The 67473-nt window shown below is 50.4% G+C and overlaps 7 protein-coding genes across 28 annotated transcripts in view; 4 read left to right on the forward strand and 3 right to left on the reverse strand.

Moving 5' to 3' along the window:
- The window catches only part of Pde6g (phosphodiesterase 6G), a 5751-nt gene extending 5698 nt beyond the window's left edge, over positions 1–53 (reverse strand). Inside the window, exon 1 of the mRNA XM_087574411.1 lies at positions 1–53. This exon is cut by the window's left edge and continues 64 nt beyond it. The gene's annotated coding sequence lies outside the window, so the exon portion shown is untranslated.
- Positions 54–2120: 2067 nt separating this feature from the next.
- On the reverse strand, positions 2121–3540 carry Oxld1 (oxidoreductase-like domain containing 1). 2 transcript variants are annotated; one of them, XM_087569277.1, is made up of 2 exons: positions 3339–3540; positions 2121–2704 (listed from the first exon to the last, which is right to left on the reverse strand). In XM_087569277.1, exons 1-2 carry the CDS (start codon positions 3513–3515, stop codon positions 2282–2284), a joined length of 600 nt encoding a protein of 199 aa, XP_087425403.1. In that variant the 5' UTR covers positions 3516–3540; the 3' UTR covers positions 2121–2281.
- Positions 3541–3571: 31 nt separating this feature from the next.
- Ccdc137 (coiled-coil domain containing 137) lies at positions 3572–10090 on the forward strand. Of its 7 annotated transcripts, NM_001143896.1 has the most exon segments (7): positions 3609–3773; positions 4108–4241; positions 5425–5647; positions 7102–7184; positions 7366–7445; positions 7624–7984; positions 8085–10090. In NM_001143896.1, coding segments are annotated over 6 exon segments (870 nt in total). In that variant the 5' UTR covers positions 3609–3639; the 3' UTR covers positions 7840–7984; positions 8085–10090.
- On the reverse strand, positions 10085–12518 carry Arl16 (ARF like GTPase 16). 2 transcript variants are annotated; one of them, XM_087574418.1, is made up of 5 exons: positions 12368–12474; positions 12188–12245; positions 11681–11794; positions 11007–11122; positions 10085–10838 (listed from the first exon to the last, which is right to left on the reverse strand). In XM_087574418.1, exons 1-5 carry the CDS (start codon positions 12427–12429, stop codon positions 10667–10669), a joined length of 522 nt encoding a protein of 173 aa, XP_087430544.1. In that variant the 5' UTR covers positions 12430–12474; the 3' UTR covers positions 10085–10666.
- A 140-nt stretch (positions 12519–12658) lies between these two features.
- Positions 12659–30480, forward strand: Hgs (hepatocyte growth factor-regulated tyrosine kinase substrate). Of its 7 annotated transcripts, none has more exons than XM_087573950.1 (22): positions 12659–13435; positions 13985–14069; positions 14538–14613; positions 14989–15081; positions 16515–16638; positions 18034–18086; positions 19477–19545; positions 20299–20423; positions 23799–23877; positions 23959–24057; positions 24180–24275; positions 24894–24932; positions 25014–25157; positions 25235–25294; positions 25646–25856; positions 26143–26315; positions 26388–26528; positions 26606–26780; positions 29039–29172; positions 29250–29369; positions 29520–29606; positions 29888–30480. In XM_087573950.1, exons 4-22 carry the CDS (start codon positions 14992–14994, stop codon positions 29996–29998), a joined length of 2130 nt encoding a protein of 709 aa, XP_087430076.1. In that variant the 5' UTR covers positions 12659–13435; positions 13985–14069; positions 14538–14613; positions 14989–14991; the 3' UTR covers positions 29999–30480.
- A 571-nt stretch (positions 30481–31051) lies between these two features.
- Mrpl12 (mitochondrial ribosomal protein L12) lies at positions 31052–35553 on the forward strand. The gene is given in 5 exon segments (NM_001029900.1): positions 31052–31350; positions 31834–32020; positions 32249–32335; positions 34467–34604; positions 34706–35553. Coding segments are annotated over 5 exon segments (828 nt in total). The 3' UTR covers positions 34823–35553.
- Positions 35554–38608: 3055 nt separating this feature from the next.
- On the forward strand, positions 38609–46187 carry Slc25a10 (solute carrier family 25 member 10). Of its 8 annotated transcripts, none has more exons than XM_087569600.1 (11): positions 38609–39075; positions 41332–41451; positions 41859–41973; positions 42059–42107; positions 42347–42388; positions 43336–43379; positions 43566–43636; positions 43970–44062; positions 44291–44368; positions 44877–44933; positions 45026–46187. In XM_087569600.1, the coding sequence occupies exons 2-11, from the start codon at positions 41368–41370 to the stop codon at positions 45125–45127; spliced, it is 735 nt and encodes a 244-aa protein (XP_087425726.1). In that variant the 5' UTR covers positions 38609–39075; positions 41332–41367; the 3' UTR covers positions 45128–46187.
- The last annotated feature ends 21286 nt before the right edge of the window (positions 46188–67473 follow it).

The raw sequence follows: 67473 nt of genomic DNA on the forward strand, positions 1-67473 counted from the left end.
CAGCTCAAAATCCTGTACACACCCATCCCTTAAAAATATTCATTACAACCTGTATCTATGTGCAGAGAAGAATCTTAACATCGGCTGCCATGTTCTCCCAGCTCCTTCTTTTTTTTTTTGGTTCTTTTTTCGGAGCTGGGGACCGAACCCAGGGCCTTGCGCTTCCTAGGCAAGCACTCTACCACTGAGATAAATCCCCAACCCCTGTCCCAGCTCCTTCTAAAACCTCTGTTCCCACCTCCCTTCCTTCTCATCCAATGACAGGCCTCATTTTATCTTGTCTGCCCTCACCTGCATAATTGTATCAACCTACAATGTAGTCCCAGGCTGGCCTCAAATCATAAGCTAAGGATGGTCTTGAACTCCTTGCCAACACAGCCAGCTCTGCAATATTCTTGTCTTAACCTTTGTCTTTTACACGGAAGTGGTATAGCAGGCATATTATACTGCTGGTGTCTTGGCCACCGTGGGGCGCTTTGCAGATGCTTGGTGATTAAATTGGGGATTAAATTGACAGAGGAAAGATAAGAAGCAGGCCCATAGTTGGAGAACTTGAGCTGGCCCACTACGAAGGGGTGGCCAGTGCCTATCCATTGGGGGTGGTGGTGCAGGAGCATCTCATCTCATACTGCACAGCCTTAAAGGCCTTTGCCATGATCATCGAATGTTGGAAATTTTGGCTTTTGTTTTGTCACTGGTGTTAACTTTTTTTCTGGAGAGGTTAGTCAACGTTTACCTCTAATTACCACTAATGGCAGAGAAATGGCTCCACCCGAGTACTGCTTGGCGAACTGATGAGCTTATTGGGGTGAATTATAGGAGTGTAGGTGATCAAAGGCAGCTGTATTACCGGAAAGCCAACCCCATCGAGAGTGGTGATTCAGCTGGGTGCGGTGGTGCATGCCTTTAGATCCCAGCACTTGGGAGGCAGGGGGTCTCTGAGTTGGAGGCCAGCCTGGTCTACAAAGTAAGTTCCAGGACAGCCAGGGCTACACAGGGAAACCCTGTCTCGGGGGTGGTGGGATGAGGGGTGGGAGGTGGGGGGAGTGACAATTCAAGCGGGTGGTGGAGGCGTGCCTTAATCCCAGCATAGGCAGAGGCAGGCTGATCTCTGAGTTCAAGGTCAGATTGTTCTACAAAGCAAGTTCTAGGACAGCCAGGGATGTTACACAGAAACCCTGGGGAGGTGGGCTGGGGGCAGTAGGGGGCTGGTGATGGGTCACAAAAGTTGTTTGTCTGGAGTTTTCTACGTAGCTTGCGGGTGGCTCAGCTAGTTTAGTCTCTGCATTCTAGCAATGACTTGATTGTCTTAGGGAAGGCTCTGTGTATCTTATAAGTTTTAGGAGCTTCCTGAGCCTAAGTTTTATTTACTTACCGAGTCTTTTGAATCTCTTTTTGGAGGAAATGTTTCAATCTATAGTATTAGGTTCACAAGAGTCTTAGACCTAATAGGTGTGGCCACCACTACTGCTTATCTGGGTCCGGCCTTGGCCGAGTACTTTGGATGGCATGCAACAACCGCCCAAGATACCAGCCTGAACTGTGCTCTGTCATCCACTAGCCGAGTGCCCCTACCTTCTGACCTCTATCCTGTTGTCACAGATCTGTGTGAAACACCAAACATGGAAAAAACCCTATTTATCAGCTCAAACTCAGGAGGAAGCTACTTTATAATTGTTGCTTCCCCTTTAAACAGGAGAGGTGGGCACAGATGTATTCAAGCTCAGTCCTTGCTAGTGCCTGCTCACTGGATTGTCCTGTAAGTTTGATGCCCCAGCTGCCTTGGTTATTCTAGCAGTACTCAGAATTCTGAGGGACGGCCCTCACCACCACACGGTAGAAAGGACAGAGCGGGAGATAGGGAACAGCTAGGTCCCTCCCGTGCGCTGGTTCTCATTTCCCACAAACAGATTGGAACCAGAGTTTACTCTCAGCAGGGCACCCAGGTACACTGCAGCCTGGAGCAGCTCCTGTCACAGGGCGTTCAGCGACATGGGTTCAGCTCAGCTTCACCCACAAGGAAAGCAGTGGCTATTCAGCAGGGATGCATAGCCAGCCTGGGCACGCTTTCTTTGACGAGATAACACAGGCGGAGAGACAACACAAACGCTCCTGCATGGTTGTCGTGGAGGATTCGTTTATTCTGAGGTGAAGTTGTTGCACAATAATTCCTATTCCTGGCAGACTTGTGGTGGGGTCTTCCATACTCGGGAACAAGAGTGACCTTGCTGCTTCTTAAGGGTAGCATTTGTCCGTGATAAGGAGCCCCAGGTAAACTGGTTCAGGCTCCGCTCTGCATGCGTAGCCGGATCTCCATTCTGAGGAAGGCCTTGAGGTTCTCATCAGTCACGTGCTCCTCTAGAAGGGCCAGGGCCTTCTCCCCACCATCCTGGTAGAGCCTCAGCAGAGCTTCCGCATAATCTACCCATACACAGTTAGGACAGCCACTCATACAGCAGTTTGTGGGAGGCTCAAGCTCAGGTGGCAGAGAGTCTGGAGGCCCTATGAGGTTCCCCCTGGGCAGGGAGGCCTTTGGCTCCCTGTCAACCTCTGTACCTACTTGGAAACCTTCTTCCCTGTGGTCCGTCCCCAACTTTCTGCGGCTATCAGTGGTTTGCACTGGAGCACGGTGTCTGTGAAGAACACTGTGTCTTCCTCGGGGAAGACTCTGGCAGCAGCCCCAGCTGGAGAAGTGGTGCTTGCCCTGCAAACATGGGGGATAATCTGCATGACTCTCCAGGAAGCTGTTCTCAGCTCTGGGAAGCGTTCGGCCTTCCTAGCATTGGAATGGTGGCTAAACCTTCCTTCTCAGCCTCACTTCCTGCAGAATCATAGACAAGGTTTTATAGTTGACTTCTGCATACTGCTTCCTCTAAGTATTTGGGCATCTGGATAGAGGCAGACAAAGGAAGACAGAGGAAGTGGGCATACTGGTTGATATGAGAAGAAACTTGTTAAGGGCTTGCGCGGTTCAGTGCCTGCACTCCCAAAGTTTGCAATGAGGAACAACTCCAGATCAGACAACCAGACAGACGACAAATCCTGGACAGGGTAAGGGGAAGGCCCTCGAGCCGGTTGACCCTCATCAGTCAGCCATATCTAAGCACTTCTCTGACCATGCCTACTACGTACATCATCCTTAGCCCACTGTCATCTTTCCATCCTTCCCTCATTTCACAAGAGATGCTTAAGGAACCCCATTTTTCGCCTCTCACATCTCAAAGGCCCTCGGGTTCTCTTCCCTGATATTCACCCATGACCCTGGTCACAGTTTACTTGTCCACTAATAACTCGTCTGGGGCCCAGACCTGAAGAAAGCTCTCAGTGAGCACGCTGACCATGACTCCTCCAAGCGCTGGCCGGTCTTCCAGACCGGGGATACCCCGGCTGCGCGAAAGTCTTGGCGTAACCCAGCTGGGGCACTGAGGGCCGCCTAGGCCGCGAGCCTTCCTCCAGCACCAGAGTGCAGCTCCCACCCGACCTCCCCGGGACAGGTTCCGCAGCAGCGAGCCCATAGCTGGTGCGGATGCCGGAGCCAATGAGCTTGGGACGCAGTGCAGGAAGCGGAAGTGATGCCCCCAGGCCCGGGGCTTGCAAGAGGGCGGAAATAGTTTCTTGCAGGACGCTCCTCCGGTAATAATGGTGAAGCCTGGGCGTGTAGCGCGGCCTACTGCGCGGTCTGCCGGTCTTGGAGGCTCGGGACAACCGCAGGCGCGACGGCAGCAGCAGTCGCAGGGACAGCAGCGCTCGGCCTCACGGCCGGGACAGCGCAGGTGGGTGCCATCCCCGGGAGAGGACCCAGTTGGGAGCTTTTCTGCGTACCTCAGCCCAGGCCCACGCTCAGCCATGTGTCGAATGAACGGAGGTGAGTGTCTCAAGTTTCTCGTGAGCCACGTTCCCGGTATGAGGTCTGTCAGCCTTCCTGGGCTCTGGAGCTCCTTTTGTCTCAGCGTGCTGTGAAAATCCAGTTCAGGGCAGCCTGGGTCGACGGTGAAGGGAGGACCGTGTGTTCATGGCCCCTGAACCGTTTCTTTACAGGCTTAATTCCTACTCCGTCTCAGGTTATGTTTTACAAGGAAAGATCACGTTCCTGGGTTTTCTTTCCAGCAAAGAAAAGAAGAAAGTGAATTGCAAGCCTAAAAACCAGGATGAGCAAGAAATCCCTTTCCGGCTCCGAGAGATTATGAGGAGCCGACAGGAGATGAAAAAGACACTAAGTAACAAGAAGAGAAAAAAGGAAGGTATGTACAGCCACCATAGCTTTGTCTGCCTCTATCCAGACGCCCAAATACTTAGAGGCGTTTGAGGCAGGAGAAATACACCAAGACCCGGTTCTGGGAGTGCAGGGTATGGGCAAGACAGCATAGGGGCAGATTTTTACAGCAGTGCTTTTATAATTTATATTATATAAATTTATATAAAAGTGCTTGGACTTTTGAGGTTTTATGTTCAATTCTGTATATGCAAGTGTTACTAGTGTAGAGGGAGGTACTTGCATTTGCTATTGGAAGCCACGAGAGGGCGTTGGATCCCGTGGAGCCCGAATTATAGGCCTTTCTGCTGGTGAGCCAAACTCAGGAGTACATTTTTTTTTTTTTTTAATTTATTTCCATTTTTGTGTGCATTGGTGTTTTGCCAGCATGCATGTCTGTGCGAAGGTGTCAGATCTTGAAGTTACAGACAGCTGTGAGCGGCCATGTGATTGCTGGGATTTGAACCCAAGTCCTTTGGAAGAACAGTCAGTGCTTTGAACTGCAGAGCCATCTCTCCAGTCCTTGGAGTACGTGGTCTCTCCTGCTGCACCGGTGTGCTTTTGTTTTTTGTTTTTTGGGGTTTTATTTTTGTTTTCGTTTTCTTTTTTTTTTTTAAACAACTTCTTTTTTTTTTTTAAGAGTTATTCATTTATTATATAAAAGTACACTGTAGCTGTCTTCAGATACACCAGAAGAGGGCATCAGATCTCTTTACAGATGGTTGTGAGCCATCATGCGGTTGCTGGGAATTGAGCTCAGGACCTCTGGAAGAGTAGTCGGGTGCTCTTAACTGCTGAGCCATCTCTCCAGCCCCCTTGTTTTTGTTTTCTTGATAGGGTGTTTCTAGGTAGCTCTGGCTGGCCTCAAAATCAGTTTATCTCCACCTCCTGATTGCTGGGATTATGGGTGTGTGCCACCTGTGCTTGGCGTTGCTCTGGTTTCTTTGTTCAACTGTGTGGTAGTGGACATCTTCGACAGGAGCCAGTAGGTCATGAGATCACATCTGGGGCTCCTCTGAACTAAGTATTTTAGCTTTCTCTCTGCTTATCGTTAAGCCTGGTCCTCCCCTCTCGTGGCTGTAGGAGGGGAATGGTTGTGGGCTGCTCACCTGTCACCAGCCACTTCCTCCTGAGCTTCTTCTACACCTACACTGTGTGTCCTTTTTCCTCAGCCCAGGTGGCTTTCAAGAAGACATTGGAAAAGGAAGCGAAAGGAGAGGAGCCAGACATCACTGTCCCCAAGTTCAAGCAGAGGAAGGGGGAGTCTGATGTGGCCTACATCCAGCGCATGGAGCAGGAGGCCCAGCACGTGCTGTTTCTTAGCAAGAACCAGGCCACTCGACAGCCAGAGGTGCAGGCAGCTCCCAAGAAGGAGAAGTCTGAGCGGAAGAAAGCGTGAGTTGAGCTTGGACGCCCCCCGGAGATGCTAGGCTGTGGGTTCTGGTGATTGTATTCTCCGGTGACATTGCTTTGTCAGTCAGACTTGTCTGTTCGTCTGACTGCTCAGGAGAATCTTGAGCTGAAGCCGTGATCAGAACAGCTTCTCACGTGGGAGGCTGGAGCCCGGTCAGTACTCCACAAAGACCCTGCTTCTGTTTTGTTTAGTTCATTCCTCTGGAGACAACACTAGAGGGTCTAGGAACTGGGCAGGAAGGGGCAGTTGTGGACAGAAGTCCTCAGAGCCACCGCTGTAGGAGTGGGGAGAGATAAGCTTGGTGTGTGCTACAGGAGAACCTGCTGGGTGCTACGACGTAATATCCTCCAGGGGATGACCCCGTGGAATGGCCCGTGTGGGGCTGCCACCTGCACTGTGGTGGGGTTGTCGCCAGTGTTCCTCTTGGTCTGAGAGGGATTTGAGTTGGTGCTGTTTGTGCAAGTTCTGTACCTTCTTGGCCTGGTGTCCTTGAGCGTACAGAGGAGACAATGTCACTGTCCTGATGCTCAGGTGTGCTCATCTATCACCCATGGGGATGGTGTTCCCACCATGAGCTTGGTCCCCCCCCCCCCCCACTTTGCTCAGTCACCTCCTCCTGCTCAGGACACCCCTGGCTTGTGTGCAGATAGAGAGGTAGTTTTGTCAAGAAGAAAAAAATGTGTATGTGTGTGTGCATTATATGTGTGTTTGTGTATATATATTCACGTGTGTGTATGTATATATGTACATATGTATACATACACACATTTATATGTAGAAAAAGAGAGAGAGAGAGGGAGAGCGCGCGCGCAGGAAAAAAAGGAGATAGAAATAGAAGGGGGTGGTTATTAATCACAACTTATAGGAAGAATCCGTCTGGGTTTTCACTGAAAGGCTAAGAGTGAGGCCCTGCTGTGAGTTCTGGCCAGACAGATCTCAAACAAACAAACAAAAAGAGATGACCACAAACGGTTACCTATTGTCCCTCTTCACTAGCACAGGAAGCATGCCTCTTCCCTATTCTTTCAAAGATGTGATGAGATTGCCTTCTGTTTCATTCTAATGCTATAGTCACAGCCCAGTCATAGTGGTCTCCCAGTGCTTACACTGAGGTGTGGTGTGTCACCTGTGAGGGCTCTGACCCAGTCTCACACCTGGTCCTCGGTGCAGGGCGTCCTATCCCAGGTGGATAGCCCAAGGTCCCTGCAGTGTGGTCACGCCCACTACAAGCCGCTTAGCCACATCCTTCTGATAACCCAAATACCAAGGCTTTTCGCGTCCCCTGGGGCTGAGAGATACTGAGGACCCCCGGGGAGCCTGTTGGATGCAGAGCTTCGGTTTGTATCCCAGCCCCACATTTTGGAATCCTGGAGGACAGACTGACCTCTGCTGTTCCTAAATGGACCGAGAAACCATGTGCTTTTTTTTCCCCCAGGTTCCAGAAGCGACGACTTGAAAAGGCCCAGAAGAAGAAGGAAGCACGAGCAGTGGACAGATTGGAGCAAGAGTTGCTAAAAGGTAGGTCTTCCCGTAGCAGGCACAGAAGCTGTAGTCCCCGCAGGGCCGGGCCTGGGCTTTGGACTCCCGGGCTCACCACCACTAGTAGGCCAGTGGATGAGTGAGTTCTGCAGCCTTCAAGAAAAGGAGGGTGGGCGAACAAGTCGGAAATGACATGGGCTTCGGTTCACTGTCTCTCCAGATACCGTAAAGTTTGGAGAAGTTGTGCTGCAGCCCCCGGAGCTGACAGTTCAGCCTAGAAGGAGCACAAGCAGAGATGCGGTACATGGGACTAGGGAATGCAGGGAGGTGGGGTCAGTGAGGTCTTCCCTTGCTGGGGAGCAAAAGTCTCCTGGCCCAGGACCTTTGTAGGGGGCTGTAGCTGCTGAGGCAGCCAGAACCCTCTGCCACCTTCTTTCCAGCTGAGATTGTGCTACAGCCTTCTCTCTCTCTTCCTCAGCCTGGGAAGAAATCACTAATGCTGAAGATGCTTTTGGGCCCTGGTGGTGTGTCCCCGGCTCCAGCCACCTCACTGGCCCGCCAGCGGATCCTGGGGGAAGAGCGGGAACGAGCTGTTCAGGCTTACAGAGCCCTGAAGAAGCTGCATCGACAGGAAGTGACACCTGCACAGCCACCAGGCAGCTCTTCCCAGAGGCAGCCTCAGGCTTGTCTATGAAGCAGAGACATAAGGGTCTAATCCTCTGGAAACTGGTCCGGGAGCTGTTAGACCTTGATGAGGGAGAGACAGCAGATCTTCCTTCCCGGGTAGGTCCTGAGAGTAAGCTTTCAGTTTGGAAGGGTGCTTTCTCCTTCCCCTGAAGATTGTCTTTTGGTTCTTTTTTTCGGAGCTGGGGACCGAACCCAGGGCCTTGCGCTTCCTAATCAAGCGCTCTACCACTGAGCTAAATCCCCAACCCGAAGATTGTCCTTTTAAAAATGACCACCTCTGTATCCCATCTCATGCAGGGCAAGTCCCCCACAACACTTGCCTGGGACACAGCTGGGAGAGCTGGTATTTTCCCTGAGCCTAGCTTCATTCTAAAACAAGTCTTGGCTGAGACAAGCCAGGACCACTGTAGAAAGGACTCAATCCCTTAATCCAGCTAATTACTGAAGCAGCTGGTGCAGGTCAGCCTCTTGTTTTAAGAAGCTCCTGTGGGCTCACTGCAACCGCTGGAAAGCAGGTTAGCAGGACATTGGAAGAGCAGAGATGCCAAGGACAAGGGGTAGGCTGGCAGCCAGCACCTTTTTTTAAAATTGGCCTGCAGGGGTCTGTACTCCTGACTAGAACTCCCAGTCCACGTTTGGTTTGACTAGAGATGGAGTGTCAGTACTGGCTGAGTGCCTTGAGGTATACACATGAAAACCAGGTTTCAGTGGTTGACAAAGCAGAGTATTTATACTAAGAGGGTACAAGACTTGGGAGTCCAAAGCCAGTCTTGACTTGAGGCAAATGTGAAGAAGGCCTGCCTGAACAGGCTGAGTGTCTTAGAAACCTTACCTAGATATCAAAAGAGCTAAGCTTGGACCCTGCTGGGGAAGCCCACAGTCCTTTACCAGACTTTGGAGCCTCCCTCTAACAAAGCTGGTGCAAATAGTGTGCTTTTAGTTTGTCTTTCAAATGTGTATTTTCCAGAGTGAAGTTTATTTTTTTATGCCCACTCCCCCAGCGAAGTTTATTAAAGTTATAAAGTTTTACTCTCTTTGAAGTCTGGGCCGTTGCTCTCCGACACACTTATTCACAGCACCAGTCAGCATGTGTCCCTGTAACGGGATGAGTGTGCAAACATACTCCCAACAGTACCAGGGGTCAGAAGAGAGTAGGGTGCATTGGCCACTTGATTTCCCACTGGGTATCAAGACTAGGGCCAGGAAGCCACTGTTACAAGAGGGTATGGACTTTTGAGTTCTTGAGAAGCAACACAGCCATCCATCTAAAGCACAACTGGCCAACTGTGAGCTGCACACACAGCTCTGGGTAATTATCCCTTACAGGGCCCACGCCCATATGTGCTATATAAGTACACCGTAGCTGTCTTCACCATTACAGATGGTTGTGAGCCACCATGTGATTGCTGGGAATTGAACTCGGGTCCTCAGGAAGAGCAGTCAGCACTCTTAACCATTGAGCCATCTCTCCAGCCCCAACATTTACTAAAGCAGCCCCACCCATGCTTTTGCTTAAGCCTTGTCTTGGACCTAGTGATGTGTGGAGCCACCTGTCTGGGCTTCTCCACTCTTCTCACTTCTGGTATGGAAGATGTAACAGCTCTTGTTCCTGCCCACTCCAAGGTCAGGTCTGGTCTCTGCTGCCATCTTGGACTCGACCCTCAGAACACTCTAAATACTGGTGGGCAGGCTGGAGCACCTCCACTGTTACCTCAGTGCCCAAGTGTGTACTGAAACATACACACTTGTAGGTACATATACACATCTCTGTGCGTGTAAAGGTCTTCATGGTGCAAAGGGTTTGCAGATTTGAGCCCAGATGGGGTAAAGATTGATACACTGGTCAAGCTATCCCAGTAGGCTACCACCCCGTGCCTTCTCTACTTGTCCACTTGTGGGAACTCGTATACCGCTGTGCATATGAGCATTAAAAGCTGATTGGACAAATGCATCAAGAACATTCTTGTTTCTGGTGAGCTCACAGACACGCTCCCCCACCACCAGAGTTTTGTATTTTTGAGACAGTGTCTCACTGTGTCAGCCAAAGATCCTCCTGCCTCTGCCTTCTGAGTGCTGGGATTAGAGAAAAGCTCTACCACACCTGCCCCCACTCACCCCCAACCCCCATCTTTTTGAGAGCTCAACTCCTGAGGTCAAAATGATCCTTCCACCCTTGTCTCTGAAGTCACTCAAGCCACAGTGCATGCCATCACATCCTGCCTATTTTTTGTTTCTCATTTGAGACACTAGTCTTTGTTTTTTTAAGGACTTATTTATTTTATGTATTATGTATAAGTACTCTATCTGCATGTACTCCTACAATCCAGAAGAGGGCATCAGATCTCAGTATAGTGAGCCACCACGTGGTTGCTGGGGGTTCCACTCAGGACCTCTGGAAGAGCAAACTGCTCTCAAATGCTGAGCCAGCCCAAGACACAATCCCCCCCCCCCCCCAAGCTAGGCAAGCGCTCTACCGCTGAGCTAAATCCCCAACCCCTCCAAGACACAATTCTTATTAACTTTATATTTTTTTTCTGGGCAACATGGTCAGGATATCAAAACTCAGCAGGGCAGAGCCTGCACTACAAAAATGACCTGGGCTCCGTGCCGTCCAGAACCCTCAGCAGGTCCAGTTTCTTGGTAGGCGTCCCAGCAGACATGACACCTGCAGTCTGTCCTCTCTGCCTTGGGTCCACTGTTCAGAAGTGAGATGACAGTGGTGTGTGAGTGTGCTTGTTCACAGGTCACTGTGCAGGCCTCCATCACTTACGGATACACTGGGTGGCCTGCTCCTATCAAACACCTCAGGTCAGCCATACTTCTCCATCTCCCAGTCAACTGCTGTGCCTGTGTTGATTCCGGAGCCAGAGCAACACTGTTGCCAAACCAGTGCCGTTCCTGGCACTTATCTCTACCGTGGTGATATTCTGCTTGGCACAAGCAATGATGTCTGGAAGCCTCATCAATGACTTTATTTCCTCCACGGTCATGTAACAGGGCAGGTCACTGTAGTGGAAGAAGCACTTCTTCAGAGTGGTGCCCACCACAAAGTTGCCCTACCCCCAGCACCCAGCAGTACCTCCCCCGTGCGGCCCCCATGTCTTGGCTGTACTCTAGTAAAACAACCCCTTGAGATACCTTGCCCGTCATCCTCCCTGGCCCTTAGACCCATACATTTTATTGAAGAGTATGAGGACGGAGGCTTTTGCCAGTTCTTCTGCAGAAAGAAGGCCCAAGAGCTGCATGCAGGATGCAGAGAGCTGGGTGGGGTTAGAGGCGTCCATCATGAACTAGGGAAAAGGAAAACATGCTACATTAGACAGTCTTGACCATTGCTCCACCTGGTCATTTCACAAGAGCGCTCTCAGACAACTTTTTAAATCGATTCAAATTTATGATGCTGGAGTTTGAAGCTAGGGCTTCAAGTGTAGCTACGCAAGCATTCTTCTGAGCTGCGTGTCCAGCCCCAGAGTGGCTTTTAAACAACAGGTTTTGGAAATAGCCATGGGAAAGTTATATGAGGACAACTGGGTGGTACTGGTGTCTTTCAGTACAACGAAATCAACTGTGCCCATGAGTTCTCCATCCCAGAATTTGGTGCCCCTTCCTCCTAGGGATAGAACTGACCAGAGGGATGTAAAAATGTTGGGCATATTCAGCTATCAAGGGATAGAACAAGCAGTGCCTTTAATAAGCTTCCTGGAGTCTGAGCCCTGCTCAGGTGATCAGACCAATACACAATGATCAAAGACTCCCAAACCGGATCCTGTACAAAGCAGGGTCCGATACTTGATAATTCAGGGAGACAAAACTGCCCCCCTCCCCATAAGCTTGAAGTATTAACCCACCAAGAGCGAATGGCAGTTTCCATAGTAACTGGACCAGATGGGGCTCATGCATCCCCCGAGCTCTCGGATGGTGATCTTCCTGTGGGCCACGATGTCCGTGAGGTTTGTGCCCACCTATGGAAAAAACCACGATGCACAGAGACAAGTTCACAATGGTGAACTTCTGGAATGCAGCTCCGCGACGTGAGGGAGCTAAACATCCACAGTCAGCACTACTCAAGCCCTTCCGAAAGGCAGCCCTCTGGGACTCCAGGCCAACGTCAACCATAGAGGTGAACCCCGGAGAGTGACAACGGAATGAGCCTCTTGGGATGGGGGAGCAAGATGCTCACGGGAAAGCGGACTCCCTCCCGTTCCCTGCACTCAGATGTCCAGTGGCGGGAGTTTCTCTACCTAGGGCAGCACCCAACCCACTGACCACAGGCACTGCAGCTTCCATTGGAGAGGCCTGGTGGAACAGGCAAAGGTAACTCATGTTGGTCAGACCTGAGATAGGCGGACACCTACCGTGGGCCGCGTCGGTGGAGGCTCTCCCAGGTCACCTTTGCCATCTCCCGAGCTCAGCTGTACGGGCGGTCAAGGGCTTGAGCGTGGCAGAGGGTGGAGTTCCTGTGATGAGCAACCCCGGTGTACCCCCTCCCCGCCCTGCCTGGGAGCCCCCTCCTGCCCACTCGGCGCGGAAGGATATTCTGAAGGCGTTTCACCAGCAGGGTCTTTCCGACTCCCGCAGCTCCTAGCAGGAGACACATCCCTTGCCTGGTCAAGGCGCTAGTACCTCGGAGCTACCACGTCGTGAGGCCCGCCTCCGCTTAGCTTTCATTGGATAGACCTCCGGTCAGGCTGTTCACTCCAATGGAATGAGCGGTCCAATGGACGCTCAGAGTCCGTGTGCCAGCGCACGGCTCGTCTCGGAGCAGGACTCGGGGCGTCGCGGAGATATTGCGCGTGCGCGAGCAGAAAAAGAAAGGCGGAAGCGGAAGTTGGGGGGCGCGTCAGCTCCGAAAGAGGGAGCGCCCGCGGCGTCGGTCCGGAGTGGGGTCGCCATGGGGCGAGGCAGCGGCACCTTCGAGCGTCTCCTAGGTAACGCGTCCGCCCGCTAGCTCGTAGTCAGCTCTCTCGCGCACCTGCCAGATGCTGCCTCCGTAGGTCTCAGGAGAGCGGGCCGGTCACCTATACCGGCCGTCGGCCTCTCGGGAGCAGTGCACTGTTCCCGGGCCTCGGGTGTGGCCGCCCAGGCTGTGCACTGAGTCCCGGGGTTCCAGTGAGGAATGCTCTTTGGGAGTCCGCGATGGACCTCTCATCCTCCGGGTCCGTCGGTCCTGAACCGATTGGGCCAAAGTCCTGAGTCATGAAGTGCATGACTCAGATCTTAGCTTCATGCGGGTCTCAGACCCCAATACCTGTTTGAAGGGTGGAATCGATACTGCCTTCCTTAAACCTTTTGAGCCGCTTGGGGAATGCTTCTTAGAACCCCAGTCTTGGGCTCTGGTAGTGCCTGGGGGGTTGAGAAGACATTTTTTTTCTCATTGTTGAAGGTGCTTGTTGATCCCGTTTGAGCTTCCTGGACAGTGTAAATTTTAGGAGGGAAAAATGGGTTTGATGTGCATGCACCATCCTCTCAGTAAAAGTGTGGTGTCCAGGAACAGGCCCCATCAGAGGCTGCTCGTTTGCTTCTTTCTGAACTAAGGTTTTCAAAGGGGATCTTAGATGAAAGGTTTTCCTTCCTCTCATATTCTGGGAGGTTCAGCATTTCAGGTATGACTCCACTAACTTGTTGAATCAGTCACGAAGGTGGTGTATCTTGGGATAGCTCACTTTCGTAAGAGAGAGAGGCGATCAGAGTGTGAAGAGGTGTGGGCTGGGGGTTAGTTTCACTCCCCTACACTTGACATGCCAAGGGAGCCCCATTACATTACCCCAGCTAAGAAGTAATGTCACGGACAGAACTTGTTAATGGTGGGGTGACCCTGTTGGGAAGCAGCAGTGTGTCATTTCAAAGTGCTCAGCAAGCCGTGACATAGGGCAACCACTGCCTCCTACTTTACCTTTAAAAAAGACGAAAGTGGTGCCCATCTCATGAGGTTCTGTGGGGACAGAGTGAATTCAGAGCTTGAGGTGACAGCTGATAGGGAACGAGCATAATTTCTACATTATTTGATTCTTGCATGGGAGGATGCCATTTACATGGTTATCAGTGCCCCTCAAGAGGATTGACTATTTTAAAACGAGGGAAATGGTCGACTTTTTGGGAGCCACCTGGGGAACATCCCAATGGACCCTTTGGATGGCATCTCTTTTCTTTAGACAAAGCCACCAGCCAGCTTCTATTGGAGACAGACTGGGAGTCCATTCTACAGATCTGCGACCTGATCCGTCAGGGGGACACACAGTAAGTGAGGAGGCCCACCCCTCTTGTAAGATTAAATTGACAACATGAGTTCTCTGTCCTGGCTGTTTTAATATTTTGGGACAATTAAAGCTGTACAGTTTGGAGAAAATCTTATTAATATTTCTTTGGAGGACCGAAGGACCAAAATAGTGGTTGGAAGGCTGGGCATATACTTCAGTTGGTAGAGAATTTGCCCAGCATGTATTAGACCTTGAATTTCATGCTCAACACAGTATAACCCAGGCATGACAGCACTGCCTGTAATCCCAGTGCTTCTTGGGAAGTGAAGACAGAAGGATAGGAAGTCCAAAGTCTTCCATTTGAGTCCAGCCTGGGCTACAAAAATCTGTGTCTCAATTTATAAAGATGTTGAAGAGCTTCCCTCACCTTCTTGAGGGTTCTCCCTCTTTTTCTCTTTCTGCTGCTACTACTCCCCCTTCTCCACCCCCCTCTTTTTTTCCTTTTCAGAGCAAAATATGCTGTAAACTCCATCAAGAAGAAGGTCAATGATAAGAACCCACATGTGGCTTTGTATGCTCTGGAGGTAACTAGAGCCTGTTGCCGTTGTTTCTCTCTTCAGACTCAAGGATCCTTACCCTTCCGGTGTCAGGCCTCCACATAGCAACCAGTGGAGTCCTCTAGCACTACGCAGAGTTGTGAGCTTGGCCACTGAGCCTGACCACTGTCATGGGAACAGGAGAGGGAGCAAAAGTGCTGCTCTTCTAGCTGTAGTCCATAACCCCCGAGGGATGGGATGCCAGTAACCTTTGACCATAGGATATTATCAGGGCCTGTAACCTGTCTTTGAGCTGCTGTTTGTGGTTTCTAACAACTTGGGTGGGCTCAAAGGCCTGTCTTCCAGCAGGAGGGGCCCTGTCCTGAACACGAGCTAGATCTTTCTCTCCCTTGGGGTTTTCAGGTGATGGAGTCTGTAGTAAAGAACTGTGGCCAGACAGTCCATGATGAAGTGGCCAACAAACAGACCATGGAAGAACTGAAGGAGCTGCTGAAGGTAGGTATCCTGAGAGTCATGAGAGAAGGTAGATTCAGGTATAGTACCAACTTTCTATGTGTTTGTGGGCCAGCTACAGCAGGAGGAGCAGTGGGTGTGGTAGAGGAGGTGAAGGTAAGAGTGAGTGGTCATTTATTGTGAGTCTGTCATAAATCCTGGGTGAGACACCTCCAGGCTCGTATGTTGTTTCTGCAGGATGAGAAAGACACTTCTTTTGGGACTGGGGAAGGCTTCTAAGAAGTAGGGTATGTAGCTGAGCTTTTAAGGGCAGTAGGTTACATGCCTGTGGGCATAGATGGCTGTGGAGTATATGTGTGACCATGAGCTTGGGGAAGAGTAGCACATTCAGGGATGGGAGAGATCTGAGCAGAGGAGGTCCAAGTTTAGGTACGTCTGTGACAGAGTCAAGAGGCCAAAATGATTGAGCAAGGAGCTGCTCCAGGGAGAGTGGAATTCACACCCCTCAGCAGAGGAGGAAAGACTCTCTGGATCCATGTGAGATTGTCCCCAGGACCATGTAAAGGATTGCGATGTGGATGGTGATACAGCTGGATTCGGCAAAGCGATGCTGTTCCTCATTTCATGGGACCCAGCATCAGGGTCTGGTCTCACAGGAAGCCCCAACTCATGCTGCCCAGAACCTGTCTCAGGCTCTTCTCATTTGAATCCTGAGTCAGACCCTGGCCAGTTTGTTGCAAGGTCCTAACTGGAAAAGAGCAAAGTGTTGGGCACACTCCCTATTCTTGTTTTGACAGACTGTGTCCCTCTGTGCCGCAGATGCACCAGGCTGGTTTGCTCCTCTATTGGAGGGGAACCCTTAGAGGGAAACGCAAATCCCACCATAAGGCCCTTGTGTCCCTCCTTGAAGCTGCTTCGTCCCTTGTCATCCCAACATAATGTGTCAGGGCCTCCCTGAGAGAGTGCCAAGCTTGGAGCTTGGTTCACAGGGCGTGAACCCCTTGTGGAGAAATATCTAAAGAGGTTATCTCTCTACCGCTCTCAGACTATGGCTGGAGGGAGATCTGTAGTATCTGTATCCTCAGACCCAGGGCAGTGCCTCATGATCTTCAGTGTCTTCCTAGTGCCTTTGGAGAGTTTAGTTGTGGACCCCAGAGAACTGTGTTAACTGCCCAGGACCCCCTGGAGTGTGGAAGAAGGCCTGGTTGTAGATCAGGAACGTGAAGCAGTGTAGCCTCTGGCAGTCCCCTCATTTTTTTTCAGGATTAAAAATTGTGACCATGAGCAAACATAGACACCCAGGAAGGTCACTCCTGTGACTAGACTGGTGCCCGGCAGCCCTGGGAACTCTCCCCTGCCTCTGTGCTAATCGTCTCTGTTCAGCACAATTGGTCTTGCTCGATGGCTCTTCTGTCTGAGACCTCAGACATCCCGAGCCTCCTGTACCCCTCCCCACTTTCTTTCTTGCTCCACAGAGGCAAGTGGAAGTTAATGTTCGGAACAAGATCTTGTACCTGATCCAGGCCTGGGCACATGCCTTCCGGAATGAACCCAAGTACAAGGTGGTCCAGGACACATACCAGATCATGAAGGTAGAAGGTGAGTTAGAACAGCCCCAGCCCCAGGCTGAGAATGTGATCACTAGAAGCCTCAGGTTGTCTCTCTAACAGCAAAGCTAGGTAACCTCAGGGATCCAGGCCAGGAAGGGTCGGCTGGTCCTCCCTGAGTGACTGGCAGTGGGAGTGAGGAGGTGGAGTTCCCTAAACCTCGGAGGGAGGTCAGGCTCCTGCCTTCTACACGTCCACCCCATAGGGAGGCTGTAGACTAATTTCAGGCAGTAAACACTAATTGTAGAGGTAAGCACACTTGAGAGTGTTATGTTTCCTGGGGGCAGTGCAGGATGAGCAGACAAGGAAGACCATGCACGTCAGTAGGGTGGATCCCAGGAGTTCTGAACACAAGGAGCAACCCCAGGGCCTCGACACCGCTTTTATTTTGTTTTGTTTTAATGTGTGTGGATGATTTGCTGGCAGTACATGTTCATGGACCGTGTGCATGCCTAGTGACCTTGGAGGTCAGAAGAGAGTGTTGTTGGATCTTCCTGGGATGAGAATTACAGACACTTGTGAGCCACCATGTGTGCTAGAGATCAGCTGGGTTGGTTGGAAAGAGTAACTAGTGCTTGCCCACTGAGCTGTCTCTCCAGTGCTGCCTTGGCACCTTTAATCCAGTTCAGACCCCAGGGTCAGAGTACGCCGGACCTGCTTCAAGGCTAGAAGTGCGGCTCATGCCAGAGGAGAGCCATACCAGAATGCTGCTGCTGGCGGGTGTGTGTGTGTGTGTGTGTCACTGGCAGGTTTTAGGCTAGGCCAGGGAGGCAGAAGGCCTTTTCTTAGGTTCCTGTCTACATTTCTTGAGATGTAGCAGCTCTAGAGAGAGCTGGCGGGGTTTAAAGAGAGGGGATTGGGCTGGAGAGACGGCTCAGTGGTTAAGAGCACTGACTGCTCTTCTAGAGGTCCTGAGTTCAATCCCCAGCAACCACATGGTGGCTCACAACCATCTGTAGTGGGATCTGATGCCCTCTTCTGGTGTGTCTGAAGACAGCTACAGTATACTCACATAAAATAAATAAATAAATAAATAAATAAATAAATAAATAAATAAAAAAGAGAGAGGAGGGTTGGGGAGTTAGCTCAGTGGTAGAGCACTTGCCTAGGAAGCGCAAGGCCCTGGGTTTGGTCCCCAGCTCTGAAAAAAAGAACCAAAATAAATAAATAAATAAATAAATAAATAAAAAAAAATAAATAAAAATAAAAAAGAGAGAGGGAATCATGGATTAGGATGTTCTGGTAATACTTGGTTGAACTTGGGTCTCAGAGAATTCTGGGTATCTTTTCCTAATCCTGCTAGTTTTGTCTAATGAGGCAGATGTCAGGGGTTAGAAGTGGTGACTAGGGAGGCATCCGGTAGTGACTTTTCACCTTCTCTTCCCAGGACATGTCTTCCCTGAGTTTAAGGAGAGCGACGCCATGTTTGCTGCTGAAAGAGTGAGTCCTGGGTCAGCCAAGAGCTCAGGAGCTCTTGGGAGGGAGGAGGGAGGACCTGGGACTCTTTCTTGTTTGGGGTTTGGTAGGAAGGGCTCACGCCTTTAGTCCCAGCATTCCAGAAGAGGATGGTCATGAACTCCAGAACATCCTGTGTTAAGTGCATAATGAGACGTGGACTGAAAGAAAGAAGAGGTGAAACCTGGGGGATTTAGCTCATTGTAAAGCTCTTGCCTGCCATAGACACAGTACTCAGTAGAGCAAGCAAGCAAGCAAACAAACAAATGAACAACAACAACAAAACAAACAAACAAACCGAAAAAAGCAGCAGGTAACTCCAGGTCAAGTTGAAAAGGTGTTCATAGTGCCTGTGGGTTTAGCTACTTGGTTCATTTGCCTAAAATAAGTATGTTTGGGGGTAGGACACATATGTGGCTCTGGGCTTATCTCTAGCACATCGTTTTTTGTTTTGTTTTGTTTTGTTTTGTTTTAGTTCTTTTTTTTCGGAGCTGGGGACCGAACCCAGGGCCTTGCGCTTCCTAGGCAAGCGCTCTACCACTGAGCTAAATCCCCAACCCCTTGTTTGTTTTTTAAAACCAGGTGGTGGTGCATGCTTTTATCCTAGCCCCTTGCAGGCAGAGACAGGCAGATCTCTTTGTGTTCTGGGCCAACCTATCTAAAAGTGAAGTCCTGGACAGTCAGGGCTACACAGAAACACCCTGTCTTGGAAAAAAAAGAAAATAACAACCCCCCCCACAAGGGGGAGAAAAAGAAGTTATGGGGTGAATTTGTTTATTTGTTTTGGTTTTTTGGTTGGTTGATTGATTTTTATTTGTTTTATTGATACAAGGTTTCTCTGTGTAGCCCTGGCTGTCCTGGAACTTGCTCTATAGACCAGGCTCACAGAGATCCACCCGCCTCTGCCTCTGCCTCCCAAGTGCTGGGATTAAAGGCTTGTGCACACCCAGAGTAAATTTCTTTACACAGCTCTAAAACTAGGCTAGTGGCAGTGCTGCACACTTTTAATCCCAGGATCTCAGAGGCAGAGGCAGTTGGATCTCTGTGACCTTAAAGCCAGCCTGGTCTACACAGTGAGTCACAGGACAGTCAGTGCTACACAGCAAGGTGCTAAACCCTGTCTCAAAAACCCAAAAAATTGGCAAAGTATCAGGATTCTGTCTTCGACAAGAAGTCTGTTTGGAGGAGGTTCTTCTCCTTGGAGCAACTTAACCCTGGGCCATGTGGTTTAGGCCACTGCATAGGATGGTCTTGGCACAGGTACTCCAGTTACGTTAGGGCCTTCTCTGGGGACCTTTCCTATTTGGGACTTGGGGTAAGTTCTGTGTTTGAGCAGTTGGGAGGGAAGTCATGTGATCATGACTGTTGTCCCCAGGCCCCTGACTGGGTGGATGCTGAGGAATGCCATCGGTGCAGAGTACAGTTTGGAGTGGTGACCCGCAAGGTGAGTATCCCCCAGAGACTTGGGTGTTTGGTTCCATGTGCCCGCCATCTTCACAAAAAGTGGTGCTCCTTTTGTGTGATCCTGTCTTTCTGCTCTAACTTGGTCATTTTGGAAGTAAATCCAGCTCACAACTTTGTGGTGTTTGGGGTAGGAGCTTGGTTTTTGACCTCTATGATGGTCAGTATTCTCATTTGAAGTTTACCTAGTGGGCAAGGCCCAGCTTCACCTCGGGGATCTAAACATCCCAAGCATAGGCTGAGTTAAGGTCACTCTAGGATTGGGTAAAAACTTGTTTCTAAGGAGCTCAGTTTGTCCACCTTCAGCCCCTACAGCTTCCCATCTTAATTCCCTTCTGAGGGTTGTGAATGTGACCCCTGCAGGGTCTGAGCAGCACTAGGGCTCACCGTACGTTCAGGAGCCCTCATTTCTTCAGTCAGCACCTGCTTTCAGTTGCTTATTTCTTTCTTTTCTTTTTTTTTTTTTTTTGGAGCTGAGGACCGAACCCAGGGCCTTGCGCTTCCTAGGCAAGCACTCTACCACTGAGCTAAATCCCCAACCCCCAGTTGCTTATTTCTAATTCCTTTCTTTTCCTCCAAATGGTGGCTAAAATAGGGTTTCCTGCAGTCCCCCATCTCTCTGTTCTACTCCTCGTCCCCATCCCTGCCCTTGTTCATAGCACTGGCCTGGGCAGCTCTGACTGGCGGGTAGTCAGGGTGGTCATAGCTGATATCACTGTCCTGCTCTGTCTCACAGCATCACTGCCGAGCGTGTGGGCAGATCTTTTGTGGCAAGTGTTCCTCCAAGTACTCCACCATCCCCAAGTTCGGCATTGAGAAGGAAGTGCGCGTGTGTGAGCCCTGCTATGAGCAGCTGAACAAGTGAGTGTACACTCCATGGGTACTTTGTGATGCTTCAGGACTAGGCCAAAGGGGCTCCCAAAGCACTGTCAGAAAGGATAAAGGGCAAACCAGTGCAGCTAGACAGGCGGCTCCAGCACCCCAAACTCCGGGACAGGGTGGGCAGGGTGCTGTGGCCCATGCTCTAGGAAAGGGCAGACAGGATGGGCAGGGTTACATGGCCACACTCTAGAAAGGGTGGGCAGGGTGTGGCTGCACAGTAGCTGTGACTGCCCTGGGCCAATCACTGGCTTTGAATTGTTTTGTTTAGATAGGCTCTTGCTTGGGCTTCAATCTTCTGACTTAGCTTTTCAAATTCTGGGACTTGAGACCTTGTCCACACTTCCTGTAGTTTGGATTGGAATTGAAGTTTACAAGCTGAGTATGGTGGTACACACCTGTAATCCCAGCACTGCAGATGCAGAGGCAGGTGGATCTCTGAGTTCAAGACCAGCCTGATCTACAAAGCCAGGCCCAGAGAGCCAGGGCTATACAGAGAAACCCTATCTGCAAAAACCAAGTGTAGTGCAAAGCTGTGTGTTTACTTGTATATATGAGAACACATCTCCAAGCCCTTCTCTTGGATGTTTCAACTATGGTTTGTCTTCCTGTGTCCACATCACCAACTGTGGTTAAAGCATGGTTTTTCCTTAGAAAAGAGCATGTGTAAGTTGAAATCCTAATTCTGTGTTATACATGTGGCCCTCAGCCATACTTTGTGGAAAAATCTCTGATCTAGATATCAAACTCTAGAACAGCCCTGGCTGCCTGGGTCTCACTGCCTGTGATGTTTGTGTGTGCTCGGCCCAGGGAGCTGCACCATTAGGAGGTGTGTCACTGTGGGTGTAGGCTTTGGGACCCTCATCCTATTTGCCTGAAGCCAGTATTCTGCTAGCAGCCTTCAGATAAAGATGTAGAACTCTCAGCTCCTCCTGCACCATGCCTGCCTGGACACTTCCATGTTCCCACCTTGATGATAATGGACTGGACCTCTGAATCCAGCCCCAATTAAATGTTGTTCTTCTAAGAGTTGCCTAGGTCATGCTTTAAATGGGACTTAACGGACTAACCTCGTAGGAATTTGTTACTGAGAGTGGTTTGAATTATGAGGACCTAGACCAACAGGTTTCAGTGGAGAATTTCAATATGTGGCCTAGTGACTATTTTTATGGTATTTTGGTGAAGAATGTGGCTACTTTTTGCTCTTGTCTGAAGAGACTGCATGAGTCTAAGGTGAAGTGACTCAGATTAATTGCATTGACAAAGGAAGTCACAGAAACGCCCTTCATAGATTTTGTTCTCTGGTTAAGTCTCATGAAGAGCATTTTAAACAAGTATAGCAAACTGAAAAAGGATTCGGTCCCCAACTCCGAAAAAAAGAAAAAAGAAAAAATATATATATGGTTCGAGTATTAAGGGGCACCAGGAAGTGAAGTGAAGCTGAATCCTGTGCTCAAGGATGTTAACTTGAATTAAGGGAGTAGTGACTTTGGAGCAAGATCCTCCTAGCAAAATTTAGATCCAGGCATGGTAGTGTACACTTTAAATCCCAAGAAATTAAAGCCAAGCAGATCTCTGAGTTCAAGGCTAGACTGAGACAGAGCAAGTTCGAGGTGAAGAAAAGCTTAAATCCAGACAAAGTGGTACACACCTTTAATCCCAGGAGATAAGCAAGCAGATCTCTGAGTTCAAGGTCAATCTACAGAGCAAGATCCAGGACAGCGGAGCTTAGGCAGTGAAGGAGTTGGAAAAGAGGAAGCTGGTGATAATGAAATAGAGCAAGGGGTCCATGTTCCAAGCAGCAGAATTCGGCAGCTTTGGCCATGTGTCTCTGGCTTTATAGTCAAGAGGAGAAGGAGACTACTACTGGGACAGTTGATTCTGATTAGCTGGAGCTAAGAAGTTAGTGGTGATAAGAAGAGATCAGCATCACTGAGAAAGTCTTCTGGGAAGTTTTTCTAAGAGCACAAAGAAGCTGTGTTCCAGAGATAGCCAAGGTTGTACCTTGTGCTGCAGCTGTACTTGGTAATGTGTAAGAGTGACCCAGGAGGTACTGATTTTGAAGGCATGAAGGGGTCATGAAGAACAGCCGAGACTTGGCGCTGTGAGAGGCCAAGGAAGGCCATTGGTGAAGGTGCAGCCTCAGTTGCGGTTGACTGAAGAGCTAGGACTGAAAGGGCTCGTGCAAAGGAGTTGAGGTTTGGCACCAGGTAGAGAGCCTGTGAGAAGCTACTGGTGAAGCTAATAGCAGCAGAAGACCCCAGCGTATCGGAGATGCCAGTACCATGGGATGATCACTAAGAAAAACAGCGGCAGTGGAGTGGATCACCTTGACCTTAGAGAGCTACAGAGGACGGAGCTGGAGGAGCCCAGAAGATCATGTATGGATCCCAGAACTGAAACAAGAAGCTGTAACATTGATGTTGCCTTGAACACCCCAAGATGTTGGAGCTGTGGGCTATCTGTTGAGGAAAACTACTGATGGAGTGGAACCAGCCCTGGAGAAAGAAGTTTGTTGGAGTCAACAAAGATGAAGAAGCAGTTGGAAATCTGAAGACCGCTTTGACATCAGACATGGAGATGCAGAGTTTGGAGTTTGCCCAGCTGGTTTCCTGTCTTGCTTTGGAGATTAGTTGAATCTCAGAAGAGACACTGAACTTTGGACTTCAAACATTGAGAGTGCTGTAGACTATGGGGGCTTTAGAAGTTGGACTAAATGTATTTTTTATTCTGCTGTGGCTATGTGTGGCCCCCATAGACTCATGTATTTGAACAAGCCTGTGAGGGCAGGGAGTGGGACTATGAGGAAGTGTAGTATTGTTGGAGTGGGTGTGTTACTGGGTGTGGCCTTTGAGACCTTCATTCTAGCTCCCTGGGAGCCAGTGTTCTGCTAGCAGTCTTCAACTGAAGATGCTTAACTCTTAGCTCCTCCTACACCATGCCTGCCTGGATGCTGCCATGCTCCTGCCTTGATGGTAATGAACTGAACCTCTGAGGCCAGCCCCAATTAAATGTCGTCCTTATAAGAACTGCCTAGTTCACAGTGTCTGTTCATAGCAGTAAGCCCTAACTAAAACACTGCCCTTTCTGGCATCTTCTGAGGGGAAGGCCCATTGCTGTTCATAGCAGGCACAGCAGGCAATGTGTAGGTATAGAAAGGCCCCTGCTCAACCCAGCCAGGAGAGGGACTCTCTTAGGCCAAGTGAGCCATTCGAGTTCTGCAGCTGGCTGAGGGGTCAGGGTCCCTTCTGCCATTCTCTGGAGGGCCTTCACTGGCAGTCTGTGGAGATGTGTGAGCAGATCCCGGGCGGGTAGTGTCAGTGCATGGTTGCTTACAGTGTCTCATTCTGCCTGCAGGAAGGCAGAAGGGAAAGCTGCCTCTACCACTGAGCTGCCCCCAGAGTACCTGACCAGCCCCCTGTCACAGCAGTCTCAGGTACAAGGTTCCTTCTAGTCCCTCAAATACCTTTTCGTCTCTTCCTGAGGGCTCTTTTCACTCTACCCTGTCTGTCCTCAGCTGCCCCCAAAGCGGGATGAGACAGCGCTGCAGGAAGAGGAGGAGCTACAGCTGGCGCTGGCCCTATCACAGTCAGAGGCTGAGGAGAAGGAAAGGATGGTGAGCCATGGGGCCCGGTGAATGTCCCCGCTGAAGGAGGGCTCTAGGTGCATGGCATCAGAGCTGTGTGGAGGCTCGGCTCCTTAGGCTGTGCCACATGCACCTCTAATTCTGTTCCTCAGAGACAGAAGTCAACATACACAGCGCATCCAAAGTCAGAGCCTGCGCCCTTGGCTTCCTCTGCACCCCCAGCTGGTAGCCTGTACTCCTCGCCTGTGGTAAGCCTCGTCAGCCAAGCTGACTTCACGTTTCCCGGGGATCACCAGAAGGATCCTTTTGGTTCGGGACTTCGTTGTGGTAGACTGAGATGCCAAGAATGGCATCCCCCTGTCACGGAGATGCTTTAAGCTTTTCTTCACCTAGAACTTCCATACTTGCTTGCACATAAGTATTACAGGCCTGGTCTTAGGGGTATCCATTCTTCCATATCCAGGCCTGTAGATGGGACCTGGAGCTAGAAACAGCCCTGGCACCTGCTGGTGGACGAAACTCTTCCCTCCTCCCTAGATTTTTAGCAGGGCTCACACTAGAGCTAAACACAGTGTTCGTGCAGTATTGGCACCGCCCGTCCTGGAGTCTTGCTAGCCTGGTCAGATTCTGGCGGTACATGATAGCCCCGTAATCCAGGTTCTTAAGACTGTATAGCCAAAGGGAGGTGGATGCCTGCCACAGAGGCCTTGTGAAGGAAAGGGCTGGCAGGTGCCAGACAGATGCTGGAGCGTTGGCCAGCCCTGCGATCTGCTGTCATTTGGTGCCATTGGGGTCCCTGCCTGAAAGAGTGCTCGGGACCACATCACTTCATCTGTGGCTCCTCAGACTCAATGTTGTCTCCCCAGAACTCATCAGCACCTCTGGCTGAGGACATCGACCCTGAGGTGAGTAGCAGCCTCAGTGCTGTTCTCCTGCTTCCTGGCCCATACCAGTGGCTCCTCATCCCCTCCTTTTTTGCTTCACAGCTTGCAAGATACCTCAACCGGAACTACTGGGAGAAGAAACAGGAAGAAGCTCGGAAGAGCCCCACACCATCTGCACCTGTGCCCCTGACCGAGCCAGCTGCCCAGCCCGGAGAAGGACATACAGCCCCCAACAGCATGGTAGAGGTGAGAGGCTCCTCTGCACTCTCCACTGTCCCTTCATACCAGGTATGAAGACCCTCTGATCCCCCAATATCTTCCAGGCCCCTCTTCCAGAGACAGACTCTCAGCCCATAACTTCCTGCAGTGGCCCCTTTAGTGAGGTAAGCTGTGCCTCCTATCCTGGTTGGGGATGTGTGTCAGAGTAAGGAGTCTCCAGTCTCCAGCTGCTATGTGGGCCTTAGTGTTCTACAGCGGCTCGTAGGAGGCCCTCCTTGTCCCTCAACTGTTGAGGTGTCTGTTGGTCATACCCAGTCATGAGTGGATGAGAGCATTGCTCTGTGCTTTGTGTGCAGACCAGGTATGTCACGTGTCTAGCATGAAGGGCCGGGTCATGTGCCCATGCTATGCTCCTGACACTGGGCAGCGCTCATCTAGCCTAGCACTTTTGCAAGGATGCTTTCTAAGCCAGCATTCACCCTGTTGTGGTGTTCAGCTACCCACTCTGTCTCCAGCAGTACCAGAACGGGGAGTCGGAGGAGAGCCACGAGCAGTTCCTCAAGGCCCTGCAGAATGCAGTCAGCACTTTTGTCAACCGCATGAAGAGCAACCACATGAGGGGCCGCAGTATCACCAATGACTCGGCTGTGCTGTCCCTCTTCCAGTCCATCAATAGCACACACCCACAGCTGCTCGAGCTGCTCAACCGGCTGGATGAGCGCAGGCGTAGGTGCCACGTGCCCCCCCCCTCCGAGGGTCTCTCAGCTCCACGAAGGGCTCCAACTAATTATTCCCGGGGCCCTGTGACATCCAGGATTCTTTGCCTGTACTCCATTGAGCCTCCTGAGTCCTCCACAGAGTGCTGGTGGGAGGTGGTCCCATTGGTGGGGCCTGTTCTGCTCCTTTCTGTCTCCAGCCCCAGGGCCAACAGCTTTACCCAAGGAGAACAGAAACCCACATCACCTAGGCTCTCAGCCTGTGAGAGGTCTGAACTGCCCTGTTCTCTATACAGTGTACTACGAGGGGCTTCAGGACAAGCTGGCACAGATACGTGATGCCCGAGGGGCCCTGAGTGCCCTGCGTGAAGAGCACAGGGAGAAGCTGCGCCGGGCAGCTGAGGAGGCGGAGCGTCAACGTCAGATCCAGCTGGCACAGAAGCTGGAGATCATGAGACAAAAGAAGCAGGTATGGCGCCTGACCTGGCATGTGGGCAGGGGAGGCCCAGGCTCACCTGACCACCGCCTCTCCTTCGCTTAGGAGTATCTGGAGGTGCAGAGACAGCTAGCTATCCAGCGTCTGCAGGAACAGGAGAAGGAACGGCAGATGCGCCTGGAGCAACAGAAGCAGACTGTCCAGATGCGTGCCCAGATGCCTGCCTTCCCCTTGCCTTATGCCCAGGCAGGTGCTGCCCACCCCGCCTTGCCCATCGTAGGCCAAAGACACCCCTCTGACTGTTGGTTCTTTTTTGTCTCTAGCTCCAGGCTATGCCCACAGCTGGGGGTGTACTCTACCAGCCCTCAGGCCCAACCAGCTTTCCTGGCACCTTTAGCCCAGCAGGCTCAGTAGAGGGCTCTCCGATGCATGGTGTGTATATGAGCCAGCCAGCCCCAGCCACTGGCCCCTACCCCAGCATGCCTGGCACCACAGCAGGTAACCTTGCCAGTTTACAAAAGATAGAATGATATAAAGAATTTCCCAAATTTTCTAAGTGAATGTTTTTCCAGAATTGTTGTTTTCCGTCCATATAGAAACATATGTTCTCACATGCGTGCACACACACATTTCTTACTGTCTTCTAGGGTGAGGGTCAGGTAAAATCCCTTTACCCATAGTGCATTTCCTAAAGTCAGGATGTGTTCACAGATAGGAGCCACTGCATAGGGCAGGTTATCATCACTGCCCCAGTGAAGATGTCTGTGCTTCAGAAAATCCCCTTAGGACTGTCAGCCAGCCTGGCCTACCTTTTTCTCTTCTAAACATTTCCCGTTCTGTTTTGTGCCTATAGTGCACGGGCTTGAATACCTCATGACCATTGTCCTAACGTTGGCCACACTGTGTGTGGCTAAGGTGGGCTCAGCGGGCTTCTCATCTGTTCCCATCATCAACAGGTGTCACTTAGAAAGGACCTTAAGACTGCAGGTGTCTTGGCACAGACTCCTGCCCCTTCTTCCTGATGGTTAGTGCTGTCGTCCTCCCTCTGCCCTGTCAGCTGTAGCTGTGCTCTGTGGAACATTTTATTCAGAGGAAAAAAAAGTCACTGCTGTTGACTTTAGATTTCTGACACCGGGCTTCTCTGTGTAGCTCAGCTGGCCTAGAACTCACTCTGTAGACCAGCCTGTCCTCAGACTCAGAGATTCAGCTGCCTGTGTCTCCTGCGGGCGAGGATTAAAGGCATGCACCAAAATCTCCCAGCAGTTTGGTTTTGCTTATGTGCATCTGTGCACCATGGGTGTTGCTGGGCTCTGCCCACAGAGGCCAGAAGAGGCTTTGGATGCCTTGAAACTGGAGTTTCAGATGATTGTGAACCACCATATGGGTTCTGGCATCATCTGCATCCTCTACAAGAGCAAAAAGTACTGTTAACTACTAAGGTATTTTTCCAGTCCCTGAGTTTTTTTGTTTAAAGATTGTCTTGTTTATTTCCTGAGATAGGGTTTCACTATGTAGCCCTGGCTAAACAAAAACTCAGTGTTCCACCTGCTTCTGCCTCCTGTGTGCTGGAATTAAAGGTATACAGTAGCATGCCTGGACAAGCTTTATTTTTTTAGTAATGTGTGTTGAGTGTCAGAGTTTTCAGGGGCCAGACAAGGTGGTTGGATCCCTTGGAACTATAATTACAGGAGCCTGAGCCACCTGACTTGGGAACTGAGACCTGAACGTGAGTCTCAATAAGAGGACTTAGCTGTCATAACTGCTGAGCTGTCTCTGTCCCTCTTTCTGCTGCTTTTAATACATTATCGGTGTAATCCACGTGAGTGCTTGTGTCACCTTGACTGGCTTGTCAACTTGATCAGGTCAGCTTGGTACTCGGCCTGCTTCGTTCATTCTTTGGTTCTCTGGGAGCCCCGCTTCCTCTCTGCAGGGATAGATAGTCATTAGAAGGCAAAATATCAGAATGGACATGGTGGTGTGCATCCTGTATTCCCAACACTTGAGAAGTTGAGGCAGGAGGACTCCAATCAAGACATAAGGCTTGGGCTCTTAGGGTGTATTTATAGCTTGTAGGTTACTGAGGACCTTGTATGTGTGATATGCAAACTAGGTTCCCTCGTTTCTCATTCTAACAGCTTAGGTGGCCTTCATTATCCCTGGTGTGTTTCTTCATTTTCTTTTTTTTTTTTTTTTTTTTGGTTCTTTTTTTTCGGAGCTGGGGACCGAACCCAGGGCCTTGCGCTTCCTAGGCAAGCGCTCTACCACTGAGCTAAATCCTCAACCCCTTCATTTTCTGTCATACATAGACTTTTCTGAAGTGTTAGCCTGGGCCACTGTAGAACAGGGGTGTTTGTCTCGGTTCCTGTTGTCTCAGTTGTGAAACTCCAAGTATGGGCTTCAGAAAGTACCAGTGTCAACTCTCCATAACTCTTTCCCTTCGGTCGACTACTACTTGTTTCAAGACAGCTTGAAGGGTGGGGCTGTAACTCAGGTAGAGCACTTGCCCAGCATGTGTAAAACCTTGGGCTCAACCCCTAGCATTATGAAAACAAAAAGAATTTGGCTCATTTTTTTTCCCCATGGGACCTAAACCCACCCACCCCCATGCACACACACTGGCTTTACTTTTCTTTTATGAGGATGTGAAATATATACTTGGTTTTGAAAGTCACAACAAAAGGAGAAACCCAGGAGAGAGTGTTCTCTTCCTACTCTTGTCATTTCTGAGCTGAGCCAGCTCATCTTTTTTGTCACAGATCCCAGCATGGTCAGCGCCTACATGTACCCAGCAGGTGCCCCTGGGGCACAGGCAGCCCCTCAGGCCCAGGCCGGGCCCACCACCAACCCTGCCTACTCCTCGTACCAGCCTACTCCAACCCCAGGCTACCAGGTATGTGGGCAACGTCTCCCCCCTCATCTGCACCCAGCCTTCACCTGTTCCCTCACCTCACCCCCTTCCTTCCGTAGAATGTGGCTTCTCAGGCCCCACAGAGCCTCCCAGCCATCTCCCAGCCTCCACAGACCAGCAACATTGGCTACATGGGGAGCCAGCCAATGTCCATGGGCTACCAGCCATACAACATGCAGGTAAAGAGACCTAGTCTTTTCTGGGCATGGAGGGGTGTCACAGACAGGTCCTCTCCTCCTGGCTCTCACTTTGCTTTCTTCCAGCCAGGAGGGTCTGTTTCTGTCTGGTCACAGATTACTCAGTGTTGGGCTCCATCTTACTTCCCACAGAATCTCATGACCACCCTTCCAGGCCAGGATGCGTCTCTGCCAGCCCAGCAGCCCTACATCACAGGGCAGCAGCCCATGTACCAGCAGGTGAGCCTCTCCCAGCCGGCCAGGGGCTCAGCAGACAGAATGACGATGTGCCTTCAATGCACATATGTACACATAAATCCATATCCAATGCACGTATGTACACATACTACGTCCATATTCAGTAGGAGACAGACAGGTTTACAAGAGCTCACAATGCCATTGCAGTGTTGGTAACAACTTGATTTCTATCCTGTGCTAAGGTGAAGCTTGTTCTAGGCAAAGTTTTTATTTGAGAGGAGGGGTAGTGAGCAGTGACGAGCCTCCCTGTTCTTTCTCTGCAGATGGCACCCAGCACTGGCCCTCCCCAGCAGCAGCCCCCTGTGGCCCAACCGCCACCTACACAGGGACCGCCAGCACAGGGCAATGAGACCCAGCTCATCTCCTTCGACTGACCTTGAGTCTGGCGCTCACCATCCAGAGTAACACTACAGTTCTCCAGAAACCACTTATATGTCTAACTAGCCATTTCCTCCCATTACTGCCCTGTAGTGTCCCTTCTGTGAGCAAGGGGTGGGCCTTCACCCTTGGCCCTCCTCCCTGTCCTCAGTGGTCTGGCTCCTGTCACTGGTTCCCTGCTTTGGTCCTGATGCAGTCCGACCTTCCCGGGACTGGGACTCTGCAGGACAAGTAGGACCTTTTCTGGAGAATGCCCAGCTGTGTCGGGGCCTGCCAGAGGTGACTGCTGTGGGGATGGTTAGCCTGGCCCAGAGTCCGATGTGAACTGTGTGGTGTCCAGGCATGGCCCTGGTACCCAGAAGAACGATGTGACCCATGCACAGCAAGGGTAGAAGTTTCAGGCATCTCTGTCTCCCCTACTCCTTGGATGTCATCTCTCCAGTGCAGAACAGTGAAAATAAAATGTATTTCAAAATTCTCATGATTGATTGATTGGGCATCAGGCTGTATTGGACCAGCACTTTAATAGTCCGCATCTGTTGTGGAGTTTCGTGGGTACTGGTTGGGAAGCCTTGGACTTTTAATAATCTCCTTCCTGGTAGAGACTTTGCACTGACTGGTGCAGGATGTATCACCAGGCAGTTGTGACAGGGTGCAAACGCGGGCTTCTGCAGCCCAACTGCTCACAGGATTACCCTTTAGTGCAGTACTGGGTCCAAACCATTGCTTATGGTTTTAGCTCTCATTCTGGAAAATAGATTTTAACCTGACTTCTGGTGAAGACGTTGAAAATTTGCCCTTTCTTTCCGGGCTAAGCGCCTGCCTTAGTATGCACTCAAAGCAGAGGTGGCGGCTCCGCCCAGTGAAAAGCTCTCCACTTGGAAGGATTCCAGGCATCTAGAACAATGGATCGAGTCCTTCTCTCAGGCTTGGAGTACTGGACTCCTTAGGTTGCTAATTTTTAGGACCACTGTGGTAAATTCAAGGGGCTACGCAGAGAATTCCGTAGATATGCGGTCGCCTACTCATTACCCTTGCGAGACAAAGGAATGCCGCGGAGGGCTGCAGGAGAAAGCGCCGACCCAGTACTATTTCCGGGCCCAGACTGCGTCTGCGCGTCGCGCCGCCTAGTGCGTAATATCAGAAGCCAACCAAGTCGCCCTGGCCGCCAAGGCCTGGTGGCTAGAGCGGCCCGTCCAGCTCGCCTCCTCCCGGATAGAGCGTCGCTTCCGCTCAGAGCCGCGTGTGACCTTCCCGCTTGCGGAGCTATGCTGCCGGCGGCGGCGGCGGCTAGCCGCCTGTGGGGGCCGCGGCTTGGACTCGGGGGATCAGCGCTCCGCCTTGTCAGGTATAGCGGTGGGTATAGAGCGCCGTTGTCGGGGCGGCGGGCAGGAAGTAGGTTCGGAGGGAAGGGGTGACGGGCGCCTCGCCACTTTCCGCGGCCCAGCCTGCGGGGCGTGGAGAGGGCGGCTCGGCCTGGGCGACCTTGGGTGCAGGTACCTGTCGTCCCCGGCTTCCCGCCGCTGAGACCTATCGCAGTGGACGGTAGCATAGCCCGAGCCCCGTGCTTTGGAATGCTTGGTGCAACACTGTGCACCCGCCAGGCTGATGTATTTCATTCAGCCAGAAGCCTGCTGTTCTGAGCAGAATTGCAAGCATAATCGTAGGATCCTGAGACCCTTTGGGAAATGTAGGGAAGCTTTTTCAGGTCCCTGAGCCCCAGCTTGTGGATTCTGGCCCCAGTGGTGGAGGACTGAGCACATGGATCTTGTGCCCTCGAGTCTCCCGCGTCTCCGGTCTTCTCGGGTCTAACGGCTGTTTGCATGGGTAGGCAACAGATGCCCGGTGTCTGTGTGGCGCGGCAATTGAGAAGCAGCAGCCACCGAAGGAGTGAAGCACTCGCCGGTGCACCCCTGGATAATGCTCCCAAGGAGTATCCCCCCAAGATCCAGCAGCTGGTCCAAGACATTGCCAGTCTTACGCTCCTGGAGATCTCAGACCTCAATGAACTCCTGAAGGTATTGGGAGAGATCGGCACAGACCAGGACTAACGACCCTGCCTTCCATTTGAATTTTTACCAAATAAGGGTCAGAGGTCCCTGTGTCTTCTGGGCGTGGTTTGGGAGTCTGGTGATTTATCAAATATACTTTGCTAGGTGGTAGAGCCAAACAGGCTTGAACCTCCATTAGTAAGTACATATAGGGGTGGGACAAGCAGCCACTGAGACCTCTCCTCTATCCTACAGAAAACATTGAAGATCCAGGATGTCGGCCTTATGCCAATGGGTGGCATGGTGCCTGGTGCCGTCCCTGCTGCAGCACCAGCCCCTGAGGTGAGCCTCGGCCACAAGAAGACCCACTTCTGTGTGCTCAGTTAACTGCCAGCCTCAACATCTGATGTATTTCTCTTGTTCCTGCTTGAGTCTACAGCTGTAATTAGTGTGTCCCCGCTGTGGGCTCCCCTGCAACAGTTCTGGGAGCTTTTCCGCTGAAGGCATTCAAGATCTTTGTTCATTGATGTGTATTATTATATGTGCGTGGGTGTACATGAGTAGCAGGGTCAAAGGGCAACGTTCAGGCGTTCCCTCTTTCCACGTGGGTTCTGGGGATCAACCACCTGTCTGTAAGCTTTCCTTCCGCCAGAACTACACTGGCGGGAAACACAGTGATCTGAATAGAGGAGGGGTTACCTCAAACAGCACAGTGTCATAAGTACTATGAAAAGGAAGGAGACTACAGAGATGTTGTGGGAGAGTGCCGGCCTCCGCTGCAAGGCACTGTTTTCAGTTGGCAGGGACTAGGGAAGCAGCTTAAATTGGGTAGAGGCTTGGAATTTTGAGGAAGGCCTCCACAAGGTAACAATGTTGACTGAAACTTGAAGGTGATGAGGGAGAGAAAGCAAGTCATGTCTCAAAAAGATCTGGCTATCAGAGGGTTTCCAAGCAATATTTAAAATCTGAGTGGGGCAAAGCAGCATCCACTTTTAATCTCAGCACTTGGGAGGTAGAGGCAGGCACATCTCTGAATTCTGGGCTTTCCAGGACAGTGCAGTGAAACCCTGCTTAGAGACAAGAGGTTTGTGCGCGAGCCACATGTATGTTGGGAACTTAAAGAGGTCAGAAGAGTGTCAGGTCCCTCGACTGGAGTTGAAGGCTGTTGTTACCAGCCTGACATGAGTGCTGGGAATTGAACTTGGGTTCCTTACTTAGTGCCATTTCTTTAGCCCACACTGAACTTTTGAAACAAGGGTAGGGTTCGTTCCCTAAGCCAGAGTGCTTTTGCAAAAGATCATATAGTATCAGGATACAGGCCCAATCCAGTTGTGTCTCTGATGGTGGGGCTCAAAGCTGGGGCCACAAGGTCTCTGCATCAATTAAGAGCACCATGGGCCCACCTGTCCCACTGTACGTCATCTTGCAGGAATAAGGCTAAAATAGCTGTCACATAGCCAAGCCTGGTTTGGTAGCGTGCGCCTTCAAATCCCAGCACTCAGGAGGCAGGTGAGCATGTTTGAGGCCAGCCTGGTCTACAGAGTGAGCCCAAGGTCAGCTAGAGCTGTTGTGCAAAGAAACTGTCCCATCTCCACCACCACCATCAAAGGTTGTATTGTTGTTGTTGTTTTGTTGTTATTATTGTTATTATTATTGGCTTTGTTGCCTAAGGGATAGTCCTGATTTTTCCATAACCATTTATTATCTGCAAAGCATTTCTTGTTCTCCTTGCCTCATAAGTTCCAGTTGCTTGTTACCTGTACATGCTTGTCTGTGTGTGCATGTGGAAATCTCCCACTTAACCTTGTTTTGAGACATGGTCTTTCCCTTGGCCTGGAACTTGTTGGTAAGGCTAGGCTGGGTAGCCAGTGGGCCCTTGATATCTTGTGTCCACCTTCTCAGTGCTGGGTGCCTCATTTCATTCTCATGGGCTCCCGGCATCCACCTCGGGTCCTTAAACTTGCACGATAAACTTGATGAACGTCTGTCCACCCAAGCCCGTTAGTTACTGGCTTTAAGAGATGTAAAGTGAGTCTGGCAGAGGTGGTGCAGACCTTTAATCCCAAGACTCTGGAGGCTGAGTGGAACCAGTCTGATCTACAGAGCAAGTTCTAGGATATTCAGGGGCTACACAGCGTAGCTCTGTCTTAAAAACTCTAGGGGATGGGGATTTAGCTCAGTGGTAGAGCGCTTGCCTAGGAAGCGCAAGGCCCTGGGTTTGGTCCCCAGCTCCAAAAAAAAAAAAAAAACAAAAAAAACTCTAAAAGTGCATGGGGTGGGGTAGGGTGGGGTGGGGTGGGATGGTAGTAAAAGGCACAGAGCGAGGTTTGTCTCAGGTCGTGGTCCTGTGAATGGTCTTCCCGGTATAGCTTTGTGCAGGTAAAGCTCAGGTTATGCTTGGGTCCTACCTGCAGGTCCTGGTGGGGCAGCCTCACCCCTCCTTCCCCACCTTATCTTTGTCTCCACCCCTAAGGCGGCCGAGGAAGAAGACCTCCCTAAGCAGAAAGAGCAGACACACTTCACGGTGCGCCTGACGGAAGCGAAGCCTGTGGACAAAGTGAAGCTGATCAAGGAGATCAAGAACTACGTTCAGGGCATAAACCTTGTGCAGGTAGGGCCCCACCTCAGCCTTCCCAGATGGTGCCAGAGGCTACTTTCTTACCTGGGCATGTTTATGTAAGTGCCCCAGGTTCTGACTGCTGTCTCTTTTAGGCCAAGAAGCTGGTGGAGTCCCTGCCCCAGGAAATCAAAGCTAACGTCGCCAAAGCTGAGGCAGAGAAGATCAAGGCAGCCTTGGAGGCAGTGGGTGGCACTGTGGTTCTGGAGTGACAGCACTGCTCCAAGGACTTATGGACTAGAGTCCCTGGGATCCAGGCCAAGCTGCTCACCCGCTTCACTCCCAGGCGGTGCGGTACAGTGTGAGCAACAGCTACTGACGCTAGTGACGGAGGTCTCCTGAGAGAGAGACAACATGGACCTACTGTGATGGGGTGGGGCAGTGACAACCTTTGCAGAACTCTCAAGAGATTGCCTTGGGAACTCAAGTGAAGACACCCTCTGGTGGCTACTGAGAAAATATACTATTCAGGCCGGGTGTGTTCAGTGAGTGGTCTGTGTCCCCAGGGCTTGGAGTATAAAGGACCACCTTGAGGCCTGTGTATGTCCTGAACCTCACCCAGGCTCTTTGCCCCTGAATGCCTCCCTGTTGTTCATGCTTGGGGTCTGCAGCCATACATCACCTCCCATTGTTGGGGTGGGGTAGCTAATCTCTGGTACCCCATAATAGGCTGTGTCCACCCAGACACAGCATATATGGAGCTGGGTGTAGGGGAGGGGTTGTATCTTGAGGTTCGGATGGGGAGTTTCCAATTAGATACTTGGAGGGATTGTGTTCCTTTGTTGAAGACAGGGTTTCTATATGTAGCTCTGGCTGTCCTGGAACTTTGTCTGGCTTTGAATCGGATCCACCTGCTCTGCCTCCTGTGTGTCAGCACTGCCCAACATGTACTTGAAGTTTTAGAAGTGACAGTGTGATACTGGCCCAACCTACCAAGACAGCCTTGGGTCCAGCAGAGCCTGGCTGGGCTGGGTAGAGGCCGAGCTGTTGACTCAAGACAAGGTGATTGTCCATGGGCGATACACACACTTAAACTTACAAAATGGGAGTTCTGGAGGACTTGGGGCTGGGGCAAGGTGGCAGAAGAGGCTTGTGCATGCAGGCCTTAGACCCTGACCACGCCTGGTCTGGTTGCCCCCAAGGTGGAGTGTGGGGTAGGTATTTTTGTTCCTAGAGCTCTGAGCAGAGCCTAGGAGAGGAACAAGTTTCTTCAGATGGTTTTAAACCAAAACCCAAATGTTCAGTGTCTGAATCTTCAGCTGGTTTTTAATCAAGACCCAAATGTTCAGTGTCTGAACAGAAGGTACCCTCTGGCATTGGTTTTTCTGTTGGAAGAACTTCTGCAGTTCCTGTAAGAGAGCAGAAGAGGGCAGTGTTGCCTTGTGAGGACTGCCTTGCAATTGGCAGCTCACCCAGCTGTGAGCCAGTCCACTCCATACTACTGAACTAGGAAACTCCAGCTTCCCTGACTGAACTACTGGACTCTGCCTTGGGGATTGCTAATGGCCACACTGTTTGGTTAATGATTGTCCAGCAGCACTTCAGGGCTGTCTCCACAAAGGTGACTACCAGGAAGCCTAGGTATGACTTGCCAGGTCCTGCTACCACCTGCGACATGTGAATGAGCTCAAGAATCCCAGTTTGGACCTGTCCTATGTCATGAAAAACTCACGTCTGCTCTGAGTACCATCTCAGCCCAGGCCAGAGTCTAATCAATGCTGGGCTCATGTTTTCTGAGCTTGAGAACAGATGTGCAAAGGTGGGGGGTGACCGTGGACACCGTTCAGACACTGAACTCCTTGGTCGTTAAGTTAACCTCACACCAGTGATTCTGGACCATGCACTTAGGAGATCTGAAGGCAGCTATAGACCCAGGTATATGGTTGGGCTGATTGGTAGTAAAACTCTTACCTGGTACTTATAAGCTCTGAGCACCTTTCCAAGCACTGCAAGAAAAACACCTCTGGGCCTTAGCTTGGATAAGGTACCTCCCTGACTAACGCAAACCCCTTGGTGTTTCTGGCCATCCCAGCCTTTCTGTACCTGTTACAGATTACGTGTTGCTTCTAGAATACTGCATATGTGTTAAAGGTTTGCCTTCCCAACAGTTTAAGGCCAATCTAAGCCATAAACGTGCTAGATCCTGCCTTAAAGATAAACAAATCCTTAACTCCTGGCCTACATTTTCCAGTTGGGGCTTGTCCTTGTCCTGTACCTTGTAAGCTTTACCCCATGGACTGAGAGGTTTCTGGTCAGTAATGGTTTCCAGCTGTCTCAAGGAAGGGTAGGCTACATATGGTTTTTTTCTTTTCTTTTTTTTCGGAGCTGGGGACTGAACTCAGGGCCTCGCACTTGCTAGGCAAGCGCCCTACCACTGAGCTAAATCCCCAAACCCCGGCTACATATGTATACATCTGTAGCCTGGTCACCTCCATCCTGATCACATAATTAGGCTGCTATTGGATTTGGACCAAATCAGACTAGAAAGAATTGGGCATAGCTTTGTTCCTGTGCTGTGTGAAGATTAGGCCTGCTTCTGTGTCCTAACCCTTGGTCCTGTAGCCCACGGTTCTTACATGATTCTTACATGTAGCTTTGAAGGTGTCTTCAGTATTACATACAAAGCATTGTTTTCTTGCTCAACAGCAACCAGGCTTCCTCTAGCTTACGACCTGTTTGCCGGGCCTGGCAGTTTATGTCTGATGCTTCTCAGTTTCTGGGTAGGGCTGGTCTGTATAGGCAAGACCAAATAATGCTCCTGGTCTCACACCAACTGAATGGTCAGTCATTCATTTTCCCACCCACCCCACAGTGGCTCAGCTAAGTTATCAGATGTTGGCATCTGGAGACCTGCCCAGACCCAAGCAAGGTAGGCATGTTGCCTGTACCTGCTGTAGGAAAGGAATGGATCCAGTGTGGGGAGTGCCCCTCACTCCCTTATTGTTATAGGCTTCCAGTGTAGGGTGCTTCTGGACTTGGTGAGACATGCCAAGGCAGCACAGCCAGGAGATCTTGTATCGCACAACCTTGGAACTATGATAATAAGCATCTCAGCAAGGGAGGCCACCTAGAGTTCATCACGCTTCATACCTCCCTCACTGCTCCGCGCTGGTTGGCCGGGCTGCATACTCAATTTGGATATTCAGCAGGGTCAGTCGGGACCTGGAGCTGTTTGCCAGGTGTATATTAACTTTGTCTTTTGCCTCAGATAGCTATTGAACCAGAGCTGTAGGGCACGTGTCCTTTTTATTCTTGTGGCCAGACTTAAAGCAGCCTTTGGATTCGGAATTCACCTTGCCTAACAGGTGCACCCTCGAACTAGAAACACGTGGATTTCTTTGCCCATTGTTGGGAGGTAGAGATGGGCTTCTGGGACCAGGCAAACTGGAGCTGCCTCCAAGGAGCCTGAGCCAGTAACTATGAAGAATTCACAGCCCAGAACCCTCTCCATGGTGGCTGCCTAGGGCTGTGTCCACAGCAAGGCCTGAGCTGAGTTGCACTTGGCAGGGACTCGCTGGGTGTAGGCGTGGGGGAGGAGCACTGCTACCCTTTACTAAGAGCCTTTTGTCCCTGATTTCTATTTAATTTGCAAGCTGGCCTCAAGAAGGTTTCCATCCCCCTCTACATCTGGGCGGGGGCTGGGCCCTCGGGGGGGATGGGGGACAGAGGTCCACTGCTGCAGCACGTGTCCTTCGCCTGCGTAACACACGAAGTCAGCTCCAGGGCGCAAGTTCAGGCTAGGGCTAGAGGGTGCTGGTAGAAAACCAGCCTCCTGATGACTTGAATGGCAGAGCGCCTTCGGAAATGAGACCAAAGCCATAATCTGGAGAGTGGGGGTGGCCATGGGCTAGCTCCAGCAATTTCATGGTCGACTCCAGTGGATAGCCTATCTCTCTGTTCTTCGCTGCGGCCGCTTTAAGAGCAGAGGCGGAGTCTCCCAAGGCCGGAGTCCGGCGGCGGGCGGAGTCCATAGGCCCCGCCCCTGGGGCCGCGCGGGCGCATTGGCTGTACCGGGCGCGGGCGCTCGGTAGCACTTTGAACCGGGCGTCAAGCGGCTGGAACCGGAGTTGTGGTGCAGACCGGGGTCGGGCCAGGTCGCTGCTGCTCTGGCCATGGCTGAGGCACGCACGTCTCGCTGGTACTTTGGAGGGCTGGCTTCCTGCGGAGCTGCCTGCTGCACGCACCCTCTAGACCTGCTCAAGGTGAGGCTGAGTTTCAAGGCCGAGCGCGCCGGTGAGCCCTAGGCGCTGGGGACCATCCTGGGCCTGGCGCCTATAGGGCGCCTACTTCGGCCGCCGCTTGACTGCGCACCAGGTAATTACCGCCGGTGACGCCCACGACGGCCTGAGCCCCGGCTGCCCCGCTCTGCGCTGCTGGCCTTGGCCCTGAGGGCGCCACTACGCTTACTTCCCGGTAGACAGCGGTGGAAAAATCCCCGGGGACCCTCTGCAGCTGGCGTCCGCAGGTGACAGACAGCTAAGCCTCAGAGGGGACATCCTGTTCCTCAGTTTACCTGTTAGGTCCCCTCTCCCCCACTCCCGCCCCCGGTCCCCGTCTTAACAGATGGCTGTTAAGCTTCAGCTCTGCGCTATAATACTTGTGTGAACTCGGCCACTCTGAGCCTTTCCTTGGCCACAAACATCGGACAACTCTGGTTAAAGTTGTGCATATGCGCAGGTGTTGAGACCCAAATACCAGCCTGGTCGCTGCACACCAGAGCACTTCCACTGCCGGGTGCTTAACACCACCTACTGTGGGGGTTGGGGGATGGAAATCAAGGCAACAGGCTGGGTGGTGGTGTGACCTCGGTCATCTGCTTCTGTTTGATTCGTTGCTATATTGGGATCAGCACCGTCCCTCGTGAACTAGGAGATCCTCAATTCATAGGGCTCTGACCAGTAAGATTGACCACCTCACCCCGAGAAACAAATGAGACTCGTGGTTTTGTGTAGTTTTGTTTTGTTTTTTCCTTAAAATACTTTTAGTGCAAACTAAGACAGTTTCTTCCTGTTCCCCAGGGACATTCTCGGGGAATTTATTCCTGATTCTGTCTTACCACAGAGAACAAAGAACTTAACCCACTCTGCCCAAGGGGTTCTGGCTGTTACTTCAGCCTGTGGGCGAGCATTCACCCTGGCTGCCACCTCCCTCATACACACACACACACACACACACACACACACACACACACACACACACGATTGGCCCCTGAGGTCTGAGCTGGTGGTCCAGCCTCAAGCAGTTTCTACTAGCTCAAGCGTCTAAACTAGTCTCTGACTCCTCTCAGGGACTGAATTTCCTAAGAAAGGTAATCACTTTTCTTTCTTTATCATTTATTTGTAGCCCAGGCTTACCTTGAACTTGTCCTGTGCATAATGCTGGCTTTGGACTCCTGCTTCTGCCCTCCATGTGCAGAGATTTCAGGCACCCATTATCCCTCCCAGATAGCTTTTCGAATTACTGGCCATTGGGTACACGTGAGGACTGAAACCTCACGTTTCCTGGGAGCAGAACAACCAGGTCCAACCCCTGGGCATTGCCTCTGTCATGTATTATATCAGGAAGAGGAAGGTACTGATTGTTCTAGGAGGAACTTCTTGACTGTATTTTCCTTTCCTAAATGTACCTGCAGCCTTCTCCGTCATGGGGATCGATCGGGCTAGCTCGCTAACCCAGGCGTGGGCCCTGGAGACTCATTCACTTCACTCCTAGACAGTCCTTTTGGGTGTTGATAGACTGTGACGTGAAAGTCCCAGGTGGTCATTCACTGTTCAAGTGCCCTCTGGGTTTCACTGCTTCTCGGCCCCACCCCCACTCGGATGTTCTCTCGCTGCCCCGAGGAATGAGAAAGACTGCTGTGAACGCGTGACCACTGGGACGGGTGCCAGTCGACAGTGGGCAGGGTATCCCAGTGAAGACTGCTCACGGAGACCATTCGAAAACTTGTATGATTTTGTTTTAAGAAGACAGGATCTTACTCTGCCTCAGACTGACCTCAAACTCATGATCCTCCTGACTCCACCTGGGTGTTAGCATCATGTGCCTGAGCTACTTGGTCAGCTCTGAAAAGGTGTTGTGAAAAGCTTCGTGTCCTCATGCACAGGAGCTGTGATCCTCACAGCCACCGTTCCTTGGACAGCCCTTGACCCTCCTCTGTCCCTCTTGGTCTGTGTACTACTGGAGAAGGACGTCCCAATGGCAGAGCACCAGGCCCCCTCTGCCCTCACTATCTTAGCTCTTTCCCTGTGGCTTTGTTGCAGGAGTGTGAGCGTGCTTGTGGGGGCCACATTTTGGCTGTGCACAGGCTTCTTTGGAGTCGGTACCAGGGCTGAGACAGGAATGGGCAGGGCCAAAGATTCTGAGCCTGACCTCAGGCCACCAGGACAGGAGAGGCGGTGAAGCAAGGCCTTGAGGGCTGTAATTGTCACTACTGCATTTACAATTATAGATCCAGGACTAGGCACACCCCACTAGCCTTAGGCCCTTTGGAACCTCTCTACTGCCCTGCCTTGGTTTCCACCCCTCTAGGTAGGGATGCTGACGGCACCAAGTCCACAGGGTACAGATCGGGAAATAATTGATTGATCCTGGCAGTTACCTCATCAGAGCTTGTGTGAAGGCCCAGGCAGTGGGCTCATTGCAATCTTGTTTCTAACAACTGGTGGCTGGGTCAGAGCTTTGCTCTACGTGGACATGACACACCCTCCCTGCCTATGCACAGGTGCATTTGCAGACCCAACAGGAGGTGAAGCTTCGAATGACCGGAATGGCACTGCAGGTGGTGCGAACCGATGGCTTCCTGGCACTCTACAATGGCCTGAGTGCCTCGCTGTGCAGGCAGGTGCGTGCCTACGTCTTGGTTCTCTGGCAGAGTTCCTAAAATGAAAAGTTTTTTTTCTCTCTTGTTGATGTCAGTTTCCTAGGTCTTGGAACCAGCCCCTCAGGGGCTGTCTCTGGGGCTCAGTCCTGTGAAGGAGCCTTAGGGAGCTTCAGCAACTTTCTCTTCCCCCTTCAGATTTATCACAGATGAGACAAAGGGTGGGTGCGCGGCAGGGGGCTGCCTTCCAGTTTCATGAGGGAAAACTGAGGCTGAAAACAACTGGGAACAGCTCCTCTGGGTTTGTGAATCGGCTTGGCTATTTGCAAGCTCAGTGGCTTTAGAATGGACACTGGGTGTCCCCATGGTCCATGGGATGATGACAGGGCCGGGTGGAGTGCCCAGTCCTCTGAGCCAGGCCCCCTCCCCAGATGACCTACTCCCTGACCCGGTTCGCTATCTACGAGACCATGCGGGACTACATGACCAAGGACAGCCAGGGGCCTCTCCCCTTCTACAGCAAGGTGTTGCTGGGCGGCATCAGTGGTGAGCACTGGGTAGTCAGGGCAAGGGCCGGGCAAAGGCCCGGGACACAGGGAACCATCGGGCCCTGACAGGTATATCTCTACAGGTTTAACTGGAGGCTTCGTGGGGACCCCAGCAGATTTGGTCAATGTCAGGTTTGTATGCGCCTCTCCTCCCGCAAAGTCAAGGCAAGCCTTTGCCCAAATTACTCCTAGACTCTGCAGTACACTCAGCCTGGGCCAAACCACTCAGACTCTAAGCCTGGGTTTAGCCAAGTCCTATGATCCTTCCCTTGGGTAAGCAGTCCCGCACTGCTGACCCCAGGCTGACCTAAGACATGGGAGCAAATGTATGTCTAGCCCACCACCCACCCCTGCCTGTCTTACCGTTTCAGGATGCAGAATGACATGAAGCTGCCCCTGAGCCAGCGCCGCAAGTGAGTAGGGGTGGGCTTTGGCCAGGTGGGGGACAGAGGTGAGAGGCCAGGCCAGGGAGGACACCCCTCACCCCCTGCACAGCTCTGCTGTCACGTAACCAGAACTCCCTGACTTGCTCGTGGGTCATATGGAACAGGAGACTAGTGGCTCCACCACACACAGTCACCCTGGGGTCACTAAGGGCTGTCGCCTGGTCCCCTAAGACATTTATGTTCTTTCCTGTGGGAAGAACCTCACTAAACAGAGTTTGTCCCCACACCTGCCTGCTGGAACCTGCTGACACCAGGACTGTCACATAGGACCTCTTGGTAGCTGAGGATAGCCCTAGTCAGGTGTCTACAAATGCACGGGCACCCAAGCCTCAAAGCCCTCTGGGTAGGACACATGAGAGAAGAGCTCACAGCCTGAGGTAGGAGGCTCTCCTTTTAGACTCCAGGCTACCCCTGGGCACCACACGGGGCTTTGGGGTCAGCGTGTTCTATAGCAGCTCCTTGCCCTTCCTGACAGTGTGGTGTCCCTTCTTCTCATAGTCTGAACTACCTCACTTTTTCTTTCACCTGTGGGGATCCAGGCTGTTTCCAGTGTTGTCTCCCCTTTTGCTCAGGTTGTCCTTGAACTATGGTCCTCCTGGTTTGTCCTCCACAAAACTAGGCTGGTCCACTTTCTTCCTTCTAACTAACCTCCTTCCCTCCCGCCTTCCCTCCCTCCCTTCTTCCTTCCTTCCTTCCTTTCTTCCTTCCTTTCTAGTTTCTTATTTTTATTTAATTTTGGGATAGAGTCTCATTTGGTAGCACAGGCTGGCCTTGAACCCTTAACAAGGTACCCATTGAGTACAGTGTTGTTGCAAGAGTTGTGTGGCCCACAGTGGGGATGTGGCTTTTCCTGGGGTTCCCTGCAGAACAGAGGGATGTGGTGAACCTCATCAGTCCATCTTTGTCACCAACAGCTACTCTCACGCCCTGGATGGTCTGTACCGTGTAGCCCGTGAAGGTGAGAAGGAAAGGAATTTTACGTGATTGTAAACATGTATGAATTTGGGGGTACATGTTTACATATATGAGCTGGTGATCTTGGGGTGGGAAAACAGCCTGAGGAAACAGGCAGGGTGGGCAGTCAAGGGTAATGTTGGGGTGGCCTGAGGTGTAGACTGATGTCACCTGTCACTTCTTCCTGCAGAAGGCCTGAAGAAGCTCTTCTCTGGAGCAACCATGGCATCCAGCCGTGGGGCCCTCGTCACTGTGGGCCAGGTAGGGGTCCTGTGCAGGATGGGGCTTATGGACAAACACATATGTCCTATGGCCTGTATCCTCGGAGATTAATACAGCATAGCAGTGAGCTCTGGGAACCTTGGGGAGGTTTGTGCTGTCCTGGGAGAGGGTGGGCACAGGTGGGCTCAGCCACAGCCTGCGTCTGACTTTGAGGCAGATCCTTACCTGCATGTCCAGGTGTGATAATGCAGGTGACGGCAGGTGCCAGCGGGTGCTTACTCACTGTCAAATGTTGTCCTGCGAACCCTGTCCACTACTATCCCTGGTTTGGGGGGCTTCTCTGGCCATAACCATCCCCATTTCTACATGCAGCTGTCCTGCTACGACCAGGCCAAGCAGCTGGTTCTCAGTACTGGGTACCTGAGTGACAACATTTTCACCCACTTCCTCTCCAGTTTCATTGCGGTAAGCGCCCCGCATGGGGATGGGGCAAGCCTGGCACAGCCTCTCTTAACCAAGTTCACAAGTTAGCCCAGGCCAAGACAATTCCTGCCTCACCTCTTGGAGACCCGGGTCTTGCAGCCCTGGGACACTCAGGAATGGAGAGAAGGGTTCTTTTAAGGTGGCCTGTGGGTAGGGGTGCGGTGAGGGCTTGAGCATGCCCCAAGGACCGTTGGCAAATTGCCTCCCCAGGGCGGATGTGCCACATTTCTCTGCCAGCCCCTGGACGTGCTGAAGACTCGCTTGATGAACTCCAAGGGCGAGTATCAGGTAAGACCAGGCTGCATGCTCCAGGGCTGGGCAGGGTTCCTGCCATCTATAGCCGTGCTTGAGGCCTCCTCACTCTCAGCCCTGTACTCTTATCCCAGAGACGGGTTTGGTTCCCACTGGGGCATGGGAGCCTAGAGACAGTTGTCCCCTGCTCCTTTCCATTGCTCAACTCTGGGTAGCACTTGCCTGGGGGTGGGGCTGTACTTTTCCAAGGCCTTGGCCTTGGTTTTTATTTTACAGAGGAAGCCATTCACTTCACACAGTCAGTAGAATCTGACCAGTGTCTTGTCTTGAGCCAGTGTGGTTGGCTATCTCAGGAATCCATCAACTTGGCCGAAGTGACTTTTGTTCTTCTGTCCCTAATCAATGACATTCTGAGCTGCTTTCAGTTCAGGCTCCTGCCATGTCCCTGGGAATGCTCAAGAGCTGCGGTGCCCTCCTGTGCCTGGAGGGTTCATCTGTGCCTTTGAGTGAGAAGCCTCCCATCTCCTTTGACTGTTTCTTGCAGGGTGTTTTCCATTGTGCCGTGGAGACAGCAAAGCTTGGACCACAGGCCTTTTTCAAGGTGTGTGGGGCAGTGGGGCTGGTGGGCATGGGAGAGCAACTAGCCTGGGTCTCCTTGGACCTGACCTCTCTCCCTCTGGCGTCTCCACCCAGGGTCTCGTTCCTGCGGGCGTCCGTCTCGTCCCCCACACCGTGCTTACCTTCATGTTCCTGGAGCAGCTGCGGAAGCACTTCGGTATCAAAGTGGCAACCTGACACCGCCAGGGACACCTGGGCTGCGCTCAGTCGCTGTGCTGAGCCCCTTGGAAGAGTAGGAAGGGAGTGGGCTCCCTTCCTCCTTGGCCTGGGCCCGTGCTGATCCCTAGCAGATTCCTGTTCTTCCCACCCTTGGGCTGCTGGCTACGCCTTCCGACCCTGCCTTGGCCCCACTGAAGTGGCACCTCTGCCCTACTGGCTCCCAGGCTCTCCCCACTGGGACGTCCCATCTTCCTACCCGATGATTCACTCAGAAGAGGTCTGGCCTGGCTGGTGTCACTGTCCCCACCTCCCTGGCTGCTACCCTGCCCTGCCTGTCAAGCCCGGAGAAGCTGAGTACACTTCCTGCTCTTGCTGGCCCACTGAACAGCTTCCACCCAGGACTTGGGTAGTGTGGCAGGGTACAGCCCCTGGCAGCTTCTGCTTACCAAATGACTAGAGCACGCACGCACACACATACACGCATGCACTTACGTCACAAGAGGGACCACCGTGCAGTGTTCTGGAAGGTAGTGCCTTCAGGAGAGGGAACAGGGCAGCAGCACAGATCACCAGCAAACGCCATGACCGCGGAGTCCGGAGAAAGTACCTGGGGTTCCCTGTGCACCTCCCGTGCTCAGCGTTGGCTGCTTTAAGAGTCAGTTTTGCGGAACCCTCCTACTCAGCAGCCACTACCATCATCAGGAACTGGCTGTGTCCCTCATACACCTGTGCCCTCCCTTGCCTGGCTTCCCCCAGGGCCAGGGGCTCATGCTGGAGCTGGGGCTATGATGGATTCATTCTATGTGTCCTCCTAGGACCTGTCTTCCCGTATGGCAGGGGTCACCCCTCACCATCCCTCAGGCTTCAAAGCAGCCTGTTTTCCCTCAAATTGGGGTTGTGTGTATATCAACGTGAGGTTGGGCCCTGTGCCCGTTTGCCTCCCCTCAGCACCAGGCCCTCACCCAGGAGGTGCAGGAGGTGGCAGTGGGCCCAGGGGCACTGCCTACATCTCTCTTCAGGATCTAATAAACCAAGTGGCCTGGGAGGCTTCTCTCTTCCCTGCACACTCCTCACCCACTCCGGGGCTGGCAGTTCTTTGAGCTTCTTCACCACTAAGGACAATGCTGTCTTGTCACTTTGAATCCACAAAATCAGAACCACTTGCATGGTAGAACCTATGGGGAGAATTCTTAGACAGTGGGCGGGAGGAAAGGGAAATACCAACAGCAGCAGGTCTCTCTAGAGCCAGTCCCATGCAGTTGGTCGCTGGCCAGCCAGCATAGAATTGAGGATGCCCTGGGGTCTATAATGAATGCCAACAGACTGAGAGGCCCAGGCTATGGCAGTTGTACTGGCCTAGGCTGGGCCTAGGAGTATTCCAAGTATGTAAACAGAAGCAGGATGTCAGCTAGGGGTACCAGGACCACAGCTCTGAATAAAACTTTACGCTTGGGTCAGAAGAAACCCAACTTCAGGAACCACAGCCCAGGTGCTATCGTGTCATAGGTAAACTCCAGAATACCTAATGACTAGACCTTGTGGGTACCAGGCTCTACGGTGTTGGGCCAAACCCTGGGCTTGGCCCTTGGTAAACATGCACTGTGGCAGCCACATGGCCAGCCTCTCCTGTATACCTCACATGTGATACTCTGCCTCCCCCTTCCCATTATAACTGTGGGCTAGCTCATCTAGATAGCAAGTTCCAGGCTAGCCAAGGCTGTGTACGTTTTGTGGAACCTCGGTAGACTAGACTTGCACTCAAACATTGTCTCAAGGAAACAGAAGTTTGTTCTGTGTGCAGTGGCTCATACCTACAATCCCTGCACATGAGAGGCAGATCACGTGTCCAAGGCCAGCATTAGGTATTGAACAAGGTCCTGACTCAAGGGGGCAGGTGGGGTGCAGTTGTAAGGTGTAACCCTAAAGCCCGTGGAGAAAATTAGACTGGCATTCCACCTGTTGGCCCACAAAACCAGATTGCAACTTGGGTAAGCATTCTGGTTGGGGTAGTGCAGGGGGAGACACAGATGGAGCTGCTTCTCCAGACCCCAGCCAACTTCCAAGAACTTGTCCCTAAACCAGAAACCACTAGCTGGTCAAACTTACAGAGCAGCTTTGGTTTGGAGCCTGGAGCAGGTCTTATCTGTGGCACCAGGGCTACTGGGGAAACTAATACTACACATGACTTTCCAAAATCTCCCTGGAGGTGAGAAAGTACCCAGTCTGGTTTGGTGGGGTCAGGCCTGGCAACAGGCCCTGCAGGGCAAGGTGCATAAGCTAAGGTAGGCACCATGGTCTCCCTACCACAGGGGAGGGCAGCTGGAAAAGCTTCCTACCCCTGCATGGAGAGCTACTGAGGGGAAGGGGAAACAACTAGGGCAGGTCAGAGGACAGGCAGAGAGGGGTGCCATCCTAGGGGCCGTCACTCTTCACAGAGAGAGGAGAGCAGTGGGCTAGCCTCACTCCCATTGTTGTGTTGTAGGCTAAGAGCTAATTTCCACTTGGACCCTGGGCACAGCTCCAAGGCCTGAGCCGTCAGCACTTTTCTGTCAACCTTAGGTCTTTTTTTCCTAAAGAATGACTTTATAGTTCACCAAAAAGTGAAAAGTTACTTTTTACTGCCAGCAGAGGTGTCAGGACATGTGTACAAAGAAAAAAAAATAAAAAAACACTTCAAGTGTGTGTGTGTGTGGGCGCGCGTGCGCGTGCTGTGTGAACAAGAACCAAGTTTGGATCCCTGGGTGGATCCTGGGGGAAGGGGGGCAGGGGCGGCAGGCTCTCTGGCCAGCAGTCAATCCAGTCAAGTTGGCAAGATCCAGGTAGGTCTAATGAGAGACACTGTCGAAAGATGGAGAGAGGAAGGCGCTGACATTGACCTCTGGCCTCTAAACATGTACTCATGGACATGTGTAGACACACAATTGTCTTTTCAATAAACGCTGCCGTGAGAGTTGCCCATGTGTTCAGGGATGAAGTTCTGTGCTTACTTCACACCATACACACTGATTAATTATCCTAGATCACAGTCCCATGGGCCAGATATCAGATAGAGAGCAGGAGAGACAGCTCATTGGTTGAGAGGACCGGAGTTCAGTTCCCATGTCAGTGTACCCAAGTACTCACAACTGCCTGTGTCGCTACTTCCAGGAGATCTGGTACCTACCTTGTGGTCTCCTCAGGTACACACACTGTAGAGATAGATAGATAGATAGATAGATAGATAGATAGATAGATAGATAGATAGATGATAGATAGATAGATGATAGATTGATAGATAGATGATAGATAGATAGATAGATAGATAGATAGATAGATAGATAGATAGAGCATACCTACCTTGTGATTTCCTCAGGTACCAGAACGCATGGGCACACACACACATATACATATGCATATATATATATACATACATACATACATACATACATACATACATACATACACACATATATATCAATATCACTAATGGGAGCAGGCGAAAGGCTGTCCTATGTAGCAGGAGAGGCTGTCCCATCTTGGGCTGACGCAGAAAGTGGCTGGCTGGGCTGGAGAGATGGCTCAGCGGTTAAGAGCACCCGATTACTCTTCCAGAGGTCCTGAGTTCAATTCCCAGCAACCACATGGGGGCTCACAACCATCTGTAAAGAGATCCGATGCCCTCTTCTGGTGTATCTGAAGACAGCTACAGTGTACTTATATATAATAAATGAGTAAATCTTAAAAAAAAAAAAGTGGCTAGCTATACTTTGGCCTTGATAGAGACAGTCAAAGAAAGAAACAAAAGGCCCCAGTCTGACGGAGGAGGCAGGAGTTTGCCCTGTAATCCATCAGCCCTGTGTGCCAGTGATCCGGTCACTCTTGTTTCTGATTGTCCCGGAGTTGGAAGTGGGAACAACAATTAAGGAAGCTGAAATTAGGGGTTGGGGATTTAGCTCAGTGGTAGAGCGCTTGCCTAGCAAGCGCAAGGCCCTGGGTTCGGTCCCCAGCTCCGAAAAAAAGAACCAAAAAAAAAAAAAAAGGAAGCTGAAATTAATGACTGACTGGTTACTCTGAGTATTCGTTGCTGCTGCAATATGTGGCTTCATGGGTCAGGTCATAGAGCAGTCTCTATCTCTGTCTCTCTGTGTCCTCCATCACTTGCTCTCCGGCTTGTGTGTTTTCTGGTTCGCTTGCTCTCCTTTCTGGAGCTGAGTGTAGAACCTATAGCCTTATGTATGGTAAGCCCAAGTCTACCACTCCAGCCCGCTTTAAAAAAAAAAAGATTAATTAATTCATTCATTTTATTTGTATTTATTTATTTATTTATTTATTTATTTATTTATATGAGTACACTGTGGCTGTCTTCAGACACCAGAAGAGGGCATCAGATTCCATTACAGATGGTTCTGAGCCACCATGTGGTTGCTGGGAATTGAACTCAGGTCCTCTGGAAGAGCAGTCAGTGCTCTTTTTTTTTTTTTTTTTTTTTTTTTGGTTCTTTTTTTCGGAGCTGGGGACCGAACCCAGGGCCTTGCGCTTCCTAGGTAAGCGCTCTACCACTGAGCTAAATCCCCAGCCCCGCAGTCAGTGCTCTTAACTGCTGAGACATCTCCCCCTTTTTTTTTTTTTTTTTTTTTTTTTTGAGACAGGGTTTCTCTGTGTGTCCTTCCCTGACTGTCCTGGGCCTTGCTGTGCCTTAAACTCACAGAAATCCACCTGCCTCTGCCTCTGCCTCTGCCTCTGCCTCTGCCTCTGCCTCTGCCTCTGCCTCTGCCTCTGCCTCTGCCTCTGCCTCTGCCTCTGCCTCTGCCTCTGCCTCTGCCTCTGCCTCTGCCTCTGCCTCTGCCTCTGCCTCTGCCTCTGCCTCTGCCTCTGCCTCTGCCTCTGCCTCTGCCTCTGCCTCTGCCTCTGCCTCCGAGTGCTGGGATTAAAGAAAGGAGTGCGCCAAGACCACCTAGCTTTAAGAATTTTTGAGGAATGTTATGTATATGTGTGTCTGTCTGTCTAGTATATGTGTGTTTGTTTGTCTGTCGTAGGTTGGTCTGGGTCTAGGTGAGTGTAGTTGCACTTAAGGTCCAGAAGGAGGCATCAGAGCCCCTGGAATTAAGGTAGTTGTGAGCCCTTGGACTTGGGTGCTGGGAGAAAGCCAACTTTGATCTTCTGCAAGAGTAGCAACCATTCTTTATTTTTTTTCTTTTTTTTTTTTCTTTTCTTTTCTTTTTTTCGGAGCTGGGGACCGAACCCACGGCCTTGCGCTTGCTAGGCAAGCACTCTACCACTGAGCTAAATCCCCAACCCCGAGTAGCAACCATTCTTAACCTCAGAGCCATGTATCCAGCCCTTACTTTTCATTCATTCATTCATTCTTTCGTTTATTCGTTCATTCATCTTTGGTCTTGGGGCTGGAGAGATGGCTCAGCAGTCTGGAGTACTAGCTCTTCCAGTGGACCCGAGTTCAAATCCCAGTACCCACATGGCAGCTCATAACTGCCTTTAACTCCAGTTTCAGTGGATATGACACCTTCACACATACATGCAGACAGCCACAGCTCTTCGTGGGATGGGTATCTGGTGAGATTTTGATAAGAACCCATTTCTGAGAGCATCTAACCCACTCCCACCCTTTGGGCGAGGTTTATGTGGGATTTTTAGGTGAAAGACGTCAGCATCTTTAGATGTAAGGTCCTAGGGGAACTGCCTTTGTCAGCTAATTCTGGGAAAGTGTAGAGCCAACAGGGTCCCCAGCTTCTGAAGTTCCCTTCTTCCTGGAAATGAAATCAGGTCTGCTACCTATGTAGCTCAGGTTAGCCCTGAGACTTCAGACTTCCAAAGCCAGTTCTGTTGTATTTCTTCTTTGATTTTGTTTCATTTGACACATTTGAAACAAGGTATCTATCTTAGGATTACTGTGAAACACCACGAACAATAGCAACTTGGGGAAGGGCTTATTTGATTTATAATCCCCAATACTGTTCACCATCCAAGTCAGGACAGGAACTCAAGCAGGTCAGGAGCCTGAAGGCAGGAGATGCAGAGACCAGGGAGGGCTGCTACTAACTGGCTTGTTTCATATGATTTGCTTAGCCTGCTTTTTTTTTTATAGAACCCAACACAATAAGGAAGCCAACCCAGGGATGTCTCCACCCACAATGGGCTGAGCATTCCCACATCAATCAACTAATAAAGAAATGTCCTACAACCCAATCCTGTAGAGGCATTTTCTCAATTGGGATTTCTTCTTTTCAGATGACTCTAGCAAGTTAATATAAAATTAGCCAACACAGTATCTCTATGTAGCCCACAGGGACCTTTAACTCCAAATCCTCCTGCCGCAGCCTCCTACCAGCTGGGATTACAGGTATGTACCAACACTTTGAACGGTGTTATCAATAAGGTTTCAGTGTGGGGTGGAGTTTTATTGTCGTTGTTTGGTTGGTCTCCTTTGTTTGTTTGGGGATGTTTGGGGGTGGTGATGGGCATCAAGCTCAGACTCACATGTCTGTGCTTTCTGAGTGCTGAGCTCAAAGGCCCACCACTACCCCACTGTGACTTTTTTTTTTCTTTTTTTCCGAGCTAGGGACTGAACCCAGGGCCTTGCGCTTGCTAGGCAAGCGCTCTACCACTGAGCTAAATCCCCAACCCCAACTTTTTACTTGCTTATTTATTTTTAATATTTGTTTGGTAGGGGTTGGAGAGATGGCTCAGTGGTTAGGAGCATTTGCTGGTTTTGTAGAAAGGTCAGGATCAGTTCCCTGCACCCACATGACAGCTCAAAATGATTTCGTAACTCCTGTTCTGGAGGTCCAGAACCCTCTCTGGCTCTCTTGGGTACTGGATGTGGTTCATAGACAAACACACCAGCAAAACACCCAAAAATATAAAATAAGGTGTTTTTAATTTTTGAATTTATTTTTCCACCAGGTACGGTGGCACATACCTTTAATCTCAGCACTCAGGAGGCAGGGCCAGGCAGATCTCTGAGTTTGAGGCCAGACTGGTCTACAGATGAGTCTCAGGACAGCCAGGACTACACAGAGAAACCCTGTCTCGAAAAGGCAGTAAAAACTGTAATTGCTTTTATTTGTATGTGTGTATGTCTTTGTGTGTGCGCACACACATAAGAAGTTCCTTCAGGGGCTGGAGAGATGGCTCAGCAGTTAAGAGCACCAACTGCGGGGTTGGGGATTTAGCTCAGTGGTAGAGCAAGGCCCTAGGTTCAGTCCCCAGCTCCGAAAAAAAAGAAAAGAAAAGAAAAGAAAAGAAAAGAAAAGAAAAAAAAAAGAGCACTGACTTCTCTTCCAGAGATCCTGAGTTCAATTCCCAGCAACCACATGGGGGCTCACAACCATCTGTAATGGGATTCAATGCCCTCTTCTGGTGTGTCTGAAGACAGCTACAGTGTACTTATATATAATAAATAAAACTTTAAAAAAAAAAAAAAGAAGTTCCTTCAGAAGCAAGATAAGGGCGTTGCTTTTCCTGAAACAGGAGTCTGTTGCAAGAGTAGTATGTTGTGACTGTTCTCCAAGCCAGCGATCTTGGGGAATTCCGCTATTACCCCACTTTACAAAAAGATTCTCGCTGGACTTACTGACCGTTTACACCCAAAGAGGGTCAGGGAGGGTCATGAGACCCTCATCTGAGTAACCAACTCCCAATATCCGTTGTAAGCCATGACACCTGAGTTACCTGAGTTACCTGAGGCTTCAGGCAGCAGGGCTTCATCAGTACAGCTATGAGGAATCCCTGGTTCCTGCTGGGTGGCCTGTTGAGAGGGAGGAGCACCCCCAACCCCACAAGTAACCCTTCACCCATACACTGCAAATAGCCCAATAAACTCATTGGTTCCTCAGACCGAACTTTGGCAGAGTCGCCCCTGATTGTTTTTGAGTAGACATTGCTCATGTATGTTGAGTAGACATTGCTCATGTATGTTGAGTAGACATTGCTCGTGCATGTTGAGTAGACATTGCTCGTGCATGTTGAGTAGACATTGCTCGTGCATGTTGAGTAGACATTGCTCGTGCATGTTGAGTAGACATTGCTCGTGCATGTTGAGTAGACATTGCTCGTGCATGTTGAGTAGACATTGCTCGTGCATGTTGAGTAGACATTGCTCATGTATGTTGAGTAGACATTGCTCATGCATGTTGCTTCCCGAAGAAGGAATTTTAGCAACAACTGCTGAGCAATCTCCACAGTTGAGGTTTTAATTTTATTATTATTATATTTTATTTTTACACTGTGTGTATATGTGCACACGCGTGCGCGCACACGCGCGCGCGCGCACACACACACACACACACACACACACACACACACACACACACACGAACGAATGTAGGTGCCCTCAGAGGCAGCTGACCTCCTGGAGCTGTTACAGGTTAGTCGTAAGCCACCTAATGTTGGGTATTGGGAATTGAGTTTAGGTCCTACCCAAGAATAGCCCTTGATCTTAACTATTGAGCGCTCTCTCCAGCCCCTTTGTATTTATTTTTAACATTAATTAATTATTGTGCATGTGGGTGGGAGGGTGGGAGGTCAAAGGGCAAATTTCATGAGTGGGTTCTCTCTTTCTACCATGCCAGTGCCAGGAACTGAGGTCAGGTCAGCAGGCTGATGTCAGGGCATGTTTACCCTCTGGGAGCCTTCTCCCAGCCCTGTTGTGCCTTTTTGTTTGTTGAAACAATGTTTCTCTATGTAGCCCTGGCTGTCCTAGAACTCACTGTGTAGAACTCACAGAGATTCACCCAACTCTGCTGGAATTAAAGGCATTCACCACCACGCACAACTCTGTGCCTTTTGACGGTGCCGAGTAACACTTCTTCCTGAGCCCAGCAAAGCATTCCATAACATTCTGTGGAGCTCAGTCTATCTTCTTCCTCCCAGACCACATTCAGATCCTTGTAGTCAACCCGAGGCAATACCACAGAAGGCGATATCACAGAAGAGAAATGATATTAAGATATTAAAACAGCTCGAGACCAGCCTGTCAGTTTCTTTTGCTCTTCTTGCAGCCTCCCTGCCCCACTCCCCTCCTGAGCCTCTCTTAACTATGGATGAAAGGTGTGGCTGCCGAACTGACCCCCATAGTGGACCTTTTCTCCATCTCTAGAGGAGGCGACACCTTCATCATAAAGTTGACCCTACAGCTCAGAGGCGACTTTTTTTTTTTTTTTTTTTTTTTTCCGGAGCTGGGGACCAAACCCAGGGCCTTGCGCTTCCTAGGCAAGCGCTCTGCCACTGAGCCAAATCCCCAACCCCCAGAGGCGACTCTTATAACACAGAAGTGACCCCTACAGCTCAGGGGTGACTCTTATAACACAGAAGTGACCCCTACAGCTCAGAGGTGACTCTTATAACACAGAAGTGACCCCTACAGCACAAAGGTGACCCTTATAACACAGAAGTGACCCCTACAGCTCAGAGGTGACCCTTATAACACAGAGGTGACCCCTACAGCTCAGAGGTGACCCCTACAGCACAGAGGTGACCCCTACAGCTCAGAGGTGACCCCTACAGCACAGAGGTGACCCCTACAGCTCAGAGGTGACCCCTACAGCACAGAGGTGACCCCTACAGCACAGAGGTGACCCCTACAGCTCAAAGGTGACCCCTACAGCACAGAGGTGACCCCTACAGCACAGAGGTGACCCCTACAGCACAGAGGTGACCCCTACAGCTCAGAGGTGACCCCTACAGCACAGAGGTTACCCCTACAGCACAGAAGCAAATTACCCCCACAGTACAAAGGTGACCCTTACAACGTTCCAGTCCTGCCCCTCCTTTCTCTTTCTGATTAGCTTACACCACACCCTCTAGGATATTTCCTGGGTCATTAGTCGTTTTCTCGACCACAGTCATGGTCCTAGCAGGTCTGTGTTCTCCACAGGTAGACCGTGACATGCCACCAACTGTACCTCCCTGGTGGAGGCTAGTCTGGATTCTGCTTCAGTAGAGCCACCTTAAGGCCTTAAGAGGTTTTGCAGGTTAGAAAAGGTCTGTGTGGCCTCCTAAAAATTGTTGTGGGGTATCTACCAGAGAAGTCTTATTTGCCAGCAAGGAACTACACTGTATGTTCCAGATCCCGGTGTAGCCACGAGCCTTTATCAGGGTGAGCATCTAAGCACAGAAACTATATCCCAGGCCGACATAATTCAGTTAGGAAGAAAGAGCAGTTAGCCAGAAACAGAACTGCAGAAGCCAAGAAAAGCAAAGTTAGAATATTTAGAGACTTTCCCAGAGCTGTGGACTTTGATGGATTAGGTCGTCAGCTTTGCGTCCTCGGCGGGTGGTGCTGCCTACTGCTGTCTCACAGCCCGAATGGTGCTTCCATCAAAATCAGCTGTGCTGGGGCTGGGGACTTAGCTCAGTGGTAGAGCGCTTACCTAGGAAGCGCAAGGCCCTGGGTTCGGTCCCCAGCTCCGGAAAAAAAAAAAAAAAAAAAATCAGCTGTGCTGAGGCCTGGGACCCACGAAGGCATGAGAGCCTGTTACAGAGCTGACTTTTGGCTAGTCACTGCACCAGCCTCCACTGAGAATGCTCCCATCGCCCCCTTCTCTCTTGTTAAGTTGTTCTGGATGCTTTTTCCTTGAAGCCTGTGGCCTTGAAGCTTGACTGGGCTGCCCCAGCCCTCTCTGGTACCCCTGGACTATTCATAAGCTGGAGAATTCTTTCACTTGTATTGCTTTGGGGTTGTAACTCTTTTCAAAGACAGGATTTGACAAGAGAACCTGTTTCATAACAAAACAAACAAAAAACCAGCTCCCCCTCCTTTTTTTTTTTTTTTTTTTTTTTTGTTTGTACAAATATAAACTCCTTGACCGTTCCAAGGTGTGGCTGAGGTTGGAATGCTTTTAATATAGATCTGAAGGGGGGCTGGGGATTTAGCTCAGTGGTAGAGCGCTTACCTAGGAAGCGCAAGGCCCTGGGTTCGGTCCCCAGCTCCGAAAAAAAAGAACCAAAAAAAAAATATATATATAGATCTGAAGGACAACATAGCCAGAGGTACTCGGTTGAGTCCAGAGAAGGGAAAGTGGTAGATGGACCTTGGCCAGCAGGCCATGCTTAGTCATGAGAGGGCGAGTGGGCAAGAGACAGAGACAGAGACAGAGAGACAGAGCAGGGAGAGACAGAGGAGAGATAGAGAAGAGACAGAGACAGAGAGACAGAGCAGGGAGAGACAGAGGAGAGATAAAGAAGAGACAGAGACAGAGGAGAGACAGAGCAGGGAGAGACAGAGGAGAGATAGAGGAGAGAGAGACAGAGACAGAGAGACAGAGCAGGGAGAGACAGAGGAGAGATAGAGGAGAGAGAGACAGAGACAGAGAGACAGAGCAGGGAGAGACAGAGGAGAGATAGAGGAGAGAGAGACAGAGACAGAGAGACAGAGGAGAGATAGAGGAGAGAGAGACAGAGACAGAGAGACAGAGGAGAGATAGAGGAGAGAGAGACAGAGACAGAGAGAGATCAGAGAGACAGAGGAGAGATAGAGACAGAGAAGAGATAGAGACAGAGAGACAGAACAGGGAGAAACAGAGGAGAGATGGAGTCAGAGACAGAGAGACAGAGAAGAGATAGAGACAGAGAGACAGAGCAGAGAGAGATAGAGACAGAGAGACAGATCAGAGAGAGACAGAGGAGAGATAGAGACAGAGAAGAGATAGAGACAGAGAGACAGAGCAGAGAGAGATAGAGACAGAGAGACAGATCAGAGAGAGACAGAGGAGAGATAGAGACAGAGTTAGATCAGAGAGAGACAAAGGAGAGATAGAGACAGAGACGAGATAGAGACAGAGAGACAGAACAGAGAGAGACAGAGAAAGAGAGCAAAGCAGACCAAGAGAGAGGAGCAGGAGAGAAGGCCAAGAGAACACCTAATAAATAGTAGGGTAACGATACCTCATAATAAGGAGCTGGGGGAGGGAAACCCAGAAGAAATTCAGAGTAGGGGGTGGGGTGGGAGGGGCTGAGAGGGGCCAGGATATCAGCATGGGCTCTGTAACAGGTACTTGGGATTCTGAGAGCCTGGAGAACAGCATGTGCTTTGGTAATAGGCACCACAGACAGCCATTCACAGACAAGAGTTTCTTTTGGACCTCTTTGGCTTTCCCCTATGTATTCTTTTTTTTTTTTTTTTCCCCTATGTATTCTTTTACTGACCTGGAACACAACTACATAGAAACCAGGCTGACCTCGAACTTGCAGAATCTAACTACTCTGCCTCCCAAGGATTGGATGGCCATGTGCTGTTGAAATAGAAGTTTCTAGATATGTCAGGTGATGCAGACTCATGTGGTGTTGACTAAGACAGACAGACTTTTGTAGTGTTTTGCTGAGACCAAGACCCATGGGAGGACATGTAATATTTGGAGAGGGTATAAAAAGGACTCAATGGACAGTGATGGTGTGCTTGCATAGCCAGCTTTGCAAGGCTTTGTAGGTCTTTGTCTTTGCTGATCTTCCCTTCATTGAGAGGCACAACAGAGAACTTCTCCTGGCACCTGGGCTGGTCCTGTAGCTCCTACTGTCTCATGCTGATTCAGCAGTGGAGGGCTGGCGGTTTTTGCTACATCCTGCCACCATTGCTGATTTGTGTTTGATATCCTGACACTACTGAACTGGACTGCTGATATCATGACAGAGATTGGAATCACCTCAAGGAACTACTCCTAAACAGCTCCACATCCCCTCGTCCTAGTTACCACCTTTTCTCCCCTACTTTTTATGGTGGACTAGAAAGGGGGTTGAAGCGTCTGAGAATGGTTATTAAAAGTAAGTTTAAAAACTCAAAGCCTATATGCTGTAAGTGACAATTTTGGCATTTTGGTTTTTTTTGTTTGTTTGTTTGTTTTTTGTTTTTTGTTTTTTTTTTTTGTTTTTTTTTTTTGTTTTTTGTTTTTTTTGTTTTTTTCGGAGCTGAGGACCGAACCCAGGGCTTTGCGCTTGCTAGGCAAGTGCTCTACCGCTGAGCTAAATCCCCAACCCCCATTTTGGTTTTTTTTAAAGACAGAAATATTGTAAGAATGCATTTTTGTTTTAATCCCAGGTGTGGGGAAATAGGGCTGCTTCACAGCAGGTGACTGTGATTTGCCTGGTACTCTAGCAGGAGTGTGATTTTTGTCAGCTGCAGCTCGTTTCTACAATTGTGTGATGTTTGGAATTCTAGGGACTTTTGAGCCGAGTATATAAATGCTAAGGCCCAAGAGATGGGGTTGTTGGTGTTGTTATTGTGGGTTGGATTTTCCTGTTGGTCGTTGTTGGCTGAGGTTTATTAAGTAGATGTGCCCAAAGAAGAGACAAGAAGAAATTAAATATCATGATGGCAAAGAGCAAACTTGTCCCAAGGAGCTCAACACCCCTAATCAGCAGGAAGCAGACAGATGATAATGTGCCCCCCTTTCTTCTCTATCCTTTTTTTTTTTCCTCTCCTATCTCCTGTTAGGGGGTTGAAAGGGTGGAGAAGCTTAGAAGAAAGAAGAACCAACAAAGTAGCCAAAGTCAAGCTACAATGTACCTCTTTGGCCTCTTCCTTTTGTTTGTATCTTAAATGTATTGATTTTATATATACACAGGTGTTTCACCTGCCTGTGTCTGTCTACTATGTGGATGCTTGGAGCTGATGGAGACCAGAAGGGTCAAATACTCTGAGACTGGAAGTATATATAGCTGGTGTGAGCTGCTATGTGGGTGCTGGGAATTGACCCAGATCCTTTGGAGGAGCAGCCAGTGCCCTTAACCACTGAGCCATCTCTCCAGTCCTCAGGTTCCCCTTTGATCTATTAGGTAGTCTCTGCATTGCCCTTAAATGGTTGGGGATATGTTTTCCTGCCTCAGGTGAAGGACTTCCATGGCAGAAAGTCTTTCTCTGGGGCTTTTGCTCTTCACTGAGGGTCTTTGTTCCCTGGCTTCTCCTGTCTTGGTTTGTTTCCTCTGTGATCCCTACGAATGCCTCCACCCTAGCACTCATGAGCCCACAGGTAACTCTGGCCCTGCCCTTCCGGTGCTTTCCAGCTACTGCTGACTCAGACTTGCCCCAATCACTTCAGGTCCTTAGCTTTTCTCCTCTTAACCTCTGCTACCTCCCAGGTGAAAAGCTGTGAATCAAGCAACCCAAACTGCCCTTTGCCCTGTCCCTTGAGGGTGTCAAAGGTCAAACCTAGACAAACTCTTACTTGGTTTCGTTTAGATTCTATCTGCAGGTAAAGATTTGCCAGATTAAACATCTTGTTCTGTAGACAGAAAAAAAAAAGACAAAACAAAATGGGGAACTCGGAAAGGAAAGAGTGCCTGTAACTTGGTTATGCCCCTGTAGAGAAGTCAGTGAGGGAAACAGGAAAACAGCCTTGACACCCTAGCAGAGGATTAGGGCAAAGGGGATTTCTCCTGCTGTCTTTTGTGGCCTGGAGCTAGGTGTCCTTCTTGTCAGTAATCTTTAAACTGGAGGGCAGGGCAAAAGGATTAGAAATTTAAAACTCAGTAGTGAATTGGAAACCAGCCTGGGCTACATTAGAGTCCGTTGGTGGGGTGGGGGCGGGACAGGGGAGCTGCTGGGGAATCTGGCGCTGGTTCCTGTCAGCCTGATGATATCTGGATCATAAACACCACAACCAGAAGCAACGTGGGGAGAAAAGAGTTTATTTCAGCTGAAAACCCTCAGGTCGCAGCTCAGAGAGTCAGGGAAAGGGAACTGAAGAGGAAGCCACAGAGCAACGCGTTTATCCGATTACAGTTTGCTTAGTCTGCTCCCTCCTCCGCCCCCATCCCCATCCCCATCCCCCACCCCAATCCTGAGAGCCATCGGGAACAACAAAGCGGGATATTGGGCAGGCAAGACCGGGATAGAAAGCGAGCAGACTGAGAACAAGGGAGAAAGCTGCCAGACAAACCTCCACAAGGGGAAAACAAAAACAAAAATAAAAACAAAAACAACAACAACAACAAAACAGAGACTAACGGCAAGCAGGGTAAGTGGACCCTTGCTGGAAAAGCATGAAGAAAACCACGCTTGCTGCAGGCAGCAAAACTTGGAGGCTTAAAGAGAAAAATAAAAACCAAAAAACCAGGAAGTACCGCTGTGCACTCAGGAAGCACGTGGCAGAAAGACCGGGACACACCAGGCAAGGACCAGTGGATCAGCCTGCTTTCTTAACACCCCAGATGTCCAGGATGACGCCTCCTACTGTGAGCTGTGCCCTCTCACATCAACCACTAATTTTAAAAATTGCACAGATGTCGGGGTTGGGGATTTAGCTCAGTGGTAGAGCGCTTGCCTAGCAAGCGCAAGGCCCTGGGTTCGGTCCCCAGCTCCGAAAAAAAAAGAAAAAAGAAAAAAAAGAAAAAAAAAATTGCACAGAGGTCAATGTTATGGTGACACAGGGCTTCCAAAGCACATATAGTTTGTCTCCTAGGTTCAGGCCAAGCTCTATGTCACAGCTGCTAATGTCTTTAATGGTCATCCCATAGTACCCCATCTCCAAGATGCTGGGGTCTCCACTGTATCCTCACCAATCACTTCCTCCTAGCTCTCTTCAGGGATTCTGACTCTACCAAATGGTGCAAAGCCACAAATTCTCTCCAAGAGCCTTTCAGTCCTGGGGCTCTTCCTGCATCTAAGGATGTCACCAATGTTCTGTCCTGACCTCTCATGGTACCCATGAAGCTCTATCCAGCCACCTTGAGGCCTTCTGATGGGCAAGCCTTCCTGGGTCTATACATAAGACTACAAAAGACGTACAGAATCTGGGACAGGATCACCTGTCTAATTAGTCTGCTGTCCCTCTAGACTGAAGCATCCAGTGCCCAAGCCTCAGCTGCTCCCATGACTCCTTACACCTTCAAAACCAATACCATGTCCAGGGTGTGTTGGTGAACACCTTTTAATCTCTGGCAGAGGCAGGTGGATCTCTGTGAGTTAGAGGACAGCCTGGCCTACAGAGGAGTTCTAGGACAGCCAGGGTTATGCAGAGAAATCCTGTCACAAACACAAACAAACAAACAAAAACCCATGGGACACTCAGGAGGAGGCACTAAGAAGTCAGTAGTGTGTGGAACTCTGTGAGTTCAACAAGGCCATCCTGGTCTAGCATCCAGTTTCAGGCCAACCAGAGCTACATGATGAGACCCTGCCTTCAAAAAAAAAAAAATTTATTTATTTATTGAGTCGGGCTGCCAGCATGAAGTTTCGTCTTCACCTGCTTGGGACCACAAATGTTGTATGCTTGCCCTGAGGAAATACTCCCAGATTTATGATCTCAGGGATTCTGGGCTCTCTCTCTCTCTCTTTTAAGATTTTATTTATTTACTTTATGTATGTGAGTACACTGTTGCTGTCTTCAACACACCAGAAGAGGGCATTGGATCCCATTACAGATGGTTGCGAGCCACCATGTGGTTGCTGGGAATTGAACTCAGGACCTCTAGGAGAGCAGTTAGTGCTCTTAACCGCTGAGCCATCTCTCCAGCCCCCATGGTCTCTGTCTTTTAAGCAGGGTCTCTCTATTTCGTAGCTCTGGCTGGCCTCAAACTCACAGAGCTCCATCTGACTCCGCCTCCCAAGTGCTGCTGGGATTCATGGTGTGGTCTGCCCAGATGTTTATTTTATTTTCTATGTATGAAAATACTTGTATGTCTGTGTGCCCTGTGCATGCCTAGACCCTGGGAAAGTCAGGAGAGGGTCCAGTAGGACTTGGAACCGAAATCATTGTTGGTTGTTGAGCTGCAAAGTGGGTGCTGGGAATTGAGCTTAAAACTCACCTTTCCTACAACTGGGTGGGGTCCTTTCGTCTTCCTTCCCTTTGCTTCGGTGCACCTGTTTGTGATCACACCCCATCCCTCCCTCCCTCCCATTGAGAATTCCCGTTAAGCTGGCCTCCACCATCCCACACCCCTCCTTATCCCAAGCCATGAGAGGTGAACCTGACTGGCACACCGATGCTAACCCATCTGGAATTCAAAGCCTTGCAGGAGCTGGTCCCTCACCAAGTGATCTATGGCTCAAACTGTTCTCCAAATACCAAGGATTCACCATGGGAGATTCTGGGCCAAATTCTAATTAATTATTCATTCCATGGGGAGTCGTTCTAATAAAGAGCAAAGGTCATGAGGCATCTTGCCTGAGACTGAGATCTGAAGGAATAGGAGAAATCAGAAGAGAGCTCCAGTGGTTAAGAGCACTGACTGCTCTTCCAGAGGTCCTGAGTTCAATTCCCCAGCAACCACATGGTGGCTCATCTGTAATGAGATCTGATGCTCTCTTCTGGTGTGTCTGAAGACAGCTGCAGGGTACTCCTATAAATAAAATATATATATATATATATATATATATATATATATATATATATATAGAGAGAGAGAGAGAGAGAGAGAGAGAGCGCAAGAGAGAGTGCTCCATTTGGGAACACCGGGTAGATGCCCTTGCCAGGGAGAATGGTAGTGACAAGGGTTGGTCCTCTGCCAGCAAGCAGCAGAGCCAGGCACATAACCAGGAATTGGTAGGGACTCTTAGAGCAGAGCTATCAGTCTGGGCCTGATACAATCAGGCCTTTGCCTAGCTTGCGGTTCCTTGGGCAGTTAAAAATGAGCAGCCACCCGGAAGGTCGTTGTGCACACCTTTTAAAGCCAGCACTCTGGAGGCAGAGGCCGGTGGATCTCTGAGCTCAAAGCCAGCCTGGTCTATAGCCTGGTTGGCAGAGTGAGTTCCAGGACAGTCAGGGCTACACAAAGACACCCTGTCTAAAAACAAAAACAAAACAAAACAACAACAACAAAAAAAAAACCCAAACAAGCAGAACAAGCAAGCGAATGCACAGATACACTCATATGTGAGCACATGTTCCCAGCAGCACTGTCAGCTCCACCAAACACAGAAGCTGAACATCCCTAACTGATGGATGGATAGTGCAGTATGTCCGCACTGCCAACTATAATCCAGCCGTGTGTGGTATGTGTGTGTGCACACCTGTGTATGTACACATGTGTGTGTACACATGCACATATGTGCATATGTATGTTCATTTGTTTGTGTGCATGTGTGTGTGCATGTTCACCTGTGTGTGAGTGCCTGTGTGTGCGCATGTGTGTTCATCATCTGTGTGTGTTCATCTGTATTTGTGTGCATGCGTGTGTGTGTGTATGCACGTGTGTATGCGTCATCTGTGTGTGAGTGCCTGTGTATATGTGTTCATCTATGTGCATGTTTGTGTGTTGTTCATCTGTGTTTGTTTGTTGTTCATCTGTGTTTGTGTGTGTTCATCTGTGTTTGTGTGTGTTCATCTGTGTTTGTGTGTTCATCTGCTTGTGTGCATGTGTGTGTGCATGTTCATCTGTGTGTGAGTGCCCGTGTGTGTGTTCATCATCTATGTGTGTGTTCATCTGTGTTTGTGTGCATGTGTGTATATGTATGCACGTGTGTATGCATGTTCATCTGTGTGTGTGAGTGCCTGTGTATATGTGTTCATTTGTGTGTGTGTATGTATGTCCATGTATGTGTGTTGTTCATCTGTGTTTGTGTGTTGTTCATCTGTGTTTGTGTGTGTTCATCTATATTTGTGTGCATGTGTGTGTATGTATGCATGTTCATTTGTGTGTGAGTGAGTGCCCATGTATGTGTATGTACACACACATGTACACGCATGCACACTCATGAATGCCAGAAGTCAACTTCCGATGTCTTCCTCAATTGCTCTGCGCCTTATTTTTTGAGGGTGTCTCTTCTGAACCTGATGCTTGCTGATTCCACAGACCAGCGAGTGCCAGGCACAGCCTTCTGTCTGCATCCATAGCACTGGGAGTGTGTGACATAGCAGATGTGTGGCACCACACCCAGCTTCTATAGGAGTGCAGGGACCACACTCTGCTCGCAAAGCAAGCACCTTCCCAGTGGCTCTGCCTCCCCAGGTCCATTGTTGATTTCCAGCCTGATCTATAGAGTGAGGTAGTTTGAGATAGATTCTTACTGTGTATCCCAGACTCCCTACATAAACCAGCCTTGCTCGATGCTCCTGCCTCCGCCTCCTAGGTGCACATGCCGCCACACCTGGCTCAGCTCTGAGGTTTGAACCCGAGGTTCTACACGTGCTAGGGTAGGTTTAACCATATTCCGTCTCAGTCTTTCTTACACAGACGGCTGAAGAAGGTGCGAGGCGGGAGGTTGGCATTCTTTTTGGAATGATGGAAAGATTTACAACTGACTGCAGTAGCCTGGTGTGGGGACACACACCTGTAGCCCCAATCAGAGGGATTGGCTATTATATATTGATTTCATTATCGTCTTGTGGGTCTCCTAAGAGGCAGAGCAGGGGCTGTCTCTGACTCTTGGCCTGCCTTTGGGTCCCTTGCCCTCGGCTGGGTGGCCTTCTCTGGCCTTAATAGAATAGGAGGTCTTACTGCAACTTGATGTCATACCTGGTTGCTATTCATCCAGGCCAGCCCTTTTCTGAAGAGAAACAGAAGGGGAGTGGACGGACAGAGGAAGGGGTGAGGTGACTGGGAGGGACTGGGAGGAGAAGATGGAGGGGAAACTGTGGCCAGGATGTAAAATAAAATTAAAATAATAAAAATATTAATTAAAACAATAAGTAATTAAAATTATAAAAATTAAAAATATTAATTAAAAATGCTAGTATTTTTTTCTTTTTTTTGGAGCTGGGGACCGAACCCAGGGCCTTGCGGTTGCTAGGCAAGTGCTCTACCACTGAGCCAAATCCCCAACCCCTAGTATTTTATTTTTAGAAAAACCTTTTGGCCCAGCAATGGTGGCAGAGGCCTTTAATCCCAGCACTCCAGAGGCAGAGGCAGGTGGATCTCTCTGTTTGAGGTCAGCCTGATCTATAGAGTGAGTTTAGGTCAGCCAGAGCTACACAGAGAAACCCTGTCCAGCAAGACCAAACCAAACCAAAAATCTTTCCCCTTTTATCTTATGGGTGGGGTGGGTGTTTTGCCTGAATAGATCTGTGTACCACTTGCATGCCTGGTGCCTTCAGAGGCTAGAAGAGGGCGTCAGATCATCTGGAACTGGAGTTCCAGGTTCACATAACATGTGGGTGCTGGGAATAGAATCTGGTCCTCTAGAAGAGCAGCCAGTGCTCTTAACAGTTGAGCTGTCTCGTTGTTTCTTCCTTTCTCTCTGACTCAATAACTCTTTAATTACAAGCTTCATGACTGTCAGCACAGGATGGGGAGGACTGAGATCAATCCCTGGTGTCCATGCCTTCGTGAGGAAGCCCTTGAGGACTGAACTGCTTGGCAGCGCGGTTTAAGCATAGCCTGTAACTCCCCTAGTGTCCTCTTGGGGGCAGCCGCGTAGCGTCCTTCATTGGAACCCAGACTGGTCGGGGTAGATGAGGTAGACCAAAAAAGGGTGTGGCTCAGGCAGATGGAGGTGCGGCCTGGACTCATAGAGGTGCCATGCTAGCTAGAGTGGACGTGGCAGTCCAGGGTCCAGGGTGAAATACGAGCCCAAGCCTAGGAGGGGACTCAAAATTCAGCCTGCGCTGGCAGAACACAGCTTGGAAGTGGAGGATCCAGCCGAAGTGGAAAAGTTAGCAATGCGTTTTCAGGGTTTGGTTGGGTTCTTTTAACAATGTGGAAATACAAAAAGGTCAAACTCTTGGGGCAACTGGGGATGTGAACATAATTCTAGTCAGCTGGGACTCCAACAGTCTTGAAAGTGGGGCGAACCCTCTCAGGCACATAGACCCAGAGGAGGATCAGCTGACCAGAGGAGGAAAGCAGAAGTGCTTGCCCTTAGGATCTAGAACTGTAGTGTGGGTGACCCAGAGTGGTGTTATCTGCTGTCTTAGGGTTTTACTGCTGTGAACACCATGACCAAGGCAACTCTTGTAAGGACAACATCTAATTGGGGCTGGCTTACAGGTTCAGAGGTTCAGTCCATTATCACCAGCAAGGGGGGGGGGGAGCATGGCAGCATCCAGGCAGGCATAGTGCAGGCAGAGCTGAGAGTCCTACATCTTCACCTGAAGGCTGCTAGCAGATTACTGACTTCCAGGCAACTAGGATGAGGGTCTTAAAGCCCACAGCCACAGTGACACACCCACTCCAACAGGGCCACACTTTCTAATAGTGGCACTCCCTGGGCCGAGCTTATACAAACCATCACATCTTCACGGTGCCACACAGCCAGACTGCAGGGACTTTTAGGGTAAGTTTCCATAGGTCTCCAACATCACCAGCATCCACACCAGATGGTGTGAGCGCCAGTTGACACTGGGTCGAGAGGAGGCAGAAGACAGAGGCCTTTGTGCTGGGCAGTTTTTATAAACTTGACACAAACTAGTATCCCCTGGGAAGGAAGACCCTCAAACTGGGGCATTCCCTCAATCAGATTGGCCTCCATCAGGTTTCCTCCATCGGACTGGCTTGTGGACAAACCTGTGTGGTATTGTTTTCTTGACTGCTAGGAGACCCAACCCACTATGAGAGGTATGTCCCTGAGCAGGTGAGGCTGGGCTGTATAAGAATGATGTCCCAGCGAGCCTGGGGTGGGTGAGCCAGTAAGCAGCATTCCCCATGGCTTCTGCTTCAAGCTCCTCTCTGGAGCTCCTCCTGTCTTGGTTTCCCTCCATGAAAGACCCCAATCTGTAAAATGGAATAAAAACCTCCCCTTCCTAAGTTGCTTTTGGTTGTGGTGTTTATCACAGTAACAAAAAAGCAAACTTGAGGGCTCCCAGAGGCTGACATGGGATCCCTCTGTGCAGGACCCTGTTGGGAGCAGTGGATGACCAGGTCTCAGGGCACACCTGCACCCTTAGTCACTATGAGGCCAGAGCCCACACCCAAAGGACCAATTCAGAGCCCTAGGCAGGCTTAGCTGGGTGGCAGGCGCTGTTTTCTTCCTATTAAAGCTCAGAGTCTCTTTAGTGCAGGTCACCATTTTGGATCTATTACAAGTTCCCAGGGGGCTGAGTATCTACTCACAGCTTCCCATGGCCCCTATTCCTTCCTCAGGATGACCAGGACAGAGATGTCCTAGGAACAGCACCCAGAAGTATTGCTTTTAAAAAAACAAGATCCTTAGCTGTTCAATTTTACCAAAGAAGACTTGGGAGCTAGACCCCGGGGTGAAAGCCTGCTGGAAATCTGCCGGCTCAGAGAGGCAAAAAAAGCACCCAGCTGACCTTCCTACTCCACCGATGTCCCAGAAGGAAAAAGTTCCAACAACATCCCAGAAGGAAAAAGCCCTTCTCCACGCTGTCTTAAATACCCTTTTGTTCATAGGCCCTCTTTTCTGTTTTCTTATGTTCCCTCCCTGCCGGTTGGTTACTTAACCCACCTCTTGACCTAGGGCTGACTTTATTTAGTTCTTGGATAAAAGGTGTGAGGTAGGACCGAGGTACATCACAACAAGGTGTTTTCAGTAAATATCA

This window comes from Rattus norvegicus, chromosome 10 (assembly GCF_021556685.1).
Source record: "Rattus norvegicus strain SHRSP/BbbUtx chromosome 10, alternate assembly SHRSP_T2T, whole genome shotgun sequence".
In the NCBI taxonomy this organism is placed as follows: Eukaryota; Metazoa; Chordata; class Mammalia; order Rodentia; family Muridae; genus Rattus; species Rattus norvegicus.

What these genes read in the sequence shown, in the direction of transcription:
- Oxld1 (XM_087569277.1), bottom strand. Translation starts at nt 3,515, where the DNA reads ATGGGCTCGCTGCTGCGGAACCTGTCCCGGGGAGGTCGGGTGGGAGCT. An exon ending in CAGCGCTTGGAGGAGTCATG is followed by an intron (nt 2,705 to 3,338) that starts GTCAGCGTGCTC and finishes CCATGTTTGCAG; the next exon opens with GGCAAGCACCACTTCTCCAG.
- Ccdc137 (XM_087574412.1), top strand. Translation starts at nt 3,640, where the DNA reads ATGGTGAAGCCTGGGCGTGTAGCGCGGCCTACTGCGCGGTCTGCCGGT. An exon ending in AAGTCTGAGCGGAAGAAAGC is followed by an intron (nt 5,648 to 7,101) that starts GTGAGTTGAGCT and finishes TTTTTCCCCCAG; the next exon opens with GTTCCAGAAGCGACGACTTG. An exon ending in GGAGCACAAGCAGAGATGCG is followed by an intron (nt 7,446 to 7,623) that starts GTACATGGGACT and finishes TCTCTTCCTCAG; the next exon opens with CCTGGGAAGAAATCACTAAT.
- Arl16 (XM_087574418.1), bottom strand. Translation starts at nt 12,429, where the DNA reads ATGTGTCTCCTGCTAGGAGCTGCGGGAGTCGGAAAGACCCTGCTGGTG. An exon ending in CTGGTGAAACGCCTTCAGAA is followed by an intron (nt 12,246 to 12,367) that starts TATCCTTCCGCG and finishes ACCGCCCGTACA; the next exon opens with GCTGAGCTCGGGAGATGGCA. An exon ending in GAAACTGCCATTCGCTCTTG is followed by an intron (nt 11,123 to 11,680) that starts GTGGGTTAATAC and finishes CCTTTTCCCTAG; the next exon opens with TTCATGATGGACGCCTCTAA.
- Hgs (XM_087573948.1), top strand. Translation starts at nt 12,724, where the DNA reads ATGGGGCGAGGCAGCGGCACCTTCGAGCGTCTCCTAG. An exon ending in CCATGTTTGCTGCTGAAAGA is followed by an intron (nt 18,087 to 19,476) that starts GTGAGTCCTGGG and finishes TGTTGTCCCCAG; the next exon opens with GCCCCTGACTGGGTGGATGC. An exon ending in CCGGCTGGATGAGCGCAGGC is followed by an intron (nt 25,857 to 26,142) that starts GTAGGTGCCACG and finishes TTCTCTATACAG; the next exon opens with TGTACTACGAGGGGCTTCAG.
- Slc25a10 (XM_087569598.1), top strand. Translation starts at nt 40,648, where the DNA reads ATGTGCCTGAGCTACTTGGTCAGCTCTGAAAAG. An exon ending in GCAGATTTGGTCAATGTCAG is followed by an intron (nt 42,108 to 42,346) that starts GTTTGTATGCGC and finishes TTACCGTTTCAG; the next exon opens with GATGCAGAATGACATGAAGC. An exon ending in CCCCTGAGCCAGCGCCGCAA is followed by an intron (nt 42,389 to 43,335) that starts GTGAGTAGGGGT and finishes TGTCACCAACAG; the next exon opens with CTACTCTCACGCCCTGGATG.